Source organism: Gossypium raimondii, chromosome 5 (assembly GCF_025698545.1).
Source record: "Gossypium raimondii isolate GPD5lz chromosome 5, ASM2569854v1, whole genome shotgun sequence".
Lineage (NCBI taxonomy): Eukaryota > Viridiplantae > Streptophyta > Magnoliopsida > Malvales > Malvaceae > Gossypium > Gossypium raimondii.
Window position 1 is genome coordinate 23,563,726 of NC_068569.1, and position 72,089 is coordinate 23,635,814.

Genomic DNA, 72,089 nt, shown 5'->3' on the forward strand with positions numbered 1-72,089 from the left:
ACCACTCAACCTAAAAAACAACAATTTAACAAAAAGAAACATCTTCTGCTTCAAATTAACCCCGGCTGAGCAAATTTAAGGCTTTGTTACTTGTTGCTTTTTTAAAAGTGTTTTTTTAAGCAAATGTAAAAGCATTTTTTCCTAACTTTTTCATTTAGAAAAAGTAAAATGATATGTAATATTCATATCTATATATATAACTTTGCTTTTGATTTAATTGTATACATTTAAAGTAATAGATATACACATTTATTTTCATATTGGATTAATATAGTTGTTTGTGTATGCAATATATTAATGTGAAATGGTGCTAATTCAACAATTTTGTTAATGGTTTGTGAAATTTTAATCAAACTAAAATTTCACTTATTAAAATTTATGTATGACATTACACATTGCATGAAATTTCATGTATAATTTTCAAGTTCATGAAATCATTCCGCATATCCTACGTGTTCTATCAAGGCTACAATTGGGCTAAAAATAAAATGGTAAGTGGTCTTAATAGTGAAATTGGTAAGTGAGTTATAGAATGTTAATTTCAGAGTTCCTTATAGATATTCTCTATTTAAATTCATACATAAATTCATATGTTAACATTAGTGAATTTTAATGGTAAGTTTAATTCTTGGTCATGTGTACAAGATTTCTAGAGAAAATACTTGATGAATCTTGATCATTTGTTAACCTTATGAATTTAGTTAAATTTTGATTCAGTTATATGTTGAACTATATGATGTTTTGATGGAGATTTATATTTTATCATGTTTAGAAGTGTTATGGAATGATGTAGGATTGTTTAGACTTTGTTTTAGATGTTTTAGACATGTTTCGGGTAACTTATCCTCAGTGTTGCGACATCAAAAATCTATGTCGCGACATTGGACATCTAATTAGAGTAATTTTCCCTCATTGCCGTAACATCAGAAGCCAGTGTCACGACATTGGAGCATTCTGCCCTCAATGTCGCGACACCCATTTCCAGTGTCGCGACATTAACCTTGTTTACCCTATTTTGACCTGAATAAGTTCCGAATGGCCCTCGTTTGTAACAAAACTTTAAAGTCTAGAAATGACTTAAATAACTTCAAAGAGTCTATTTATGTTAAAAAAAAGTTTTAAATTTGATGTTTGAGTTAAGCAGCCTTAGTGTCCAAATGTATCATCCCTTACTCATGATGTATTGGTTCATTCCGGGTGAGGGGTGTTATATAAATACTATCAAACATCATCAAATCATAACCATCAATGTATCATCGTTTAACTAACTATTTCTCATAATCAAACTTGCATAAACTATCATAATTATCTACTAATTAAAGGTTAAAGTTCATCTTATAAAACCTTATAGGCCAAATACCAAATATACCAAAATGATCACTTAAACAATAAGCCCAAAACAATCTGGGTACATGTCATTCCAACTCAAGCACATATATACAAACAAAAGAGGTAGAAAAATGATTCTCGAGCTGAGTTGTTAAGAATAGATGCTTTGACACTTTCAACTTATGAAAATCCTCATTCAAGACCTTCACACAAAAATAAACAAAACCGTACGCTAGATATTGAATACTCAATTGTGCTAATATAATTCAAATACATTTCATTAACAATGAACTAAAGTAAATGTATAAATGTATGTATGTATGTATGTATGTATGTATGTATGTATGTATGTATGTATGTATGTATGTATGTATGTATGTATGTATGTATGTATGTATGTATGTATATATGTATGTATGTATGTATGTATGTATGTATGTATGTATGTATGTATGTATGTATGTATGTATGTATGTATGTATGTATGTATGTATGTATGTATGTATGTATGTATGTATGTATGTGTGTGTGTGTGTGTGTGTATGTATGTATGTATGTATGTATGTATGTATGTATGTATGTATGTATGTATGTATGTATGTATGTATGTATGTATGTATGTATGTATGTATGTATGTATGTATGTATGCATGCATGCATGTATGTAAATACAAGCATCAATTACATTGATATTTACTACTTTAACTAATCTTATCTTTCTTTTTTTCCAACTTTATTATTAATTTCACATTCAATATCAATTCTCATGCTTATTCGTTTTAGCCCCTATTATCCACGATAAAAATTAGGACGGATACTCGAATCTATATATCAAGTCCACAACCCTCTGTGAACTAGTACTATTTTATTCTATCACCCTAGTTGTCCGATAACGATGACTTTTAGTATTTGTTTATTCTACCATCCCGGGTTGCCCGACAACGATGGCTAGTAAATTACTATATCGGTGACCCTATGACATGCCAACTATACCAGACTACATCTAACATTGTTTAATGGGGGCATTAACATTATAACATATATCATTATAATATCAATGTCCAAATATTCATAATCACATATCCAAAACAATTTCAAACATTTATCACATTATTCAAATATCATCAATCGAATCCATTATTCAAAGTTTATAGGGAAAAGATAGTATTACCTCGATGCATAGTCATATTGATTATAATGACGTCCGACTTTTCTTTTCCTTTTGCCTTTTACATTCCAAAGTTGTCTTTGACCATGTTCAATAATACAATTATAGAAACGTCGTTAATCACATAATTCAACACAATTCAATGAAATCAAATATTAATGCATTTAATTCAAAACATTTATATTGCACAATTTATCCAATTGAATTTAGATCCTACTTGATAAATATAGTACGGCGACTTCTTGTTAAACTATAGTAAAGAAAGATAAAGGTGCAATACAATACAATAAACACAAAGGAACATTTTCTATGACAAGCAATACTATCAGATTAATGCTTACCATACATGAAGACAACAAGGGTTTTTATACATGACAACCAGGTCTACTAACGGTAGCCACAACTGCATAACCATTTTAACTGAATCTTTAATAACCTTAATAGCGGTACTGATCTAAAACTCTAACACTTAATTTTATTATTTATTAATAAACCCCAAAGTTTTCACCTTTTACAAATAAGTCCTTGGTAAAACATAATTTGGTAATAATCTAATCTTGATTTCAATATTTTTGGTGAATTATAAGAGTAGGACAAAGCCCTGACAACAATACGGCAAGTGCGACTCAAACCCAAAACACATGGGACAGTGAACACCCTAACCATCAGGCCAACACACGGGGTCTATTAACTAAAATTAATCTAATCTCATGCATGCATGAATTTGATCTTCTAACATCACATTTCTCAAATTTTCCAACAATGAAAAATTATATCTAAACTTGCTAATTCTCTAAATTAATTAAGGGGTCATGAATACCTTTCATCACTTAACCAAAAATTTAACCAAAAATTTAAGAAAGAAACTCACCTAACTCTTTGCAAGGTACGGCAACGGAGAAAATGAGAAGGAAGGGGTTTTTTCTTTTTTCCTTTTTCTTTTCTTGGACGGTGAAGAAGAGAATGGAAAAGATGCTTCTCGCTTCCACTAACTTTTAACATAAACATAGTTTAATTAATTTAATTTAACTTATTTAACTTAATTAAATCCTTAATATAAATCTATTATAATCACAATATAATTATCTTATTACTAGTTAGTGCTTATAATCGTTTCATTCCATTAATCCTATATAGAATTGGTTAATTTATCCTATAGTCCCTAACGTAATTTCTAACCAAGTCCCTTTTATTTTTAAATTAAAAATTCAATAGTGATTTTACTTTTACAATTTAATATTGTACTATAATTATCAATCGATTCATTCTAATTTTACTAAATAATTTAATCTATCACTATCTTAGACGACACATAAATTTTCACTTCCAAAATTAACCATCTCGTTTTAGCAATTCAATTCCATATCGGGATTTTTAACACCACTGAAAATTGGATCGTTACAGTTGTTTGCTCTCTCATCTAATGTACAAAGATCAATTTGCCCATTTCTTCAATAGAGAGATTAAAATACAATCCAAGGTATAATGCACGGGGTTTTGTGGTACATTTACCTTCATACGATATTTTTATTGTATTTTAGTTTATTTTATATTTGCATAATTTATCATAATTACTAGAACACAAATTTAAATTTAATTGCATAAATATAAATATTAGATAAATAATAAATATTTACTATAATTTAAATTAGTTTTATTTATAATTAAGTTTTTAGACCCGAGCATAGTAAGGTCATAAAATCTAGTATATATAAACATGAATCACTAAACTCGACGTGAAACACGGGCATTATATTAGTTATCATATAAAAAGAATTTCTTAAACTTAAAATCAAGTATAGACGGGTTTGTAAAGGCATAAGATAAATGGATATGAATGAGTGTTTTTAATTAGCTATTAGATGACTTACGTATCTTCGACCAATAATATCAGTGGAAAGTGCAAAGGGATTTGTGGAAAATGGTGGAGAAGAAAAATCATAGACGGGAAAAAGAACAGGGTTTTGGTTTTGTTTTCCAAAATTATGAGTTTAGTACAGCCATTCAAAATCGAGTTTCCAAGTCCTCTCTTCTCCTCCACAATAATCACAATCCAATCCGATCAAAACGGGCAGAAATTTTCTCGGCGATCGAACATGCCCTATAGGATATGGCTTATCCCTATGCTTTCTATACTTGTTCTACTATTACTATTATCACTTTTCCTACTCATGCGTCCAACATCAACCACAAACTCAATAAAAAAACTATTACGTTGTTAATTGTTTCCTGTGATTCTTCATTACTTTTGTTTTTTGGGTTATAATTGTAGGAAAGAAAGTCATTAAAGAGATTCGAAGAAACCTAATTGACGTAAAACCGCCTTCAAATCATGCTCATGATGGATCGGGCCATTAATTTGGAATGTCATCATACAAATAATCTTGAGAAAAATATTTTACTTGGACGATCAAGACTCAACTCAAGGTCATATGATTTGTGGACAGATAGTAGACATGATACTTTGCCATATTTTTTTTTTATTTTTCTTCTCATAGTAACGTTTAAATTCTTATGTATTTATAAAAGTTTTATTTGATATTATTAATAAATTATATTATATAAAATTGGTTATATTTATGTTTTTGTATCACGTTTATTATTATTATTTTTGGTAAGAGAAGAGAGCTAGAAACCAAAGTTTTTACATAAAGCAATTCCTTTCAAAGGTAGTCTCTAGCTTACCGCTAGAAATAATCCTTTCAAACCCATCTAAAATTTTGATACTAAATTTCGCGTCAAATCAAGATAAATGTGATAATTTTTTATAATAAATTATTTCGAAAATTACGGATGAAATAATAAATTTTAGATTGTGGACTTATTTACAACTTTAATTTGATTTTAAGATTAAATTGAAATTTCAACTATTAAAGGAGACTGATCTTGTAAGTAACTTTTTTCATTTTCAATAGGTTAGTGGCGTGCGATGTGTTTATTATTATCATTATTATCATTATCATCGAGTTAGTTTGTTGATGTGATATTAATGGCTAATCCAATAACAATACGTGGTAACCTCTTAATGACATAAATTGAAAACATTTAGAAAAATCAGTAAAATATATAAATTAATAAAAATGTAATTCTTTTTCAAATCAAGAATTAATCTAGACAAAGATTGTCAAGATGCATCTAAATATAGACACGTTCATTTGTCCATATTCATTTCAGATGTATTCTTTTACTAAACTTGTATGTTTTAATATTTTATAAAATGTCATGTTATTATTATTTTGAAATTAAAAGCATATATATAATTGTAAAATATATAAATTAATAAAAAAGTATAAGAAAAGTTTTTACATAAAATAACCTAGTTAAATGGTTATCCAAATTCAAATGCATCTAAACAATCATTTGTCCAATTCATCATGGATGTGATTTTAGTTGTTTTATATTTTATATATTTTTATAAATTTATAAATTTTAGTTCTTTTACATATTTTACATATTTTAAAATAATAATAACCTTAAAAACTAATATTTTATAAAAAAATTATATAAACTTATTAAAAATACATCTAGAATGAATTTAGACAAATGTGTGTCCAGAATCAAATGTATTTGGACAACCACGTGTTCAGATTCATTCTTAATGTGAAAAAGTTATACTTTTTTTAATTAATTAATATATTTTTAAAAATTAATTTATTTCTGCCATACGTCATACTAATAGGTTACTGCGTGTCACCATTAGATTGGTCATCAATACTACATCAACACCAACTAACGACATTAGTGCAGAGGTATCAACTTGCATGACGAAATATAAGTTCGGATATCAACTAGGTACAAAAAGTTTAACTAGGTGCTTTTAGACAATTTTGGAAGCAAACTACATATTAACCCTAAGTCTAATTAGATTAGTATTTTTTATTAAAGTTTTAAAAGATTTTTGTGAGATGTTATATAAATAATTATAGATTATTTTACTAGAATTATTATTAAGATAACTTGCTTTTATTAATAACTAGAAATAGAATTAAATTAGGAGTCCTCAATGCACCAAATTCATTCGTTTCATCCATCTTCCCCACTAATTTTATTAGTGTCGGGATTTAATTCACTTCAAAACTCTGCTCCCTTGCGTCCAAAATTCTTGTCGTGCTTGCCGATCAAAGGTTGTTTCGCCATTTGTTCAATTCAATTTTGCCACCAATCAAGGCTACCTTGCTTTCCTCGACACTAACCGATCAATCCCATTATCATTCAAATCATTGCGACCAATTACTACTTAAATTTGCTTCTTGCCGATCAACTAACTACTTGCCGATTAATCTGCCTTTTCTGTTCTATTCATTGTTCATTAAACTGTTGCCTTGCCACCTACTTGCCATGCAATGATGCAAATTCATTCCAAAATTAAATTATTTTTGCCACTAGATTATCATAAGTGCTAAAAGTAACATTTTAATCTCATTTTTAATATGTTTTTGAGTGATTATTCTATGTTAATTGTGAATTTTATGCTCCTGGTTCTTTAAATTCATGTTTTTATACTTAGGATAGCATTTGGAAACAAAAAGAGCTAAAAATTAACGAGTGAAAACCGATTATACTGTGTTTTGAATTTTTTTTATTTGCAAGCATAAACTAATTTTCTAAATACCTAGGGAGATGTACCCTGTGATGGATTCTTTCGTTTGATTTTTATTTTGCGCAATAAATATTTAGTTTCTTATTCTCAATTATGTGTATTCAATTCTTAATTTGATGTTTCTAATAAAATATTTAGTTTCTTATTCTCAATTATGTGTATTTAATTCTTGATTTGATGTTTCTAGATTATTAATAAATGTTTGATGTGCTTAAATCAGAGGAGGAACAGACCCTGTTTAAGAATAGATCTTGCGTAATTGAGTGGAACTGTATGCAATCATAGAAATAGGATGACATAAATCTATCATATTAGAGTCAAATTTAATAGGGGAATCCATAAATCAAGTTAATGCAATAATAGAGGTTTTAATTAGTCAGTTGCTCTTACTCTCGAAAAAGATATTAGCATAAATTTAGGGATTTCTACGGATCAAGATACTATGTAAAGAAATTGTGTAATTTAGATTGATAATGACAGATGAAATCTTGGTAAATTCTTTACTAGGTATTCTTTAGCTTCTTGGTTGTTAATCAGTTATTTTCCTGTTTTGTTATTTGTCGTGTTCGTTAGTTAATTTATTTATTTATTTAATTTTAGTTTTTAATCAATCACTCGAATTTATCGATTAAATAATAGAAATACGATAATTACTAACACTTTTAGTCTTCATGGGAATGATATCTTTGCTCACCATAACTATACTATTAATTGATAGATGCACTTGTCTTAGTCAAATTTTTAGTTAGTTTCGTGGACATCAACTGTCCAAGTTTGCTCCATATAAATTGTTAGAGGTAGTTTTGAGGAGTGCCTTGAGCAGTATCACAAGCCATGCATATTGGTGTCTGGCATTGTTCAACCTTATAATTTGTCATATATGGAGTTGGCAATTTTTTATAATAAAATCGTTGATATTTGCTAATACTTTGGATGCGTGTAAGCTCATCCATGATTTTCAAACACTACTATGGGAACATATTTTGAAGATTGGTTTAGATTTGGCTTGTAATCACTTGTTTATGAGGTGTTAAGATAGTAGATTATCTCTCTGAGCAAAGCCTCGCAGAAGTAGGAAAATCGAACTGCGTAAACATATCGAGTGTTCATTAGTTTTCTACCTTGTTTTTCACCAATGCCTAAAACAATTGGCATTACTCTTAAGCACTACTTCTAGCATTGCTCAATTTACTTGCAATTATTGTTTTCGCTTTTTCATAAGTTTTATTTGGTACCCCTTTTCTTGACAATATTTGCTTGAAATGAAGTTGCCATTTGCCTTCAAGCCTTAAATCTCTCCACCGTTTGCCTCTTGAATATGCTGCCAAATAGCCGGCTTTTGTACCATAAATTTTCTACTTAGTTGCTACCACAATGTACTTCTATTTCAAATTCATTTGAATGTTGCCTAGCCTTCAATCAGATATTGATCATTCTTAAATGGTTGTTGTTTCACCTCTTCAAAGTAACTGTAATTTTAGTCCAAATAAATTGTTGATCAACTCAATCTTGCTACTATGTCATACTTCAAATTTTTGCTCTAAGAATCAAACCAATTATCGATTATTACTCTCATATATTGTTATTTGTTAAGGAGCGTACCTCGCATTTCGGATGAAACAAAGACATCCTGATAACGCAAAGAAAGACATCCCGACGAGCCAATATGCCACGTTACGATGTGGCAACGTGTTCCCCACTAAATTCGGTTTTTTCTCCTAGTTAAACTTTATTATCTTTTCCCAATCAAACTCTAATAACTCTAGGACATTCTAATCAGATTCGTGACGAATTTTAGCCTATAAATAGGGCTTTTAGCAATCTTAGAGAGATTAATTCAACAACATAATTAAAAGAGAGTTTGTGGGAATTTTGATAGAACTTTGTACTTTTTTTGGATTTGGGTTTGTTTGTTTCTCCATCTTTTACTCATCTTTTGGTTTTTGTAGTTTTAGTGAAGTTTTTTTTCTCGTGGTTTTTTATCTTCTTCGAAGGGGTTTTTCCACGTAAATATTTGTGTCTGATTTTTCTCATTTTTTGTTCTTATTCGTTGCATAATTCGAGTTTAACCAAACAAACTGGTATCAAAATTTGGTTTGATTTCCACATTCAACCCGTTCAGAGATGGCAATGAGTTATGATATCGAGAAATTCAATGGGATCACAAATTTCAGTTTGTAGCAAGTTCGAATGACGACAATTCTGTTCAAAACGGTTTGAAAAAGGTTATTACAGGATAAAAGCCTACTGATGTGAATCAGACAAAATGGGGGGAGCTTGATTAGAAGGCAGTGTCAACAATTCAGTTGTGCCTTACGAATAATATATTGCAAGAGATACTTACGGAGAAAACGACAGCAACCTTATAAAGGAAATTGGAAGCCCTTTATATGACAAAGTCTCTCGCAAATCGCTTGGTATTGAAACAACAATTATACACATTCCGTATGACAGAAGGTGAGTATATTAGAGCTCATATCAGTGAATTTGTTACTCTCCTTAATAGCCTGAAGAATGTCGAGGCCAACATAGACAATTAAGAATAAGCTATGTCATTGTTTTTTTCTTTGCCCCATTCATACAAAAATTTCAGGGAAACTCTGATTTATGGCAGAGAGAGACTCATTTGAGGATGTGAAGGGAAACTTATTAAGCAAGGATAAACTCAACAATGAGTTAGGTTCAAAGAACAAATCAAATGGGCAAGCCTCAATTTTGGTTGCTAGAGGAAGACAACAGTCTAAAGATTCGGGTCAAAGAAGATCTAAAGTGAGATCGAAATCAAGAAACCACGACAAGTAATGTGGCTATTGCAAAAAGATGGGTCACATTAAAGTAGAAAGTTGATGTAGTTGAGGATAGAGGTGATGATTTGTTGCTAGTGTCAATGACTAAAAGGTCTAAGTTCACATCCGAGTGGATCTTGGATTCGGGGTGTTCCTACCATATGTGTCTCAACAGGGATTGGTTCTCCACATATAATTCGATTAAAGATGGAGTTGTGTTTATGAGAAATAACTCACCCTGCAAAATAACCAATGTTGATAACATTCAGATTAGGATGCATGATAGGATATTCAAAACATTATAGATGTTAGGCATGTGCCTGATTTAAAAAAGAATCTCCTCTCTTTGGGTATTCTATACTCGAATGGGTGTAAGATCGTTATTGAATCAAATGGCTTAAAAGTATCTCATGGAGCTCTTGTTTTGATGAAAGGACAAAAAGTCGATAGTCTATACATTCTACAAGGTTTAACGGTGTCTGGTTCAGCAATAATTACGGAAGCAAAGGTGAAATCATTTCCACGTCACGACGAGGACTCTCCTGACGTCACGACGACACGAAAAAATTACCTCTTTACGGATTCTAAATCAACTTAGTTGTGGCACATGCGATTCGGTTATATAAGAAAAAAATGTATGATCGTTTTGAGCAAAAGAGGTCTTCTCATAGGTACCAGAGCTGGAAAATTAGACTTCTACGAGCATTGCGTTTATGGGAAGCAGACTTAAGTCAGCTTCGGTTTGGCAGTGCACAGGACAAAGGAGGCCCTTGACTATATTCATTCTGATTTATAAGGTACGACTCTAGTTGTCTCCAAAGAAGCTAGCAGATATCTTCTAACTTTTATCGATGACCACTACAGGAAAGTTTGGGCTTATTTCTTGAAACACAAGAATGAAGTTTTCGAGATCTTCAAGTAGTGGAAGACCTTAATAGAAAAGTAGACCGAGAAGCCCGTAAAGCGGTTAAAAACAAATAATGCTCTTGAGTTCTATCTAGCGGAGTTTAATGATTTCTTAAAACGGGAAGGAATTGATCGACATCGCACTGTTGTTGGTACCGTGCAACTTTACTTGAGAAAGCTCGATGCATACTTTCCAACGTAGACTTAAAAAAGGAGTTTTGGGCCAAAGTAGTTAACTTGGCAAGTTATTTGGTGAACTAGTCTCCACTTTGCGCATTAGATTGAAAGGTTCTTGAAGAGATTTGGTTGGGTAATCCTCTTAATTACTTTAACCTTAAAGTATTCAATTGTCTTGCTTATACTTGATTCAGTTAGGGAAAGCTTGAACCAAGAGCTGTGAAGTGTATCTTTCTAGGTTTTGCTATCAAGATAAAAGGCTATAAAATTATGGTGCCCAGAAACAAGTAAGATCATTGTTAGTAGAGATGTTCCGTTAGATCAAACATCAATAATCCTATCAAAAAGGGGGTCACCAGGTCAAAACAACACCAAAAATTCGAGTGTTTCAAGCAAGGTGGAGCTGGAAACAAAACAGACGATGACATCACAACATCACAAAGCTCAACGTTATAACATTAGGATGAACAAGGGCGATGTCTCGATGAGGAGAACTGCCATGTCACGATGTCATGTAAATATCATGAAATCGACATCTTTTATTGATTTGTTGATGTTACTAAGCCTTAGGCTGATGATTGGAATAATTATTAGTGCAATATTTTGGATGACTTGAATCTCTTTTTCATCTGTCTCTTTCATTAGTAGCTCATAGCTACTAATATTTTATATGATTTTTCCAAATGGATGCATGTTTGGTTGGTTATGTAAATATTTGATGCAAATTTAATTTTGATATTTTAATAAACGATAACAAAATTTAATGATATAATCAAATTTGTGTTGCTTATAAATTTTTTAATAAAACTTTGGTATTTATATTATACCGAGGAATCAATGGTTGAATTTTTCAGTCTAACAAATAAATACAAATATATTAATTAAACTTTTTATTAACCATTTCTATCATTGGTTGTTATCATACCTCGTCAAAAAAATTAAGAATTCATAAAATTATTAAAATTTGAGGATGAATTTTGACATTCACTTGTCTAAGTTAATTCTAAATGTAGTTTTAAATTTATAAAAAAATTAAAATTTTAAAAATATATAAAATAAATAAATAGTAGTAAGTCACATTTTTAAATAATTTTTGAAATTTTGGTGTTTGATATATTTCAGAACCCGAAAGAATATTTACGTATAAGCTAATAAATATAAAACATGAATTATGACATTCAAAACCATTATCACATGATTAAAAATTTTATGTTTTACGATTTATGTTAAACAAATCTTTTAATAATAAATCTTTTATTATTAAATTTATGTTTTACCAATGTAAAGGCAACCAATAGCATAAATCCCTATAGGGGAGAAACATGAGGAGGACATCTTAGTATGGGGCATGTACCCAACAATGTTTATACCACGAATTTGGGTTATAATTGATTTCTTCTACAATCCTTAGGGATGGGTCCGCATAGGGTTTTTTGGAGGGGACTTTGGAAGGTGAGAACCCTTCCAAAGGTTCGACTTTTTGGGTGGAGATTAGGCCATGGCATTCTCTCAACGGCTAAGAGGTGTGCTATTTTCTCTCAAGGTGCAAATCCTAGGTGTCCTTAGTATAGAGCTCTAAAGGAGGATGCCATGCATGCTCTAAGGGATTACCTTACCTCAAGGGATGCTCTAATTTCATATAGTATTCATAATGACTTGCTCTGATTGTCTTTTTGTAGTGCAATCAACTAGGTCGATAAGGCAATGTGGAAGATGGACAAGAAAGCCTTCAATAGTTTTCTTGTGCTCCTCTGGAAACTGTAGGAGGCTAGGAATATGATCGTTATCTAGGGACAGGATGTTTCCTTGCAAGATGTGGTGTTGAGAGCTAGGTCATTTCATTGTGAGTCTTGGGTGCACAACCTCTTATACGCACTGTTGGTTCCTAGATGTTCAATCGTGGCTCGTTGGTCTTTGCCTTATGAAGATGAGGTCAAAATTATTGTTGATGTAGTAGGGAATGCGAAGATGAGCTTTGCTTATTGTGATGCCGTAGTTCGTGGCCATGAGGGAATGGTGATCGTCAGACTTACTTTCTTAATTGCTGGGGCCTTTGATGCTCATCCAACCGAAGCTCTATCTTTATTTTGCGTTGCTAAGAAGGCCCTTGAGAAGAGTTATTCCAGAGTCATTCTAGAATATGATTGTGCTTTTGTTGTTAATAAGTTTTCTAGTGAGCCTTTAGATTTATCTTATTATGGTCGTATTGTTAATGAGGCCCTAGTTTTTTGTAACTCGTTTGGTGTTGTTAGTTTTTCTTTTGCCCACAGGTCAGCCAATCTTGTCGCCCATTATTTAGCACATTGATTGATAGATGGGAATGATGCTTTGGATTTCGGTTTAGATTCTCCAGATTTCATCCATCGATTGTTATAGGATGATATTTCATAGTTTAATATGATTTTTGCCCTTATTGGGCTTTTTCTTTAAAAAAAAGGCTTAATGACAAATTTAGCGTTTGCATGTTTTATCAAAATTGCCCTAATTGTATTTTGGAGTCTTTTTTGGGCATCAACCTTTGTTCTTTTTTCAATCTGCTTTTTCTAACAGATTTAATGAAATAACAGGGATGATGTGGAATATTTTTAATAAGATATAATTTATCATTTAAATAACTCAATAAGATAATTAAATGTGGAAAATAATAAAATAAAAAATACATTAAATTAAAAATAACTCTTAATTAAAAGAAAATAAACATAATTATCTAAAAAATTAATTCAAGAGAAAACTTTTCAATAAATAAACGTATGAAAGATTGAAACATTTTGAAAGAAAAGAAAATTTGAAACATTGAATTTATTCATTAAATCTTTTTTTTTAAACAGATTGAAAAAGAGAACAAAAGTTGATGGCCAAAAAAGGCTCAGAAATATAATTAGAACTATTTTGACAAAACATATAAACGTTACTAGTCAAATTTATCATTAAGCCTAGAAAAATGCTATTAAATTTGTTTGGAACTTAAGCTTGGGCCACAATTTTATGAATTATGTTTGGCCTTTTAACTTGTGTAAAACTGTTGTTATCCAAAAACACCCAATGAAATGAATCTCATTTGATTTGTCCGACCCAAGGTTCTTGTCTGCTGTTTACTTCTCTCCGCTCTGATTTTGGCTTAAGAAAAAAGATTAAAACATCGTATGAAAAAATAATACAAAATATAAAGACATAAATTATCTAAAAAATATATAATAAAAATCATTATCCTTTTTTTTTTTTTTGCTTTTGAATGAAAAAATTGTTATTAAGTTATCAAAATTATGACATGTTAAAATATACAGTTATATAACCACAAAAGTTAGGTGAGATGTCAATGGTCTCTTTTACTTTCATAAGTGATCGAGAGTTCGATCCTTACTTTGTGTATGAAGCAGCTTTAAAACTAATAACATCGACTCCCTTAATAGGCTTATAGAATAAAAAGGATTAGTTATTGGATTCGCTCCGATACATATATTGAAAAATCAAAAAAATATATACAATTACATATATTTCAAATAAACTCATTTTTCTTTATTGTTTAATCAAAACTCATATTTTCTTTTCTTTGCACCCAGTTCCACTGCCATGGATGCATTACCAAGATATCATATAAAATTTTCTTAATCATAGTTCAATCAAGCTTGTTTATGTAAGTCTATATACCTTTTAAATTTAAAAGACGGATTAAATTATTCATATTTTAATTTAGAGCAAAATTTTTACTTTTTAATTTATTTTTAAGTCTACCATTTTGTTAATATCTTCTCAAATATCTTTTTTTATCTCTTCTAACTGTAATTAAAATAAAACTGTCTCAAAATTTATATAACAAGAATTATTAAATTATCAAAATTACGAACATAAGAAAAAAAAAACCAAGTCTCCCCCATAACCCAGATTTTCTTTGTCTTTTCTCGTCTTGGTTTTTTTTTTTTTTTTTTTGTGAGTGCACCCAGTTCCAATTACCTGGATCAGATACCGAAGCATTCAAATGTGAACTTTATTATTAAAGTGCCTAACCCTGTTAATACCACTTCAACAGGGTTGAGCCACCAGTTCTAACACCATGGGGCACACTCATTACACTATATCAGATACGTACTAGCTCAGGTTTTCTTTTTTGTAGTTAGTGCCATTTTTTGTGTGTTTCAATCAGTCGCTCCATCATTATCTACCTTTTTTATCTTATTGTTTAGCCCACACTTACCATTTTACTACCTCTGATTTGTCATTTCATACACAGAGCGGGAACTAAATCAGCAATCCATCGTTGTGAAAAACAGGCATTGTCTCCTACTTGCTGGTATGTGATTCAGTGAAAGTGTCATCATTAGGCATGTTTTTCCCCCTTTTTTTGTGTGCTAAACCCTTATAGAAACCGTACTTGTGACAAGAATTCATGTAGTTTTGACTTCAAAGGATGATTGCTTGAATGAATATGTGCACTGTTTTGAATGCCTACTGTTTGTTAATTTGCATTCAAGGAGAGGACATATCTTTCTTGGAAAGCAGCTTCATATATCATCCTCAAGCTTTCTTTTTTTTTGTCCTTTTTCTTTTTTTATTATTTTCTTTTGATTGAAATAGCCAAGCTTGCTTTCATATACCTTGTCTTTTTGTTTAAAAACAATTTCATTGATCATTGCTTTCAACTTTTCTATATGGACTCTCCACCATGCTCAAAAGAAAACATATATTTTTTTTCTCCAATGAATCTTATTCTTCTTTGGGTCCCTGAAACCACTCACAAAGTTGATAACAACACAATTCAATTGCCAAGTATATGCACACGTATTTTGGCATTCATTGATGCAAATAACACTCAATGATGTATAGGTCATGATCTAGTTACTATAGCTGTATATTATTACTTCCATGATGATTTTAGCGTGTTTAGTTTATGTTACTTTACATGATTTCCATGTTTATGGCGGGATATATGTTAGACACAGAAATCAAATAAGAGTACTTCAAAAAAAAATAATTAAAGTTAGGAAATGATTTTCAAACTGTTAATTATTTATTTCTTATCTCGTATTTTATTTGAATGTTATATAAGAATATTTATAAATGAAGGTTTCTCCATCAAAATAGCTTTAATAACCCAAGGGTACTTTAACCTGTGAGTGGATTTTCATGGCTCACTGTTTACTGTGAATCAACCGTGGGAACCTCAATGCATTATATTTACTTCAACCGAATAATGAAAACTTGAAAAGAAATATCTGAAACAGGAAAAAAGCAATATATAGGCTTGTGCTTTCTTGTCTGTCCCTTACTTAATTGTAGGGACAAAGATGCTTTTAATCAATAAGTGAATTCAACTTTCTCTCGATGGATAATTTGCATCTATATTACTTTAGTGTTTTATTTTGTTGGAAGTATTTATATTTAACATTAGTATTCAGTATTGTTCAGAAATGAACATGGGATATAAAGAAAACCTTTAAAAATTTTGAATATATTATATATTTTATACTCATATCTAAGTCAGAATAATATACCATTACACTTATAAATAGAATCAGAACCCACTTCTAAGTAAAAAAAGAAAGCCTCTTACAAATCACATCTTCCTCTACCCTTCACACTGTGCTTTCCTTTTTTGAAGTGTTCCTTTCTCTAGATAACTCTCATGCCAAAGAAAAAAAGAAGAGGAAAACAAAGCTATCAAAAGCTATACAATGATTTAATACAGATGCTAATGCTATGCGTTATCATAAAGCAGTTATACTGATTAAACTCCTTAGGTTCTTACAAGAGCTAAAAGTAAAACTAAAAAGACAATAAAAAAAGAAAGGGAGAACCTACAAACCATTTACCACTGGTCTTTCAATAATACTTTAGGAGACCCTACTGTTATATAGAACCTATGTTAATTCACCTAAAAGAACTTCATCATACACCGTTGATCTTGATCATACATCTGTTTGGTTCTTTATTTTTGTGACATTTGATGCATCCTTGGTCTTATTTGTTGATAACAGCTTGCAAGAACCTAATCTGCATGGGTCAGCGTCGATCAACAGTTGAACAACCTCGTTCATTGTTGGACGTTGGGATGGGTTCTTGCATGTACAACGCATGGCGGTTCTTAGAACCTGAATCATTTCATCCTTAAATGAAGTAGACAAACTCTTGTCTAAGGCCTCCATTACACCTTCCTTTGTTTCCAGTTTCGTTGAAACCCAGTAAACAATGTTCTTGTTCTCTCCAAAATCTGACTCTACTGGTTTTTTACCAGTTATTAGTTCCATCAACACCACTCCATAGCTATATACATCACACTTTGTTGTTGCTTTATTTGAATATGCATATTCTGTCAAAAGTCATCATTTAGATTTTAGTCAATCAGTTTGAGTAAACTAAAAACTAGATTCCATATCAAATATGTAGATATGACTTTTTAAAAACTCTTCAAATGCATGAAAATTTAAAAAAAAATAATTAATCTATTTTTAATAAGTACATCCATATTCGAGTGTAAGGTGAACTATAAATTCTATATATATACATATATGTTTAGGATCTCTATTGGATAAATTAGTCAGAATCCACCCTATATTGGCGACATTAAAATGGAAACCTATGTTACTCTTAGACTTGATATCGGATATCATCTTCCAAGGAACCTCCAAGATTTTCATAGATTTTGAGGGTCCTTGGCGGATTATATCCTCGTATTAATCCGCAAATATACATCAAACATAAATAATGTATGTGGATACTTAAACTAAATGAAATATATTGGTCTCAACATGTAAACTCAAAGTAAAAACAAAAATATAAAGCTGCGTTTGTAACGTAAATTATAATATCTTAAATGAAGTGAAGTTGAATCAGAATATTACCAGGTGCCAAGTAACCATAGGTGCCTGCAATGACAGTATTGGTAGAATCTTTCCCTCTTGCTTGCAAAACCTTGGCTATTCCAAAATCTGCAACTTTGGGTTGATAATTAGCATCCAGTAGGATATTTGTTGACTTGATATCTCTGTGAATAATAGGTGGCATCAAATCATGGTGAAGATAAGCCAAGCCTTGAGCCACCCCAAGGGCAATCTGATGTCTAGTAGGCCAGTCAAGAAAGAGCCATCCTTTGTGAAGAGCATCCCAGAGGTTCCCATTGGGCATAAATTCATAAACCAACAGGTTACAATCAAAACTTGAGAAGTAACTATATAGTTTGACTATGTTCTTATGCCTTATGCTTCCAAGTGTCTCAACTTCAGTCTTCATTCCTTTGTTAAAAACCATCTGATCTTCTGAAAATGAATCTTTGGCCGTCTTACTCCATAGTTTCTTCACAGCAACAACGTCTCCACTTTTCAATTCAATTCTGTAAACTGTGCCAGATCCTCCATGCCCCACAATGTTCTTGTCAACCATTGCTCCAAGGATCTCATGTTGGTCAAAATATATTCTATGGAAACTCTTCATATCATATGAAAAGAATGATGAAGATAAGGTCTCATCATGTTCTATTACAGCTCTCTGTTTACTTAAAAGTCGTTTAAGAAACAGGAGAGTTCCAATGGTGATGACAATGGCTGCAACTATGATTGCCCACATTGAATTTACCTTCTTTTGGTTGTAAATCTGTGGACATATGGGGAAATTTTGGACATGGACTGGAACACAAAGACCTGGATTGCCTGAAAAGCTTTCAGCCAACCCTCCTTTAATCAATGAAAGAGGGATTGGTCCAGAAAGTTGATTGTTTGAAAAGTTGATGGAATTTGGCAACAAATCACTGAGACTCTCGGGGATTTTCCCAGTCAAACGATTGTTTGAAAGATCAAGAACATTGAGTGATTTCAGTAAAGAAAGTGAAGTGGGGATTGAGGAACCAAACTTGTTACCTTGCAACATAAGTAAATTGAGATTCCTCAAATTGCCAATCTCTGAAGGTATTGAACCAGACAGGAGATTGTTACTGAGATCAAGCTTCACCAGATTAATAGCTCTAGAGATTTCAGAAGGCAAAAAACCAGACAACTTATTGTTCTGCAAGAACAGTTCAGATAAGTTCCTAGCATTTTCAATTGAACTTGGAAAAGGACCAGTAAAATCATTGTCACCCAAGTCAATGATTGAAGCATGAGGGAGGCCTAGAATTCCTTCTGGTATTGAACCCTCCAAATGATTATTACTAACTCGAAACCGAATAAGAGACTTACAGTTTGCATAACTTTCAGGCAACTTCCCATAAAACTTGTTAGCTAAGACAAGCAAATACAGCAATTTACCTCCTTGACAAATCTCAGCTGGCAATGGACCTGAAAAGTTGTTTTCAGACAAGTCAAGAACAATCAATGGTGACGTCTTCCCCATGTTTTGTGGAAGTTCCCCCGAAAGGAAATTTCCATAGAGTGAAAGGAGGGTCAATTTTGTGGAATCTGCAATAACGCCAGGGATTTCTCCTGTAAGACTGTTGTTATAAAGTTGAAGAACTCGAAGGTTGGGAAGTCGACATATAGAATCTGGAATGGATCCAGTCAACATGTTGACTGACATGTCCAAGTCTCCGAGCTTTGTCAGGTTTCCCAGTTCTTCGGGTATTGTCCCCGATAGGTGCTGATTGTAATAAAGTTCAAGCTGTTCCAAGTTCTTAAGCAAACCAAGCTCCTTTGGAATCTGACCTGAAAGGAAATTCCCACTCAATTCAAGATCAACAAGTGAGGTCATGTTTCCTATCGATCTTGGGATCGGGCCATACAACCTGCATGTCGTTAAGACCATAACTCTGAGTTTTTTCAGCCTTGAGATGTTCTCTGGAAGTTGCCATAAGTTCATTTCATCAACTTCATTAAAGTAGAGCTCTTCAAGATTGGTAAGATTAGTTATCGACATGGGAAAATCGCCTCGAAAGTAATTGTATGACAAATCAAGAACACGTAACGATGTCATTCTGAAGAAATCAGGAAGTGTTTCCCTTAGTGAAACAGAACTTATATTGAACTCTTCCAAGAGAGAACAGTTGACAACACTGTTGAGAAAGTTCCCATGGAGATTGTTGCGGCTGATATCAAGAACCCGCAAAGCCGGCAGATACGAGCACACGTCGGCTGGAAAATATCCGGAGAGTGACCAGTCTGAGAGGTTAATGCGTTCAACGTACCCTTTATCATTGCAGGTAACTCCAGTGAAATTGCAGTAACTATTCCCTCTCATGTCCCAATCAGATAAGGCCTTTCCTGATAGAGAAGCTTTCATGGCGTTGAAGAACTTAAACTGATGATCATCTGTTATAACTTGAGAAGAACAAAACATGAAACTAAGTAAGACTAGGAGGAGAAAAATAGCTTTGGGTGCCATTTGATAGGAAAAGAGGTGGCAGTTAAGGTGGTTGTTGCAGAGAAGGGGAAGAGAGTACATAAATGAGATGATTGAAGGGATCAATGGGTGCAGTAGTAATGAGCCTCAATGATGAAGGAAAAAGCAGGCTTTAAGCTGTTGCATTGAGAGAGATAAGAATGAGGTGTGTACTGTGCGTATCTTTTGCATAAAGTGGCTTTCTTTTCTATGTATATAACCCACTAGCTCGTGTAGAGGAATAATATCCTTTAATCCGATTTTAGTGTAAGTATTGAATATAATATGTATTTAAAATGAATATATATTTTAAAAAATTAAATTTTGTATATATATCTAAATATATATTAACCATAAATGTCAAATATAAATATTTTTTTAAAAAAAAAGAGTAAACATAGAATATTTCTACTTTATACAGATGAGATATTAGAATGATCTGCAACCCAACCCTGAGCATTGCATGTGGCCCCTCTTGATGTGATCACTCCTGCTTTCCCTTGGATGGTCATGGCCTAATGTTAATTTGACCCTTCAAGTTTATGTTTTATACTTTTTTGGTTTGAATATAGACGGCCTCAAAATTTCTTTAAATACATAAAAAATTTAAAAATTAAATAAATCTATGTTAAACAAATACTAGTAGCCGATCCTTGCAATAGCACTGTTGTACAAGCTGCAGGTGATGTTACCAATATTGCCACCCACATCAGTATGATATTATATATAAGCATGACCATGTTTACAATGTTTGGGATATGTATTTTTGTAATAAAAGCAAATTGCATTTCTGGCATTACATACTGATTCCCCCATGCTGTACGTGGTGCAATAATATACATATGTACAATTTATTTTATGGGTCCCTGTGTCTGTATACGTAGGGGATTTTAAAACAACCTATCTCATATAATTTAATTAAATTATTTACCTTTTCTTTGTAAATCATAATAATCTATTAATTTTGTAAGAACTAGTGAAAAAAAAGTAAGCTCGTGTGCATGAAAATTGAATCTGAAAATATAGTGTAATGCAAATTAATGAATTTTTATCCTTGTGTCTCTCTTGTGTTTAAAAGTAAATTGTTTACAACATTATTTTACTATTATATGATTATTATGTGAGTATTGTTGACACCATTTTTTTGATAAAACGGGGTCCACTTGGGTTTTGAAAAATGAAAATGAATGTGGGAGTCGCCACCAATCTTTTTTGATGAGGTGTGATCGGGCCACCTCGAAAAATGGTTGTTTTAATAAACAATTTGGTTTTATCAAAACAGTGATTTTGGTCCACAAAAATCAAAAAATGGGTTCGGAAGTCGGTTACGTACGAGGAAGAATTAGCACCCTCGTAACGCCCAAAATTGATACCTAGTTGATCAATTAGTATCTTAGTGTCGAAGATTGAAAATTTGAAAAAGATTCAAAACATGATCCTTTGTTGAAATGCTAAAAATTTCGAGAAAAAGTGCATATTTCACGTTAATCGAGAAAGAAAATTATATCCCGTAAGTTAGGATACAATGTCTTGAATTCTCGATACGTGAATAAATGCCTAAAAAAAATAAATTATTTATTTTGAAAGGTATTTGATTATCTCAGGTTTAGAAAAGAAATCATGTCTCGTAAGTTAGAACACGATCTTTTAATAATTTCCGAGATTGTTTAAAAAACTTAAGTTTAAAAGGATTCGTATGTTTGAATTCGTCGAGAAAGTCGAAACCCCGTAAATTAGGGCACAACCTTTTCAAATCTAAACACGAGATTTTGCTTATTCAAAAATCATAGTTTAAAAGGATATTTTGATATTTAGGCTTAACGAGGAAATCGAAACCCCGTAAGTTAGGATACAATTTCTCGAATCCCAAAAAACACAAAATATTACTTTATTTTAAAACTTTTTTCCCTTTTTTGAACAATGGGTGAAAGTCGATAAAATATCTATCAATATGCGCGTAATTTATTTGATTATGCTTTAAAAGAAATCGTTTAATATGTACAAAAAGGTTATACATGACTCAGAACGATAGTACAACATACATTCCAAATAACAAGAATATATGATATTGCAAAATATAAAACATATGGCATTGGTAGTAACGAATCATAATGTTAACATGCATGAGCAAAGATAATAATAATGATACAAATAACAATATAAAGAACAATAATAATAATAATAATAATAATAATAATAATAATAATAATAATAATGGAATACATGTACATATTGAGAGCAATGAAAGAAATATAATAAAATGAAAGCAACAAATAATACAAAATGACTAAAATGTGAAAACAAAAAAAGGAGATAATAAGTACATAAAATAAATTAAGGCATTTTCTTTTTTAAACAAAAGGATTAAACAAAATAAAAGAAGAAAATAGAAAAACAGTTTTTTTTTTTAAAAAGATAAAGAAAGAGAGAAAAATAAACTAATTAATTAAATGATCCCAGGACTGAATCGGAAATAAAATCAAATCAAAGGGTGAAATTTGAAAAGAAACAGAATCATTAGGACCCGAACGAAATGCGCGCAAAGATGTAGGGGCCAAATGGGAAATTATTCCCCAACCCTTGAAACGCATCATTTCGCAATGGATTAAAATGAAATAAAAATAAAATTATATAGGCAAATTAAAAAACTAAAAGGACAACATTGGAAATTGAATAAAATGCGGAGGGGCCAACTGTGAAAATAACCCATTTTTCTAGACCTGGAACGACGCCGTTCACAGGACCAACGCCCTCGCATGGTCTAAGGACCGAATTTAAATGCGAGCAAAATCTGGTGGCCAAAATCAGAAAAATGAAAAGATCACATTGAAACGAATCTCAAAGGGGAAGGGATCCATTGCGCAAATATCCCCCTAAGCGAAAACACGCGGATCCTTCTTCCGGAGCAGGTTGAATCTCGGGTCAAGGGATGAAACGACGTCGTTTTAGGGCTATTGTGGCCAGCCCTAAACGACGCCGTTTAATTGGCCTATATAAGTATTTTTTTTTAATTTTCATTTCACACCACTTTTCAGAAAAAAAAACATAAGGGTTTTCCCCCTAACCCTTCTCCCTCTTTTTCTCCGACCTAATGATCACCATGGCCGCCGCCGTAGCGCCACTGTGGCCGGTGACCGGTACTGCGCAAAGGAGGCGTTTGACCTTGTTTTTTAGCGCGTTCAAAGGCCAAACCCTTTTTTAAACCAAGAGGCCGAGAGAAAAATGGTATATCAAACCCTCCTCCAAACTCGAATCCGGCGCCGACGGAGAGTCATCGACGGCAAGATCGCTAGCCAATTCAGGTAAAATCCCTTCTCTCTCTATTTTTAGAATTAAATTCGAAAAGAAGAAAAACAAAAAATAAAATAGCACGGAAAAATAAAATACAAAGAGAAAAACAGTGAAAAAAATAAAATCTAGATCAACACCTTTTTATTTTTTCTGCTATTTCGATTCACTGGTCGTTGTAAAAAAATATACAGAGGTGGTGTTCGACTTTTATATTTGTTTCTATTTTTCCTATTATTTTTGTTGCTTGCGTGTTCTCCTTTATTTTGTAGGGTTGCTGGAGCAGGTGGGCAGAGGGTAGGTGCAGCGCTGGACGTGACGGTGGCGTAGAAGACCGAGGGTCCGAAGCAAGTGGCGGCCAGGAGACCAAAGGTCTAAAGCAAGGTGCGGCGCCTAGGGTTTCAGTTTGAAATCACTTCTTATATACCTGGTATTGGCCATAATTCACAAGAACATTCTGTAGTCTTAGTAAGAGGGGGAAGGGTTAAGGATTTACTTGGTGTGAGATATCACATTGTTCGAGGAACCCTAGATCTTTGCGAGTAAAGGATCGTCAACAAGGCGTTCTAGTGCGTTGTAGATTCTTATCCAAGACTTGTATCATTTGATGATGCCATGTGAATCGCTAGAAACATGTGAAGTGTATGGCTAACCCAATAATGAAAGTTCCGTAAGGGGACTGGAGCAGGCTACCATGAGACAAAAGATCTTCTTTCTAAAGAGATTCGATTCGGAACTATTATATGTCCAAGGTTCAATATTGAAATAATTTCAGAGGTTTTCCCTGACTTTGTCCGTGTCAACAAACAATTCGAAATGCCTCGACTCTTTTAGAACAGGTCCGGGTCAAATAGCAATGATTCGAAGCACTTCTTTCTGAAACCCTAGGCTGACTTTGGTTTCTGGGTCTGTTGGGCCTGGTTTTGGGCTCCGGGTTTGAGTTTAATTTTGTTGGGCTGGGAGTAATCGTGTAGTTGAATAGTGAGCTGGTCTGATTGGGCCTGTTGAATTGTAATTTGGACTGTTTATTGATTTTTGGGCTTGGTCTGCTTTGAGTGTACTTGGCCCGATCAAATTTGGGCTTGTACAAGTATTATATTATATTAATTTTTTATTACATAATTATCAAGTGAATAGCATGTCAAATCAATGAATTTAATATAATTAAAATTTTAAATTTAAAAATAAAATAACTAAATTATTAAAAATAAAAATAGAGGATCAAAATTCTAAATTACGAAAGAGAAATTATTTTATGAGTTAACCCTTGGACTTTAATTTTGAAATTTAAAAAATAAAATAACTAAATTCCTAAAAATAAAAATAGAATGTTCAAATTCTAAATTAAGGAGAAATTATTTTTACGAACCCTTCCCACCACATCATTCATGGTCCATTTCCAATTATTTAACGATATTTTCGTAACTTTTTTCATGTCATTGACACATAATTTTGATAAATTTTTTTATCTTGGACCTCGAACCCAAAACCCTAAATCTTAAACCCAAAACTCCAAACCCTAAGTTTTAAACTTGGATCTTAAACCACAAACCCTAAACTCAATTCTTGAACCTTAAACCTCAAACTCGAACACTAAACCATGAACCTCGAATCCAAAACCCTAAATCTTGAACTCAAAACCCTAATATTGAACCCCAAACTCCAAACCCTAAGTTTTAAACTTTAGATCTTAAACTCTAAACTCTGAACTCGATTCTTGAACCTTGGACCTCAAACTCGAACCCTAAACCATGAAACTCAAACCTCAAACCCTAAGGATTTGGGTTTGGAGTTTAAGGTTTAGGATTTAGAGTTTAGGATTTAATATTCATGGTTTGGGTTTGTGATTTGAGGTTTAGAGTTTGGTTTAGGGTTCAGGTTTGATGTTTGAGTTCAAGGTTCAAGGTCAGAGTTCAGAGTAAAAAAATTATCAAAATTATTTGTTAATGATATGGAAAAAATTGATGAAATATCATTAAATAATTAGAAAAAAAGACCATAACTAATATGGTGAAAAAGTTTCATAAAATAATTTCACATTAGGAAGAGTAAATGACTGTGTGGGTTTAATTTTTTTACATATATAATATAAAAGCCAAAATAAGTTAATTCAATAGACCTAATAGTTAGCTTTTGTTGGTTCATGAATAATATGTTATTTTATATTATTTATTTTAAACTATTCTAAACAATATAAAATTAGACAATCAATAATATGGGAAATTACCAACATTTCCACCCACAAAGAATCATTTGTTGTGAAAAATAAATTTTTTGATTGACGTTGATGAGCCAATGGGAATGGTGGCATCTAAGTTGGGACATAGGCCTTCCACCACGTGTATCAAAATTGATTATAATAATATACATTAAAATGGAAAGTAGGATACTTTTAATTCTAATGCATATCACCTATTGAATATTTGAATAATGCACTGTTTTTTCCCCAATTTTGTATATATAGTATATTAAAAGTGTACAATATTAGCTTAAAAATTATACTAAATAAATAATATTTATTTTTGTGCATATAGATATCCATTAAATGGATGGTTTAAAGGAATTTTTTTAAAAAAATAAATAATTTTTTCATTAAATGGGTTATTATGTGATAGGGAAATGGGGAATATGATTGTTGGATATAGTAGTAGATGTGCTATATGATGAATAGCTAAGTAAAAGATGCCCACTTCTCTTAAAAAATATTTGGTGTTGATTTGGCATCTCCTATTTTGCTGCTACCCTTACTTGCTAATTCCTCATTATCTGCTTCTTCTTTTTTCTTTTCTTTTTTCCCTTTTCATTTATCATATTTATTTGGCTAATATATTTTAAAACCCTTAAATTATTATTAGAATTCTTATCACACGTGTATATATGGAAACCATAAATTTATGATATTTAAATGAAAAATTAAATTAAATGGTGAGTAAAACGAAATTTAAGCATAAAAATATATAAGATTAAAAATACTAAATGGATATACAATGGTTTATTATTGTTTTGTCATCAATCTTGAGTTGGTATTGAGATAATTTATGACACCAACTCAATTAACAACATTATTAATACTAGAAATCCTATCACACGCGTATGCGTGTGGAAATCTAAGTTTAGGATACAAATGTGTGTTTAAAAATAACATACAATAAATTATGAAACGTATGGTTTGAACCTAATTAATAATAATAACACATTAAATATTTACGAAGTTAAAATGGAAAAAAAAAGATATATTAAAATTATTTATCATGGCGTTGTCATCAATCTTGAGTCGGTGTCGAGTTAATTTATGACACCAACTCAATCAAATACATTAATATATATGTATACACGTTTGATAGAAATAATTAAATATGCATAATAAAAAATAAAATGTATAAATATTAACAGAAAATTTTAATTGAGTGGTAAATTAAAGGTTTTTCTAACCTAATTAGTCTTGGTTCAAATCCCACCAAATGTATTTTTATTCATTTGTTTAAATAAAAAGACCAAATTATCCTCGAATAATATAACTTAGTTTAATTACGGAAAACACTTAATAAATAGTATAGATATACACAAATTTATAGAAATCTATTTAACAAACATAAAAGTTAAAAATTGCTTTAGATCAAATGGCAAATGAAGTTATTTTATATGCACGGTGTTTTTGGTTCAAATCTCATTATGGATAAAATTTTATTAATTTATACAAATATAAAAAGTCTAAAATACCCACATATAATATAACTTACTTTGCAAATAAAATATCTTTTGGTAATTCCCAATTAGTTGGGACTCGGTTGATGGATGACACCAACTCGTGAAGAGCTTTATAAATAGTATAGATATATATACAATTGATGAAAGTAATAAAGTGTGCATAATAAAATTAAAATGTATAAAAATATCAAAATAAAACTTTAGCTAAATTGTAAATTGAAGGTTTTACTAATGCAATTGAATGTTTTAATTACGGAAGGACATTTCGATAATTTTTCCAACCGAGTTGTTGCTCAGTTAACTCATAACACCAACCCAATCAAGATCTTAAATAATAGTATATATACTTTGTAATAGGCCCAATTTGCCCGGACCCTAAAGCACAAACAAAAAATAAACTAAATATAAAAACAAATAAAATTAAAATGCCATTATTGAACAGTCCAGTTTTTTTTACAAACACTAAGCCCAGATTACGGACCCAATTAAACCTAAACCCAAATTTAACCCAGACCCAACCTAAATTCCTAAAATGGTGGCCCAATTGCTATGTGGCCCAAAGACTAAAAGAAACCCTAGGCAGCACCCAGCTCCCAACGCCATAACAGCAGCCTCCAGCACGCCGCTCCTCCCCCACGCAAGCCTCCACGTCACCGCGCCTCCGTACGGTCGTGCCTGCAACAAACAAAAAATGGACAACGCAACACCAAACAAGAAAATAACAGATAGTAGTTGTAAAAAAGAAAAATTTTAGATTTTGATTTTCTTTTTCATTTTCTTTTCGGCTATATAAAGTCGATTTTAAATCTGTAATGGGGGTTACTCATGATATCAATACACAGACGCATATTGAATACAAAAAAACCCCAAAAATATTCAGAGAGAAAAATAAAAAAAAAACTCGAAAGGTGATTGCAGATTTTTCTTCTTTCTCTTTTCTTTGTATTCTTTTTTTTTTATCTTATTATTTGTGTGCAAAATAAAAGAAAAGAGGAGTTAAAGGATAAGAGCTTACCTAGCCGCCGGATCTCTGACCATCTCCGTTGCAATCGGAGTCTTGGCAGAGGTTGAGGGCGCAAGAACGGCGCAGCATTTGGGGGGGCAGATGTTTAAGTTTTCTTTTCTTTTTTTTCTTTAATTTTGTTTAAGGCTGATAGCTACTGATTTTAGGGTTTTAAGGTTGATATTTATTGTGTAAAAAACGGCGCCGTTTAAGGCCTACTTCAGTGGCCTTAAAGCGGCGTCGTATTGAGCCATACCCGATAAACCGACCCAAATGCGGCTAGATCCGAGCGTTTTGGCAAGGGAAGGGATATTTGCGCTCCAAGTCCTCCTTGTTTGTGTTTGGTTTCAATCTAGTTTATGTTGCTTCTTTTAATTGGGCTGCATAATTTGTTGCTGACTCCATTTTAGTCCATTTGCAGCGCTGCGTTTTACTATGCAAGGAATATTTCCTATTTCAGTCCCTATATTATTTTTGTTTTGTAATTTGGTCATTTCCTTTTAATCCCAAAATTTCTGTTTTAATCCCAAATTAGCCCATCATTTTATTAATTAGTTTAATATTAATTTATTATTATTTGTTATTGTTATTGACATTATTGTTATATTGGGTTATATTTTCAGTTACTTTTTTTACATATATATATTACTTTATTCTGTACTATTATTTCAAATTCTTTATATATATATATATTATCATCTTTATTATTATTTTTCTCATGTATTACTTATTTAAATTAATATATGTATATAATTTTATGTATTTTGATATAATATTTATTTTTAAATTTATTGGGATACTATTATTTCACAAGTATTTGTTTTAACTATATTTTGATTTAGTTCAAACTTTCATGTATATATATATTATTTTAAACTTATTTTAATATATAATTTTCCTTCTTTCATGTTGTTTTTTTGTTATTTAAAGACTTGTTACATTTTATTTAATTAAGCTTGTTACTTTTTAAGATTAACTTTTAATTCATTTTGATTGCTAATATGGATGTTAGTATTTGCATAATGTAGGATATAAATTTGTTGCTCTTATGTATATGATATTTTTATTCGTATATATTGAATCTTTGTTATTCATTAGTGTATGCTTTAGTTTACGAATTACCATTTCGCGGTGTACATTATTATTCAATCGTTTTTTATTCATTCAAAAGATTACAAATGACAAAGTTATTTCATACAAAAGTTTTCAAAAATAACGCAATACTCGGCATTTGGGATCTTCGAAAAGATTGAGCCCTAACGTATTGAGTTCCAATTTTCCTCGTTAAATCTAAATAATCGAGGATATGCTTTAATCAAAACACATAAATAAATAAAAAAGCTCATTCTCGGGAATTTGATAGGTTGTGTCCTAATGCATTGGATATGACATGTTGTTTTTTTCGAGACGAGGATTATTCTAAAAAATAAAGGCAATATGCGGTATTTAGGAATTTTGGGAAATTGAACCCTAACTTACTCGGTTTTGATTTTTCATTTGACCCAAATAACCAAATATTCTTCTCAATATGCATGGGTTTTAAAGGTCAAAAGATAAACTTAATTTTGAAGATTAAAAATGTTGTGCCCTAACTCACTGGGTGTGACATTTTATTTCTTTGAAATAAGAGTATTTTATTATTCAATTTATTCAAGTTAAAAGGATCGTATTTTAAAATCTTTTCAAAATTTCGACACTAAGACATTAAAACAATCAATTAGGTACCAATTTTGGGCGTTACGAGGGTGCTAACCCTTCCTCGTGTGTAACCGACTTCCGAACCTGTTTTCTCAAATTTCGCAGACCAAAATCATTTTTAAGGTGAGCCGATCATACCTCAATAAATGATCGGTGGCGACTCCCAATTTTCGTTATTTTAGTCGACAACTAAATTTTTTATTTTCAAAAAAAATGGTTTCGACATACTTTGCCTAAACAAACCCTTCAATTATGTTTGTAGTTAAATGAATCCATAGCCTTTGATTTTAGTGTTAAACTAAATTTATTTTGGATTTCGGGCTCTTATCTTGATTTCTTGTAGATGCAATAGAAATTCTACACAATTTTAACAATAACATAAAATTTAAAAGAGTGGTTAAGTGTGTTATATATAAGCACTTTTAAGAAATTTTAAAATATTATTTTATTCTACTTTCGAAAATATTATTATTTTATTTAATAAACTGTTCTCGTCAAATTCAAATCAGCATAAAATACAAAATAATTTAAAATTTCAAAATATTTTACTTGAATATTAAAATCAAGAGTTTCCAGAGGTAAAATTACAAATTAAGAATTTATTTAATTACAAGACATATTTAAACAAGATATAATAGTTTAAGGGATTTTAGTATATTTACCTATTTATTTTGGAAAATTATGGTGTGACTTGTGTTTTGATAAGATATAGTAAAATAAAAATAAAATAAACAAACATTTCCTACGATGTTAACTCTTATTATTTATCAAATAATTGCTTATTTATTTTATATTTGAAGATTAACATAAATTATTATACTAATGCTGGGATTTGATTTTAAAAGTTGGAGGTTATAAAATTGTTACATAAATCAACTGCATTAAATTATAAATCGCATCCAAAATTGGTGATTTATTTGAGGATTTAATGAATTCGCGGATATGTAAAAATCTCATTGCTTTTGTGTTGAAATAGACATCCATTTTAATTTTGATGAGTTCTACTTCTAACCACAAAATCTCATGTTGTTTCTATAAAGAAGGGAGAATGAGAATTATTCTGTTGGAAGGTCAAATTCTTTTCTCAATTTTCCCGCCATTATCCTTTTCTCCATGTCCTAATTTGTCAACTTTTTTATAATCATTTTCTTTATTATATAATAAAACCTTTTTATCCATTTTTATTTTTTAATTTACTTCTTTTCGTATGAGTATAGTATCACGATTCTTAATTTTTTTTTATACGATGCCCAGAACTATCTATAAACCCTCCTCAACACTTATATAAGAAGATAATGCGTTTCAGCACACTCGAACCACGTCCTCTTGTACTGGCAACAATACCGATACCAATTGAGCTAAGACTCAATCAGCTAAATTATCAATATTCAAATTCAATTTCTTTTTAAAATTTGATTAGTTAAAATAGTTTTAGTCGCATAGTTAGAAGTTTAGATAAAATATTTTATAACCAATAAGATTGTGAGATATGTAAAACTAAAGGGAACTAACATTTTTTATCAACCAAAATCAGTAAAATTCATTCTACCACATTAGTTTTTAAGCATGAAATGCTGATTGGTTTAAAAAAATTGAAGTACTTTTACTTTGAGTTAAAATCAATGTTTTCTATGAAAAGATTCAAACAACATGGAAGCCTATTTGATTAAAAAAAAAGAATAATGGTTATTTGAATAAAGTTATTTTTCAATTCAAATTTAACTAGATGGATTTAGTTTGGATTTAATTAGATTGGCATGAGTATTATTGTCAATACAAGAAGACGTGGGTTTGAGTGCGCTGAAACGTATTATCTCCTTATTTATGAGTTGGAAAGGAAGTAGAAGTAATTCTCGGAACTTATAAAATAGTAAAGTTCAATCAACAAATTTATAATTTAATATAAAATATATTTTGATAAATGGTGAATTTCGATATTCTATATATAGATATACATTATATAATGTGATTCTATTTGATATACATCAACTATTCAGACTTAGATAATAAAATTATTAATTAGATATTTTATAATGCTTTTTATTTAATGTTTATTCCTTCAAATACTTAAAATAAAAGAAAATACTCGTTAAATTGTAATTATCTTTTCATAGAGTCTCAAAATGTGGAAATATTTAGGTCCATAAATTTTTTTTTGAGTGATTAGTGTACCACATAATTGATGGCTTTGTTTGTGTCAAGCAACTAGCAATCGAATAATCCTGTCTAAATGGGCTAAAGTCTGGCGCTCTTCTTTTCTTGACCCTAAAGTCCATTAACTTATTCAAAATTCATTCTAGCTTCTTTATCAATTATTACTCCACATTTTATAATGCAAGAAACCAGTTGGGCCATACTATTTTATTGTAGTACTTATTAAGATTCTAATTGATTTATCAATGGGAAATGAAATTAGCTTTAAGGACTAAAATGAAATAAATTGATAATATTAGTGATTATATCTTAAATTTTTAAAGTTTAATAACCAAAACATAATTTAAACCTATAAAATTTTCTTGGAGATACTTAGCTATTTGTGCTAAATTCAAACATCACTAAAGCATTACAGCTTACAGGCTCTGGCTAATACTTTAATTACTGAACTGTTTGTGCTAAAACCAAAGATGTTACCATATTACAAGGTTGTTCGTGATTGTAGACTGAACTTTTCATCACAATCTTTATTTTTCTTTCCTTTTATTCAGTCCTAACCGATAGCAACGGTGACCAGTTGGCGCGGTTCTGCCGCTTCCAACATCTGAACCACGGTTCTCATGGTGGGTCTAAGTGCCGCCAGCGTGTTGGTGTAGAAAATGGCTATTTTCAACACCTTGGTAGCGTATTCTTTCGAAGCATCTGCAATTCTTGGGTCTATTATGCCCAAAACACTTGGCTTTGTCCTTCGTTTTACTCAAGACCCAAGTCACAATGTCCTTATCGCCACCATATTCTGGCTCAGTTGGTCTTTTTCCAATCACTACCTCCATTAATACGACCCCGAAGCTGTACACATCGCTCTTCTCGTTTACTTTGTAGTGTAGCAATATTCTACAGAATTTACCATTAATTTTATTAACCAACAGAATCTGTCAAATAATCTCCTAAACAGCAAGAAAGTAAGTTACTAGGAGCTATGTAGCCATGGGTGCCTACAATGACATGGGTCGAGTCTTTACCACCATTGGCCTGAACCATCTTGGCGAGTCCAAAATCAGCAATCCGAGGCTTCAAAAACTCATCCAGCAATATGTTACTTGACTTGATATCCCGATGGATCACTGACCTTTCGCATCCTTGATGAAGGTACTCCAGTCCCTTAGCTGCCCCAACTGCAATATGATATCTGGTATCCCAATCAAGCTCCGTTTCCCTACACATATGCAACCGATCCCACAAGCTCCCATTCGGCAAGTACTCGTACACGAACAAGCTTGAGTCTTGGCTCGTCATGCTGCAGTAAAGCTTTACCACATTGACATGTCTTATTGAGCTCAATGTCCGCACCTCTGTGTCGAATTCCTTTGCTTTACTGTCAAATTTGCTTTGGATTGGTTTACTGTTCTGGCTCCTTCGGCTGGCATGAGAATCTTTAAGCCATATGTGTTTCACAGCGAGGTCTAAACCATTAGAAAGTGTTGCTTTATAAACATTCCCAGACCCTCCTCTTCCAATCAGATTCTGTTGCTGTAAGGAATCCAAAATCTCATTTTCACTGAAAGTTAACCTATGGAAGGACTTGACTTCCCATGATTTTTCCTTCAAACAAGGGCCATGATCCTTTTTTCCTCTTCAAGTATAAGAAGCACACGAGTGAAGCTAGCAAGATGGTTGCACCACCAAGAGCCAAACAAGTTATAAGCGTACGAACGTCTTTAGACATGCCAGAGTCTGGTGGACATTGCCTGAAAGATTTGATAATTGAACTACAGAGGCCAGGGTTTCCTTCGAAATTACGCTCAGATGCTGCAGTGACAAGAGACAGTGGTGTAGGACCACTTAACCGATTATTGGATAGATAAAGAACACTCCAACTGTGAGACGATAAACTCTTTGGAATGTTACCGGAAAGTTCATTTTGAGACAAATCCAGAATGTCCAATAATGGCGAAGATCCTAAAGACGAAGGTATAGAACCAGATAACCCGTTTTCTTGCAATTCAAGGCTGCTCAATCCTTTCAGTACCCCAATTCCACGAGGGATTTTCCCTGCAAGATGATTATGAGCCATGTTTATGACAGTGATAGAACGACAAGAACTTAACGACTCCGGTATAGAACCAGATAACCTGTTATATTGCAATTCAAGGCTGCTCAATCCTTTCAGTTCCCCAATTCCACGAGGGATTTTCCCTGCAAGATGATTATGAGCCATGTTTATGACAGTGATAGAACGACAAGAACTTAACGACTCAGGTATAGAACCAGATAACCTGTTATATTGCAATTCAAGGCTGCTCAATCTTTTCAGTTCCCCAATTCCACCAGGGATTTTCCCCGAAAACTGATTGCTGCTTAGCTCAATTATCTCCAAAGATGTAGCTTCTGAAATCTCTTCTGGCAACTCACCTGATAACTTATTCCATGTTGTTGACAGTCTCCTAATTTCTTTTGCATTTTTTATATCAGATGTAATTGGACCTTCAAATTGATTGGAAGTAATGTCAATGGTAACCATTTTAGGTAATCCCCATATTCCGGCCGGAACTATGCCTGTAAACAGGTTCTCAGTGAGTTGTAGGCTTACCATGTTGGTCAAGTACCTCAATAGTGAGATATCTCCTTCGAGTTGGTTCCTTGAGACATCCAAGTATTCAAGTTTTGTCAGATTTCTCAATCCAACCGGAAGTTTTCCTTGTAACCGATTATCGTAAAGCTGAAGCCGCCGGAGTTTGTGAAGCTTTCCAATCTCCACTGGAATTTTTCCAGATAAACCATTGTTTTGAAGCTGTAAATCAGTAAGCACAGTGAGATTTCCAATTGCTCGAGGAATCCTGCCTTTAATTCCGCAATACCCCAAATCAAGAAAATTCAGTTTCTTTAGCTCCAGAATCTGATCTGGAAATGGGCCCTCAAAAACATTGTTTCCAAGATCTAAATATTGAAGCTTTACACAATTACTCAATTCTTCACCGGTGAAATTCTCTAATAAATTGTACCGCAAGGAAAGCTTATCCAATGATTGAAGCTGGCATATTAAATTCAAAGGAAGGGCACCCGTGAGATTCTGATTTGAAAGCTCGATTTCCTTAACCGACTCCTCTGCGTTGCAAGTGATTCCTTCGAAGCTGCAAACAGAACCGCGGTAGCCTTCCATGAATCAAGAGAAGTTCTACTTGATTCATTGAAAGCCGATTTCAGGTTCAACAATATTTGAAGTTCATCATCACATTTTACGCAACAAAGTAGTAGTAAGCTGAAACACAACAGCAGGCATAAAGAGAGAGAAAATGGCCGGCTAAAACAGGCGTTTGCCATGCCGGCGAACATTTAATTAACAGACAAGAAACAGGATCGAGCTTTCACATTAATTTGCTTACCGAGTAAACATTGTGGAGACTAAGGTTCGGGTCTGGTCGTCTTCCAATTATCTCCAAAGTCGTCCCGCTAAGTCAATGATCGACACTAAGAACCAGCGATGCCCCATCAGGTACGTAATAGGATTTTGACAAGTAAAAGGCAAAAAGGAAGAAGAGGTGGAGAGAATTAAAATCCAAGCGTTGAAGCTAAATTGAGTTCCATCGAATTTAAAGCCAGCTTAATTCGTGATATTTATCAGGAAGTAGCTTTTAAATTCGTGTTTAGTATCTATCTCTTAATAGGTATATAAAAAATTAATTACTGAATTTTCTCCGATAAATAAAATGAAAATTAATAATAATAAAAATACCATTAGTCTAACATACTTAACTGCAAATTTAATTATTTAAGTTTTAACTTGACCTCGATGGGTTTTTTCTTTTTCTTTTTAAGAAAAATGCAATATGAATTCTGCTGAATTATGTTGAACAGTTACTCAAAATATCTAAATGCAATGCTAAAATTCTTTTATTTAATTGGATTAGCATTATTGTAATGATATTTCTTTATGAATTAAAAATTTTACGAGAAGGATTAAACAAATGAACAAGTGATTAGAAATTGTGGTAGCGGATTTCAATCTAATTATTAAATTTATTATTGTTGAAAAATTTTACTTAAATTTTAATTTTGATTCAAATTTGATTATGCTTAATACCAAAAATAATAATTCTTCTATTTTATTTTCAGAAATTTAACACCTCAAATTTCAAATTTACTTGCTATAACAATTAAAACTATTTTATTAAACTCATTTTGTGACACTTTAAAATTATAAAAATACTCCATTCGATAGTCATGTAAAAAATACCATTTTGAAGAAAAATTTGTAGTCTAGTAACAAAAATTGCTCGTTTTTGTGATATAGTAATGAAGCTAAATTTATCATAAACATACTAAAAATTAAATTTGCATTTAAAAAAAATCAAAAACTGAATTTTATGTGATTGGCGGCTTCTTAATTGCGTCTTAAATCCCATTAATAATATATTATCATCTCGAAAACGAAATTAATAAAATCAAAAACTTGACCTATCTCGTTTGGAATAGACCTGTCCATGGGCCGGGCCGGGCAGGGCCCGGAAAAAATTATCGGCCCGCCTCCTAGATGATTAAATACTAAAGTTACATATTTTATGTAATTAATTTGGTATATTTATGAGAATGCACTACTAATTTTGCCATATTTATTGAATTTTGTGCAGGAATGTAATTTGGGGCTAAATAGAAGAAAAAGGAAACAATTGGGGCAAATTGAAGAAAGAAGCAAAGAAGGAGGGCCAAAGTAGAATTTTTCCAATATTAATTAGCTGAAAATTTGTGTTGACTTAGTGGGGGAGATTATTTTGAGATTTATTTTATTATGAGATATTTTTCCTTAATTTCCTATGACTAGTTGGCTCCTAATTTAGTAAACTCCCTAGTATAAATAGAGCTTGTATTGTTCATTAATTAATCAATCAAAAAACATTTAGCTTTTGTCTTTCAATACATTCTCTCTTTTCTCACGTAGCATTGTTGTTTCTTTAGTTTCCTTTCCTTCAATTTTTAATTTCCAGTAGCTAATCACCAAATCAAGCCATTTGCAATTCCTTTTTCAATTTTTTTCCAAATAGTCAACCACCCCACTTTAATATATTCCAACCCCCTTACTCATTCACATCACCCATCTTTTCACCATTTCTACCTTATTTAATTTATCAAACACCAACATGCCCCAAACCTTAGCCAACTAAACCCATTTTCACTTTTAGGTCAAATTAGCCTCGTCAAAACCCGTGAGTTACTTAACTGAGCCATTTAACTCCTAAAATTCCAAGATTTATTACTTCTAGGATTAAGAGTATGATTTTGTCAACTCATAAAGTCAGATCAACACTAAGTCAAAAAAGACGCCGTTTGATTTAGTATGGTTAGACGTACAGTTGGAATTCCGAAAGGAACGTTTCTAATCGGTTTTCTGTGAGCACATTGGCGTGCCAAGTGAAGATTGCTGTTTGGTTCCGTCAAGGGAAGTAGTAACCGAATTTAAATGTCCCACGCGATTGAGGGCATTGGTTCGAGCTAGGCTCTTCTAGAACGCAAAGCTGCCGGAGTTCTAAATCACGAACGTTCCGTGGTTGTTCGATCAGTAAGAATTAGTTATTGGACGTTCCATAACTAATTTACACAAGGAAGAGTTGGTGTCCGAGGCGTCCTTGGTAGCTATAACTAGCTTATTGGAAAAAAGGAGTTCATCCAATTTCGAGGATCGATTCAAAGACGAGGAAAATTCGTGTCTAAAGTTGAGCTCATTCTAATTAATTTTCCTTAATATTTATTTCACGGTTTTTATTATTCTGTTTTCAACTTTTACTTTTGACGTTATTTTTCTCATTAATTTCGTGTTTTCAAATTTTATCCCCGAACGTCTTGGGCACGGCAATTTGCCCGACATAACCTGGTCAAGCGAGCAACAATTTCTGATAAACCGATCCGAGGATCGACCCTACTCCCTATACTGCATAATTTGTAAACTAAGGCGTAGGTTTATATTGGTGGATTCGACACCCATCAGTTTTGGCGCTGTTGCCGGGGACTGGCAACACTTATAATTGTTTAAATCATCTTCATGACCAGATCTTCATCCGGAGATCTCGAATACGACCCAGAGATCGAAAAATCAGTACGAGCACGACGAAAAGAGACAGAAGCTCTTAAACGTGCAAGTAAAGTAGAGGTTGAGATAGGACAAGGGCTCTTAAAAACCGACATTGAAAAATTGAAACAAGCTATTCGTCCAGAGGCAATTCGACGTGGGAAACAAGTCGAAGTGGTTGATCCTGAGACCGAACCACTTCCTGAAACAAAAGAAGTAAAAGACAACATCGGTGAACCAGAAAGGATGGCGAACCGAACCATTCGTCAGCTAGCCGCTGCTCCCAATGAGCAAACACCGTTATGCATCAATTATCCAGCCGGAGAAACCCCGTTCGAGTTGAAGTCAGGTCTGATCCACCTTTTGCCCACTTTTCGAAGCTTGAAGAACGAAAATCCACACACTCACTTGAAAGAATTCCACATGGTCTGCTCAAGCATGAAACCACAGGGAGTAACCGAAGATGAAATTAAACTTCGGGCCTTTCCTTTTTCTTTAGTTGATACAGTAAAAGAATGGTTATTTTACTTACCTCCAGGTTCTATTACAACGTGGGATGACTTATCACGTGTTTTTTCTTGACAGATTTTTCCCAGCATCACGAGCAGCTGAACTTAGGAGAGACATAGTGGGAATCCACCAACCGGAAAGTGAATCGCTATATGACTATTGGGAGCGGTACAAAAAATTGTGTACAAGTTGTCCTCAACACGGTTTGACCGAGCAATCACTTCTTCAGTATTTCTACGAGGGTTTCTCTCTATGGAAATGAAAATGATTGACGCGGCTAGTGGGGGGGCGCTTGTCAATATGACTCCTCAAAGGGCAAGAGAACTGATATCCACCATGGCGGTAAATTCTCAACAGTATCGGCCGATTTCAGAACCCACAAGACAGGTTAATTGGGTAAACGTTTCATCCTTAGAAGATAAATTAGATAAGCTTACTAATATTGTTCAATCTATGCTTACAGAAAAGAAGAATCAGACCCAACTGTGTGGAGTTTGTACTACATCTGAGGCACATGTCGACGCTGTCGGAGGTTTTCCGGGACCTCCACAAAGACGATATGATCCTTTTTCTAACACCTACAATCCCGGGTAGAAGGATCATCCTAACTTGAATTACGGAGCAAATCCCTGATATAATCCATCATACCAACCGAGACCTTTGCAACCACCGCAACTGCCACCCAAGTCGAGCACATCTCTAGAAGCTATTATGGAGAGACTTGCTGTCGATGCTGTAAAATACCAACAAAGGACAGACGCATCAATACAATAGTTAACTAATCAAGTTAGTAAACTCTCAATGGCAGTTAATCGTTTGGAATCTCAAGGTAAATTACCTTCCCAGACAGAGCCGAATCCTCGGCAGAATGCAAGTGCAATAACTCTTCGCAGCGGAAAAATTCTGGAACCAGTTCCAGATAAAAGTCTTGGGCAAGACAAGGAACGGGAAAAACAGATCCCTGATCGAAAAGCCAAACTAGAATCAGAAATTCAGAAGCCAGTTGTGGTGCCACCTCCTTTTCCAGAAAGACTCGTGAACGATAAGAAAGAAATGGAGGAAAAAGAAATCCTCGAAACGTTCAGGAAGGTGGAGGTAAATATCCCTTTGCTCGACGCTATCAAACAAATCCCTCGCTATGCAAAATTTCTCAAAGAATTGTGTACTAGCAAGAGGAGGTTACTAGGTAACGAAAGAGTAAATGTAGGAGAAAATGTCTCCGCAGTACTGCAAAAGAAAGTTCCGCCCAAATACAATGACCAATGTATGTTTGCTATTTCTTGTGAGATAGGTAATGTAGGCATTAAGAAAGTCATGTGTGATTTAGGGGCTTCCATTAATGTTATGCCTTATCCTATATATAAGATGATTAACGCGGGTCCTTTGAAAAAGACAGGAGTTATTATCCAGTTGGCGGATAGGTCAGTCATTTATCCCGAAGGGTTGCTTGAAGACGTCCTTGTTAAAGTTCACGAATTAATTTTCCCTGCAGATTTCTACATTATTAATATGAGGATGATAACACAACTAATTCGTCTGACATCTTACTTGGAAGACCATTCCTAAGTACAGCGAGCGCAAAAATTGATGTTCAAAGTGGAACGTTGACAATGGAGTTTGATGGCGACATCGTGAAATTCAATGTCTACGAAGCCATGAGTCATCCTAACTCGTTATCAAATATTTCCAGTATCGGTAGTATAGATTGTTTAACTCAAAATTATTCTGAATATCATGACTTTGATGAATTGGAAACTGTCTTTTACAGAAGTATTCACATGGATGTTTTAAGTCGTCTCGAGGAGTTAACAGTTATAGAAGATCCATTGCGCGAAATTGCCAAACACTTGGAGACGCAACCATCATTGACAAATCAAGGTAACCAATTTGAACTATTACCTTCCCAAACTAAAATGTTTCCTTCGATTTTGCAGCCACCAACCTTGGAGCTTAAAGCATTACCGGACCACCTCAAGTACGTCTTTTTGGGAGAGAAAGACACATTACCGGTAATAGTGTCAAACAAACTAACCATAGACGAGAAGGAAAGTCTAGTTCGAGTTCTGAGAGATTATAAAGAGGCTATTGATTGGACAATAGCCGACATAAAAGGGCTAAGTCCATCCACCTGTATGCACAGAATTTCCATCGAAGATAACACGAAACCAAAAAGAGATGCTCAGAGGTGCCTTAATCCACCCATGATGGATGTAGTGAAGAAAGAAATCCAGAAATTGTTGGATGCTGGAATGATATACCCGATCTCCGATAGTGATTGGGTTAGCCCGGTTCATGTCGTGCCCAAGAAAACTGGCGTGACAGTGGTGAAAAATTCGTCTGGAGAGCTAGTTCCTACCCGAGTCCAGAATGGATGGAGGGTTTGCATCAATTACAGAAAGTTAAATGCAGCTACCCGGAAAGACCATTTTCCACTACCCTTCATCGATCAAATGCTCGAGCGATTAGCTGGTAAGACTCATTATTGTTGTCTCGATGGATATTCAGGATTTTTCCAAATTCCGGTGGCCCCAGAGGATCAAGATAAAACAACTTTCACGTGCCCCTTTGGAACGTTTGCATATAGACGAATGCCGTTTGGACTCTGTAACGCTCCGGCCACTTTCTAAAGATGCATGGTAAGCATATTCTCCGATTACGTCGAGAAAATCATTGAAGTCTTCATGGATGACTTCACGGTATATGGTAACTCTTTTAACGAATGTCTCGATAATCTTGCTAAGATATTACAAAGATGCCTAGAATTTAATCTTGTTTTAAATTATGAAAAATGCCACTTCATGGTTGGCAAAGGATTAATTTTAGGTCATATAGTTTCCTCAGAAGGTATTGAGGTCGATAAAGCAAAAACGGATATTATTAACTCACTACCATACCCCACATCTATGAGGGAAATTCGTTCGTTTCTTGGCCATGCAGGATTTTACAGACGATTCATAAAAGACTTCTCGAAGATCGCAAGAACCGCCTCTGCGATCTGCTCTGAAGGATAAAGAATTTAAATTTGAGCAGACTTGTAAAGATGCGTTTGACGTACTGAAGCAAAAATTGGTCTCCGCCCCCATAGTGCAACCACCGAATTGAAACTTCTCGTTTGAAATCATGTGTGATGCAAGTGATCGAAGTGTGGGAGCTGTTCTTGGCCAAAGAATAGGGAAAGAGCCTCATGTTATCTACTACGCTTCAAAAACTTTGGATGTTGCCCAAAGCAATTACACAACCACTGAGAAAGAATTATTGGTTGTTGTGTTTGCTTTAGATAAATTTAGATCTTACCTATTGGGAACTAAAGTGATTATCTTTTCTGATCATGCAGCTGTGAAATATTTGATAGGGAAGAAGGAGGAAAAACCTCGACTAATTAGGTGGATTCTACTTCTGCAAGAATTTGATTTTAAAATTCGAGATAAAAAAGGATCCGAAAACTTAGTAGCTGACCATCTGAGTCAATTACTGATTCAAGTAGACGACACACTATTGAAAGACAACTTCCCAGATGAAAACCTATTTTCAGCAAATGCGGTTCATCCTTGGTACGCAGACATAGTAAATTATCTCGTTACAGGTACTGTTCCTTCGGAATTACCAAGGTCTAAAAAAGATAAGATCAAAAAGGATGCACGGTACTTCATTTGGGACGACCCTTACCTTTGGAAGCATTGCTCCGACCAAGTAATTCGACGGTGTGTAGTAGAAACAGAGGTACAGTCTATCTTAACTTTTTGTCATTCTTATGCATGTGGGGGACACTTTGGACCTAAACGCACCGCACATAAAATTCTCGAGTGTGGACTATTTTGGCCAAATATATTTCGTGACGCATTCTTATTCTGTAAAGCCTGTGAAAGATGCCAAAAATTTGGTAATCTTAGCCGTTGAAATGAGATGCCCCTTACTCTCATCCATATTTGCGAAATTTTTTATGTGTGGGGCATCGATTTTATGGGTCCTTTTATTTCTTCTTTCGGTAATTTCTATATACTCTTAGCTGTTGATTACGTTTCTAAGTGGATAGAAGCAAAGGTTACTCGCAATGATAATGCTAAGACTGTGGTTGACTTTCTTAAAAGTTCTATCTTTTCCAGGTATGGCACCCCACGAGCATTAATCAGCGACAGAGGAACTCATTTCTGCAATAAACTCGTAAGTGCACTTATGGAAAATATGGAGTGACTCAACGAATTGCCACTGCCTACCATCCACAAACAAATGGACAAGCTGAAGTGTCAAATTGAGAAATCAAGTCCATATTGGAGAAGACTGTTAAACCTAACAGAAAGGATTGGAGCTTGAGACTAAATGACGCACTTTGGGCTTATAGGACAGCTTATAAGGGACCAATAGGCATGTCACCTTATCGACTTGTTTTTGGTAAACCGTGCCATATCCCGGTTGAATTAGAGCATAAAGCATTTTGGGCAGTTAAGCAGTGTAATATGGAGATGGAGACCGCAGGAAGAGCTCAAAAGTTGGACATTCAGGAACTCGAGGAAATTGGAAACAATGCATATGAAAATGCTCGAGTTTATAAAGAAAAGAAGAAGGCGTTCCACGATAAGATGATCACTAGGAAGCAATTTTTAATAGGACAAAAAGTTCTCCTATACGACTCCACCTTAAAAATTTTTGCTGGTAAACTTCGATCCAAATGGATAGGTCCATTTACTATCACTAATTTATTCTCAAATGGTGCAGTGGAAATTCAAAGCGAAGAAACCCGGAAGTGTTTTAAGGTGAATGGTCAACGATTGAAACCCTTCTACGAGAATTTTCAAACGCACACGATTGAGGAGATTGTTCTCGAGGAGCCCAAAATTTGAATAACAGGTCATCGAGCTAACGACGTTAAACAAAGCGCTGTTGGGAGGCAACCCAAATTTTCTTTTTCCTTTATGCAAATAAAATTTTTGGTAAAATGGAAAATGAAAATGCATGTCAAGGATTAGTTCTGTCTAAGGAAAGACTTGGTACTTAATTATGTCCATTGTGACTGACCTCTCTTTCCTGGGAACTTACTTGGTGCATTTATCACGACTGTTTTACCAAATCTCGTAATCTTGGTTTTTAATAATTTATTTCTCGAGTTTATAGCTTAGCTAATAAATTTGAAAAAAATTTCCTATTATTATTATTTATTTTTACTATTTTATTTTATTTTCATATTTATTTTTGCAGGAAAACATTCCAAGACAAAATTAAATTCCACATGTCAACTCACAAAATTCTTTTTTCAGTTAAGGCCCACTCTACCTACGAGACCGCCCTCCACGACATTGAAATACATGGGGAGTTTTTTTTCTCTCTTTCTCCTACTTATCTTTACTTTTATTTTTTAAATTACATTGGGACAATGTAAAATAAGTAGGGGGAGGAAAATATAAATTGATTCTAATTTGCTTATCTGTCATCGCTATTTTTGCATGTTTACAGTAAAAGGTAAAATTTTTCTTTTGATAAATTGGGATGGTACACTTATGGTTTGAACTATTTAGCTATTTAATTTTTACACATGAAACTTTTTAATAACTTAGACTTAGTGGGTAAGAAATTTTTGGGAATTATGAGTTTGTTTAACTGCTTACCTTTTATCATATGTTAAATCTTTTCAACAAAAAAAATAAGAAAAATAAAAAATAAAAATAAAAATACTCCTCTGATACGAATGTTAAGAGTGAAAAATTGGGGTTGTACATCGGGCTGAGTAACCGGAACGTGGTGCTTGGGTTGTCATTACATCTCGCGTAAAAAGGTTCGTATGGCTACCCAATTTCTTTGCACTCACTCTGCTAACAAGTTATCATGAGTAGGGCGAAATAACCCGCTTAGAGACGTCCGAATTGAGTAACCGGAACATGGTGCTTAGGTTGTCATCATGTCTCGCGTCAAAAAATTCGAAAATGCCCTAAGTACAAAAATAATAAAATGAAAGGTAAGTCTATCAAGCTCTAATAAATTCTGAAATATATTTACTTACTTCTTAGGCTAGGTTATTTGAGATACTAATGTGTTAGGATTCAATTGTTAAATTTTGCAAACCATGGAGGCCAAGTCCTATTTTGGAGAAATTTTTTTTCCTTTTGCAGATACATAAATGCTCGAGGACTAGCATGAGCTAAGTAGGGGGGATTTGGTTAAATACTAAAGTTACATATTTTATGTAATTAATTTAGTATATTTATGAGAATGCACCACTAGTTTTGCCATATTTATTGAATTTTGTGCAGGAATGTAATTTGGGGCTAAATAGAAGAAAAAGGAAACATTTGGGGCAAATTGAAGAAAGAAGCAAAGAATGAGGGCCAAAGTAGAATTTTTCCAATATTAATTAGCTGAAAATTTGTCTTGACTTAGTGGGGGAGATTATTTTGGGATTTATTTTATTATGAGATATTTTTCCTTAATTTCCTATGACTAGTTGGCTCCTAATTTAGTAAACTCCCTAGTATAAATAGAGCTTGTATTGTTCATTAATTAATCAATCAAAAAACATTTAGCTTTTGTCTTTCAATACATTCTCTCTTTTCTCACGTAGCATTGTTGTTTCTTTAGTTTCCTTTCCTTCAATTTTTAATTTCAGTAGCTAATCACCAAATCAAGCCATTTGCAATTCCTTTTCAATTTTTTCCAAATAGTCAACCACCCCACTTTAATATATCCCAACCCCCATACTCAATCACATCACCCATCTTTTCACCATTTCTACCTTATTTAATTTATCAAACACCAACATGCCCCAAACCTTAGCCAACTAAATCCATTTTCAGCTTTAGGCCGAAATTAGCCTCGTCAAAACCCGTGAGTTACGAACCTGAGCCATTTAACTCCTAAAATTCCAGTACTTATTACTTCTCCGGATTAAGAGTATGATTTTGTCAACTCATAAAGTCGATCAACACTAAGTCAAAAAGACGCTGCTTGATTTAGTATGGTTAGACGTACAGTTGGAATTCCGAAAGGAACGTTTCTAATCGGTTTTCTGTGAACACATTGGCGTGCCAAGTGGAGATTGCTGTTTGGTTTCGTCAAGGGAAGTAGTAACCGAATTTAAATGTCCCACGCGATTGAGGGCATTGGTTCGAGCTAGGCTCTTCTAGAACGCAAAGCTGCCGGAGTTCTAAATCACGAACGTTTCGTGGTTGTTCGATCGGTAAGAATTAGTTATTGGACGTTCCATAACTAATTTACACAAGGAAGAGTTGGTGTCCGAGGCGTCCTTGGTAGCTATAACTAGCTTATTGGAAAAGAGGAGTTCATCCAATTTCGAGGATCGATTCAAAGACGAGGAAAATTCGTGTCTAAAGCTGAGCTCATTCTAATAAATTTTCCTTAATATTTATTTCACGGTTTTTATTATTTTGTTTTCAACTTTTACTTTTGACGTTATTTTTCTGTTAATTTCAGGTTTTCAAATTTTTATCCCCCCGAACGTCTTGGGCACGACAATTTGCCCGACATAAATCTGGTCAAGCGAGCAACAGTTCTGATAAACCGGTCTCGAGGGATCGACCCTACTCCCTATAATTGCATAATTTGCAAACTAAGGCGAGGTTTATATTGGTGGATTCGACACCCATCACTAGGCCCGGCTCGGCTCTACCAAATATGGGCTCGAAATTTTGCCTGCACCAAAAGGAAAAATATCATAAGCCCGAGCCGGCCGGCCTGCTTATTTTTAATAAACATTAAAATTATTTTAAAATTAAAATAAAAATAAAAGTATTTTAAAATTAAAAATAAAATAAAAATATATTTTATTATATTCGGTAATGCAGCCAGCCAAAAAGTGGTACTGAGGTCCAGCCCGCTTTTTAAACGGGCCTCATTTTTGCAAGCCCATATTTCGGCCTATATTTTACCCGAACCTCCCATATTTCAAAGGGTCGTCGGGCTGTGGCCAGCCGCTGGCCCATGGATGTGTCTAGTTTGAAGTCGATTTTCAAATAAAATCTCAATTATTTTATTTAGCGATTTATCTGCTGATATTTTTTTAAAAATTTGAGAATTATGTTTTTTTTAAATTTACTGATATATGTTATTTTTAGAGAGAGAAACAAAAAACGCGTCCTACAAGGCACGTTTTCACTAATATGGCAGTGAAAACATGCCTTGTAAGACTCATTTTCACTTTGTTAAAAAAAAATTCCCATATAGACTGTATAATCATCGATACTAAAACTTATGACAGAATGAAAATAATTTTAACAAAGTGAAAACACGTCTTACAGGACATGTTTTCAATACCACATCGATGAAAACGTTCCTTGTAGAACGTGTTTCTTTTGTCTCTCTTAAAAACAACATATATCGATAGATTAAAAAAATAACAGCATAAATACTTAAATTTAAAATGTTTTCAGCATATTTTAATAAATCCACCTACAATATCAAATTATATAAACAATAATTGAAGCGCATGTTGTTAACCTATGCACAATCTTTATAATTGAAATGCATGTTAATTTATGCACAATCTTTCCTAGTGCCCGGGAAATCAATTTCATAGCAATTGTTTGGCCCCTTTAACATCTAATTTTAATAAAAAAAAAACTCTATGTTTTGCATTTTAAAAAAAATCAGAATCATTTTATATAAAGGTTAGCATGAATTAAGTTAGATCTCGATATAATACCTGGATATAATATCATGTCTAACTTAATATTTTCTTAAGCTTTATTTGGTAGGTAAAAAAAAAATCGAAAAGATAGAAGATTGAAGTGTAGAAAAATAGAATGAGAGGACTAGACGTGTTCATGGGCCGGAGGGTTCGGGTAAAAATATAGGCCCGAAATATGGGTTTGGGCAAAAACGAGGTCCTTTTTTCTTTACCTGGGCCCGGCCCGGCTCGAATATAATAAATAAATTTTTATTTTTATTTTTTATCTTAAAATACTTTTTTATTTTTTATTTTTTATTTTTAAAATAATTTTTTGGTGTTTATTAAAAAAATAGGTCGGGCCGGGCCAGGCTCTAGCTTAGAAATTTTTTCTCGGGCAGGGCCTGGACAAAATTTTAGGCCCATATTTTGGGCTGGGCTGGGCCTAGGACGCGGGTCAAATTTTTTTTCTGGGCCCGGCCCGACCCGGCCCTTAGACACCTCTAGAGAGGACATATACTCTCTTTTTTTTTTGGTTAGTTTCTAAATTTGGTAACTTGTACCTAAATTCTTTTTTGACTTAATTCATACATAAATTTAAAAACGGTAAACTAAATTGATACTTTTTATTGGTATTTGACTACCAGCGGTAATTTTTTACTTAACATCCACTAGAATGTTGACACATGGTATAAAATAATAAAAAAATAGAACTCTAATTAGCTCTTTATAAACATCTCACATTGGATGAAGAGAAAAGATTGATGATTGATGAAAATCATCGAATTGATTAAAACTAAAATTCATTAGTTGTCGATTCATTTATTCGACTAAAAGAGGGTTTGTTAGGAATCGTTTTTCTTTATAAAGTTCTAATTAGCTCTTTATAAATATCGTGCGTATCGTGTGATTTGTAAGTTAGAGAATAGTAGAGAAGATCCTTCCGTTAAAAATAAAGATTGAGGTAAGAAAAAGAAAATAAAATATTTGAAAATCATAATTTTGAACTAACATGAATGCATCTATCATTTTCTTGCATCTTATAATTCTAATTTAAAATAATTTGTTTTTATATATTAGGATGAAAAATAGACATCTCTCTTGTTTTCTTTCTTTTCGCTTTCTTTTTCCTACTAAGCACGTTTAAATTTTATATTCTTTCCACTTTTCTCCTCCTTCCGTCCTTTTATTTTTTCACTCAACCAAACAGTTATTAGAACTTAATAATTAACACAACAAATAACTAAATTCAAACTAATCATAACCAAAATAAATATGAGAGAGACATTAAATTCCCATTGGTACAACATTCATACAAATTGAAAAAATAAAAAATAAAAACTTAAATTTCATCATAAGGGGATATTAATTAAAGTGAATGAATACAACCACAACCACATAGAGCACAATTTATTGAATCATTGAACCACCTAATAAATTACAAAATCTTAGTACAAGCATAAAACATTTCAAAAGTAATGAGTTTTAGGGTGTAGTTTAACTTTTACCTTCTAGCGAAAAGAAAATTGAGAGGTTTAGAGGGCATAGGAGCAAGGAATAGAAATCGATACCACCTCTATGACTATAAAATCACAAGACAGTTATTCACTTCATCGTTTCCCACTCTACACTCCTTGCACGACGCCTTGTATAGGAAAGTTAAAACGGCATAGCCTCAACTATATGTACCAACTATTTAAAAATTTAATAACACTAGGAGATACATTGTATGAACTAAGTTACAAGATTTTTCTAGAATCAGCACACCTCCAATCAAAGCCAATATGCTTTAGCATGACAATTTAGTTGAACATATGTTGGATTTTGTGGGAGATTCCCAAATTGCCTCTTCAACCAGTCTAACTTCACTTGATGCTTGTAACACCCACACATTCGACCTAGTCGTCGGATCCGAATGTGTGATGCCATATTATATCGTCAAAGCAACTCAAGCTAACTTGACAAATATTCACACAGTATAGTTCATGATTATCATTCATATCAATTTAATCATTAATCAAATTCATATTCATACATTAATAATGTCAAAGATCCTTAACCAACAAGCCATGGAAATTATACGAAATCAAACTCGGAGTTAGGACTTGAATCCAAACTCAATTGTCAAAATTCAACAATGTGTCTCGAGACAACAAGTTTATGCCTTGAGATAGAATTTTTCCCTATTTTAGAATTTTTGTTTCGATGATGCTATGTCTCAAGGCATTGGGGTACAAATATCGAGACTAGGTCCCTCATGTCTCCAGATTGATCTTGAGACACACTTCTCTTGTTTTACTAATTTAGCTCCGATGTTTACTTGTCTTGAGACACGACGATGTATGTCTCGATACATGCTCAACATGTCTCAAGACCTCAACCCAAAAATACATAACTTGGTCATTTTTATTCTTAGTGTCTCGAGACATCAAGATGTCTCGAGACCAAATGGTCATTTTCTTATACTACACAACAATTCAACATGAATTCCAACTTAAAAAAACTTGCTTAACATAAACCTAAACTACACCCTATCAATACATACTCATTTATCACATCATAACACATGCAAACAAGATAGCATTATACCATTTCATGTATCATTACTAAGCATAAATGGACCAATTATCAAAAAAGTAAAATAATGCATATAGACATCAAATCTAGATAACCAAATTCAACCGTAGGACACATCAAACACCAAATAGCCAAAATAGCCAAAATAGCATAAAATTATATAACCCAACTTAGGTACATGCCTTAGACCAAATATAGACAACAAAAACATAGGTCGTTGAGTTCTAAATGCTTTTTGAGATACTCAATCTAACAGAATTTGTTTAAATTTACGTACAAAACAACAGAACTGTACGCTGAGTATATACATTTAATGATACTAATATAAATTAAATTCAATATATAATTTGATTAAACTAATATCAAATATGCAATTATATTATAATAAGTGACACTACTTTAATCCTTCTTTTCATCATAGATTCTACATTAAAAATTTACCACGAAGGTATATCGTCATTACATGTTTTCACACCAATTTACTAAAGATTCATGTCACCCCGTGATATTATGTCTATTATTTTTTCCTTTTCTTTCACGTGTATGTAATGTACATTGACATATCATTTATTAATATAAATATTAATTTCTCAATCTTTATGATTCACCATTCAATATTTATTCTAGCCATATCATATTCGATTCTAACATGTCATTTCACTATCGCTTTTTATAACTTACTCATTTTTGCCCCCATTATCCTATCGCTTTTTATAACTTACTCATTTTTGCCCCCATTATTCGACAATAAACATTAGAATACATATTCAAATCTATATAACGAGTAAGTTCACGATCTTTGGGAATTGAGACTATTTTATTTTACCATCACAGATTGCCCAGTAATGATGGCTTTTAGCATTTGTTTGAACTATTGTATTCTGTCATCCCGAATTACTTGGCAACAATAACTTTTAGTATTTGCCCATGTCCCTAGAAGAATTGGAACTAGTAAATCACCATATTGGTGACAACTACTACTGAACTACGTCTAACATCATTTAATAGGACAATATCATTATTAAATATCATTTTAGCCTATATCAATGTTCAACATCATAGAATCACCAGTATATCATAAATCATAACTCAATTATATAAACACATTATCAAGGCATTATATTTTTTATCACCAACACTTATAAGTTCAAATCATACTTATGTATAATATACATTATCAACTATCATCATAGTATCAATATTTATATGAAAATTCATATAAGTACAATACTATATCATTCTCTGCAAGATTACAAGTATGGATACAGAACAAAACAAGAAATTGAAAGTGAATTATATTAGTACAAATCATGATATTTATTCGATGCTCGCCTTTTCCTTTCCTTTTACCTTTGGCGTTTCGATGTTGTCTTTAACTACATTCGATAATACAAAAACATTGTTAATTATACCATTCAAACACAAGGCTACTAAAATCAAACATGAGTACATTTAATTCAATTTAGTCTCTTAAGACACTAATGTCTAAAAACTTTGTATCTCCCGATCCTTTCTATCAAATAAAATCCAATTTTGTAAATACTAACTAAGGACCCCAAGTTTTCAACTAATAGCATATATCTTTAATAGCTTTAATTCTATTCAATTTGGTCCCTAACAACATACCCAATAACTTTCACTTAGTTTAACAACATTTCAAGTTACCCATCTAATTATCAACATATCTACTACAACAACAAACTTATTCCACTATATGCTTCTTAATTTCAAGCATATTATCTTAAGGATCCTTTAATGGTAACTAACACAAATATTAGCAATTAACTAATTCAACACTTGGGCTTGATTTATCAATTATCTTTACTTAATAATTACATTAGAATTAAGTGACCCAAATCCTTATTTAAATAAAATATCGTGGTAAAATAAATAAAAGTAAAATCCCTATAGAATTATACTTCTTTTATTTTATTTTAGAATAAGGTTTTTTTAAACCTTATTAAACTCTATCTATTTGATATTATTAGAATAAGGAGTTTCACTCCTATTAGAATAAGGTTTACAAGCCTATAAATGGCATAGTCTACTCCTCTTGTAATTAATTCGAATTTGACATAGTGAATTTTCTTCTCCTTACCCGTGGTTTTTTTCCAAAAGGGTTTCCACTTAAAATCTGTGTGTTCTTTATTTTTATTTTTTTTACAATATATTGTCATTACCGATATTATATTTTCACAAATTAGTATCCGAGCTTCCGGGTTATTCATCTCAATCACGATAATGACGTCTTTGAAGTATGAAATTCTGCTGTTAGATCGCAACACCAGATTTGTGTTGTGGCAGATAAAGATGCTGGCAGTTCTTGCACAGATAGACTTAGAGGAAGCCCTGTTAGGGGTAGATAAGATGCCTTCAACATTGACGGAGGAAGAGAAGAAGTGCAAGGATCGAAAGGCGTTAACACAGTTACATATGTATTTGTCTAACGAAATTTTACAGGACGTGATGAAGGAGAAGACCGTCGTTGGATTATGGAAGAGGTTGGAACAAATATGTATGTCGAAAACTCTAACTAGCAAGCTGCATATGAAGCAGCGTCTTTATGCTCATCATTTGGAGGAAGGTGCATCTGTGCACGAACACTTAATAGTGTTTGAAGAAATTCTCTCAAACTTGGAGGCTATGGAGGTTCAGTATGATAAGGAAGATCTAGGGTTGATTCTACTTTGTTCGTTGCCCCCTTCTTATTCAACCTTTAGAGATACGATTTTATATAGCCGTGAGTCTCTCACAATTGATGAGGTTTATGATTCTTTAACCTCGTATGATAAGATGAAGCATCTTGTGGTTAAATCCGACTCTCAGAGAGGGTCTTATTGTTCGTGGGAGACAAGATCAGAATGTTGATGATGATCATGGAAGGACACGTGAACGGAATCCTCGCAGTAAATCTAAGGGTAGATCGAAGTCTTCAAACAGAGGTAAAACTTGTAACTTCTGCAAGAAGAAATGGCACATTAAATCTGAGTGCTATAAGCTACAGAATAAGATCAAAAGGGAGGCCGCGAATCAAAATAGAAAACAACTAGAAAATTTTAGTAAAGCTGATGTTGTAGAAGACTACAGCGATGGTGAACTTCTAGTCGCTTTTGTCAACAATTCTAAAGCGAGTGAGGAGTGGATCTCTGATTCTAGCTGCACCTTCCACATGAGTCCCAATTGGGATTGGTTTGCAACTTACGAAACAGTGTCTGAAGGTATTGTTTTGATAGGAAATAATGCTTCATGTAGAATTGAAGGTGTTGGAACAATTAAAGTTAAGATGTTTGATTGAGTCGTCAGAATACTTAGTGACATACGATATGTTCCAGAATTAAAAAGAAATTTAATTTTGTTGAGTACTCATGATTCAAAAAGGTACAAATACACAACTAAAAGTGGGGTTTTGAAAATTTCCAAAGGTTCCCTTATTGTGATGAAAGGGTAGAGAAAGACTACCGGTGATGCAGCTGTCTCATCCTCTTCCTTGTCATATGATGATATTACTAAACTTTGGTATATGCACCTAGGGTATATGAGTGAGAATAGCATGGCAGAATTGAGCAAAAGAGGACTTCTTGATGGGCAAAGAATTTGCAAACTGAAGTTCTGTGAGCACTGTATTTTTGGAAAGCAAAAGAGAGTTTGATTCACTAGAGGAATCCATAACACGAAGGAAAAATTAGAGTATATTCATTCTGATATGTGGGGGCCATTCAAAGTGCCTTTGAGAGGTGGAGCTAATTATATGCTAACTTTTATTGCTGATTTTTCAAAAAAAGTGTGGGCGTTCTTCCTGAAGCAGAAAAGCATTGTGTTTTCCATATTTAAGTCTTGCAAAACAATGATTGAAAAACAGACAGGAAAATAAATAACATTCCTCTGCACAGACAATGTCTTACAGTTTTGTTCTGATGAGTTTAATAAATTGTGCAAGTCAGAAAGAATCGTGAGACACTTGACAGTTCGTCATACTCCACAGCAAAACGGTGTTGCAGAACAAATGAACAAAACGATTATGGAGAAGGTTCGATGTATGTTGCCAAATGCCAACTTACCAAAGTCATTTTGGGCCGAAGCAGCCTCTACTGCATGTTTTTTGATCAACCGATCTCCATCCGTTGCCATTGAGAAAAAGACTCCACAAGAGGTATGGTCTGGTAATCCTGCTGACTATTCTGATTTAAAGATTTTTTGTTGTCCTGCGTATGCTCATTTTGATAATGGAAAATTAGAACCGAGATCTATTAAATATGTTTTTCTTGGTTATAAAGCTGGTGTAAAAAGGTATAAGTTATGGTGTCCTGAAAATAGAAAAGTTGTGATTAGCAGAGATTCTTTTGATAAAACTGTTATGCTACCTAACTTATCTCTTAAAGACTCTTCTAATAAAAAAATCAAAAGCAGGTGGAGCATCAGATTAATCTATAATCTACAATAGAGTCGACTACTAAAGCTAGTACAAAAATTCAAAATAGAGTTGCTTCTTCCCCACAATACTCTATCGCCAAAAATAGAACTAGAAGAGAAATTAAACCTCCAAAGAAGTATGTCGAGGCTGATCTAGTTACTTATGCTTTAAATGTGGCTGAAGATATAGATGCAAACCAAGAGCCATCTAATTATTCTAAGGCGGTTAGTTGTGAAGACTCAGAAAAGTGGATGTTTGCTATGCAAGAGGAGATGGAATCACTACACAAAAATAAAACATGGGATCTTATGAAACTTCCTAAAGGTAAAAACGTTGTTCGTTGTAAATGGGTGTTTAAGAAGAAAAAATGGACTCCAAGAGTTGAAGAACCCAGATATAAAGTAAGGTTTGTTGCAAAGGGTTACAGTCAAATTCCAGGAGTGGACTTCACAGATGTGTTCTCTCCAGTTGTGAAGCATAGTTTAATTCGAGCTTTGCTTGGTATTGTGGCCATGCATGATTTGGAGCTTGAGCAGTTAGATGTAAAAACTATATTTTTGCATGGAGAACTTGAGGAGGATATTTACATGCAACAACCAGAGGGTTTTACAGTCTCAAAAAAAGAGGACTACGTTTGCTTGCTGAAAAAGTCCCTTTTACGGTTTGAAATAGTCACCAAGACAATGGTATAAGAGGTTTGATTCATTTATGACTTCTCATGATTTTAAAAGAAGTAGCTTTGACAGTTGTGTTTACTGTAAGAAAAATAGTGATGGTTCTTTTATGTATCTACTCCTTTATGTTGATGACATGTTGATAGCAGCAAAAGATAAAGGAGAGATAAGAAAGGTCAAAGCCCAACTAAATGAAGAATTTGAGATGAAAGACTTGGGACCAGCAAAAAAGATACTTGGTATGGAGATTCTCAGAGAAAAAAAAGCAAGTAAATTGTACCTAAGTCAGAAGGGTTACATTAAGAAAGTTCTTTGCAGATTCAATATGCAGAATGCTAAGCCTGTTAGTACTCCTTTAGTAGCCCATTTCAGACTTTCATCGACTTTGTCTCCACAATTAGATGATTAGATTGAGTACATGCCACATGTTTCATACTCTAGTGCAGTAGGATCTCTCATGTATGCCATGGTTTGTTCACGTCCATATTTATCATATGCAATTAGTGTAGTTAGCAGATACATGGCGAATCCCGGTAAAGAACATTGGAAAGCAATTCAGTGGGTTTTAAGATACTTACGAGGTACTACCGATGTTTGCTTATAGTTTGGAAGAACTAGAGATGGAGTCATTGGGTATGTTGATGCTGATTTACTGGGGACCTTGATAGAAGAAGATCTCTCACAGGTTATGTTTTTACAATCGGAGGTTGTGCAATCAATTGGAAAGCCACTTTACAAACTACAGTCGCTTTGTCTACCACTAAAGATGAGTACATGGCGATTACTGAGGCTTGTAAAGAAGCTATTTGGTTGAAGGGACTCTTTAGTGAACTCAATGAAGACCTTCAAATCAATACAGTATTTTTTGACAGTCAGAGTGCCATCTTCCTTACAAAAGATCAAATGTTTCATGAGAGAACAAAACACATTGATGTTCGGTATCATTTTGTTCGTGATATTATTACTCGTGGTGATATTGTTGTGAGCAAAATTAGTACTTATGAAAATCCTACAGATATGATGACTAAGTCACTTCCTATAACCAAGTTTGAGCACTGCTTAGACTTGGTTGGTGTTCATTGTTGAAGATAAACCCTTAAGGGGTTTTATGGAAGAGGTGGAGAAACTTGTTCGTTGAGAGTTCGCGATGAAGAACTTGTTCATTAAGAATTTGTGTCAAGGTGGAGATTGTTAGAATTAAGTGACCCAAATCCTTATTTAAATAAAATACTGTGGTAAAATAAAATAAAAGTAAAATCCCTATAGAATTATACTTCTTTTATTTTATTTTATTTTAGAATAAGGTTTTTTAAACCTTATTAAACTCCATCTATTTGATATTATTAGAATAAGGAGTTTCACTTCTATTAGAATAAGGTTTACAAGCCTATAAATAAGCATAGTCTACTCCTCTTGTAATTAATTCAAATTCGACATAGTGAATTTTCTTCTCCTCTGCCCGTGATTTTTTTCCCGAAAGGGTTTCCACACGTAAAATCTGTGTGTTCTTTATTTTTATATTTCTATTTTTTTCTTTGCGATATATTATCATTACCGACATTTTATTTTCACAAATTCAACTAAAATTTGAAAGAAAACTTACCAATTAGCTAGAATTGGTCACGGCTACGGAAAAATGGTAAAACTCTCTTCTTTTTCTTTCTTTGTTTCTAACGTGAAGGACGAGATGAGCTCTCACCCGCTAGCCTATATTACATACTTATTTAATTTTCTAATAAAACTTATATAATTATCAATGGTCAATAAAATAGCTCATGAAATAATTAGTGGGATTTAAGAGACATGATCATTTCAATCCACTATCCATATTTTAACAATGGTTTAATTACACATTTAATCCTTGATTAATTACCATTTAAGTCTCTCAATTACTATTTACTTGTTTCTTAATTCCTACAATTTAGTCCCTATACTATTTTATAGCAACTTAATCACTTTAATTTCTAGCTAATTCCATTCCTTAAACTTGAATTTAACTCATAACCTTCTCGGATTAACTTTTCAAACAACTCGACTTAATAAATTAAATATCGGAATTGACTTTTCTGGCACCAACAGAAATTGGGTCGTTACAATGCCCATTGAAATCCGACGAAATATTAGTACTTATCTGAATGTTGCAACAGGGACCTTTGCTAAATTGTGCTTAAAACTTCCTATTACAAGACATCTGTCGGCTGAAAGCATCATTCAATCAGGACAAATAGAAATTGTTGACACCATTTTTTGATGAAAACGGGGTCGACTTGGGTTTTGAAAAATGAAATGGGAGTCGCCACCAATCCTTTTTTATGAGGTGTGATTGGATCACCTCGAAAAATGGTTGTTTTTAATAAACGGTTTGGTTTTATTAAAACAACAAGTTTGGTCCATGAAAGTCAGAAAAACGGGTTCGGGAGTCGGTTACACACGAGGAAGGATTAGCACCCTCAATACGCCCAAAATTGGTAGCTAGTTGATTACTTAATGTCTTAATGTTGAAAATTGAGAACTTAGAATAATTTTAAAAATACGATCCTTGTATTAAAACGTTGAAAATTTTCAGGAAAATGGGCATATTTCACGTTATTCGAGAAAGAGAATCACATCCAGTAAGTTAGGACATAATGTCTCGAATTTCCGATACGCGAATGAAAAATGCTTTTTTGTTTAAAAGATATTTAACTATCTTGGATTAGAAAAGGAATCACGACCAGTAAGTTAGGACACGATCCTTTTTTAATTCTCGATATCGTTTAAAACTTGAGTTTGAAAAAGTTCGTGTAATAAAGTTTAAAAGAATATTCAATTATTTAAATCAAATGAAAAAATCGCAACCCAATACGTTAGGGCACAATTCCTCAAAATATTAAACATTGAATATTGCATTTATTTCGAAAAGTTCTCGTCTTGAGAAAACAACGTGTCACATCCAATGCGTTAGGACACAACGTATTGAATTCTCGATAACGAGCTTTTTATCATTTTTAAAAGAGTAATCTCGATTATTTAAATTCATCGAAAAAATCGGAACCCAATAGGTTAGGGCTCGATTCTCTCGAAGATCAAAATACTGAATATTACTTATATTTTAAAATTTCTTTTTTTGAAATCTAAAAAATAGGTGTAATGAAATGATGATCATAATGTGAGTAAAATAATCACGAGCAAAACAAAACATAAATAAGTAATGAGACATATATATAAAATTACCAAATGAGACAAACCTAAGCAAGATAAAATAACAATAGCAGATATGTACATGAAGAAAATAAATAAAGATATATACATGAATTATAAAAATAATGGAAATATATAAAACATGTATATATAAAAGTATGTATATATAAATTAAAGAGTATATAAAAAGTATAGAATTACGTATATATATATATATGAAAATTAAGAATATGTATATAAATATATATATATATGTATATATAAGGTGTAGAAAACATATATATAAAATACATACATAAAGAAGTATAGATATATAAGAAAATATAAACATATATATAAAATAAGGTGTAAAGATATATAAATAGTTATATAATAGTAATATAATAGGACAAGTTCATTTAAAAATTAAATAAGTAAATAAAAATATATCAATAATAAGGAGGAACTAATGATATAATAATAGTAGCGTAAATATATATATATATATAAAGGGAAAATATAATAAAAATAACTAGATTAATTAATAAAACAACAAAAACAATAAAATGGACCAAATTGAACTAAAAATAAAGCTCAAAGGTTAAAACTATAATAAAATGGGCAGAGGAGGACCAAAACGGAAGGGCGCGAAAGGGAGAAGAACCAAAGAGGGAAATAACCCCTCGCTTATAAAACGCACAGCTTCAAGATGGACCAAATTGAAAAGCAAAATAGATTACAGGGCAAAATAAAAAAACAAAAGAACTCGATTGCAACATCATTTAAAAGCGGAAGGGTGAAAGCGCAATTAGCCCTTCCATTAAAACACGAGGATCTGGCCCGGAGCAGTCAGGCGGATCGGTCGGCTCCAAAGCAGGCGTGCTTTGGCGCTGGAGCTAGGGCCTAAAATGGCGCCGTTTTAATCCTTTATAAATCAAAAAATTTTTAAAAAAGCTTCATTATCTGCTTCTCCAAAAAACAACTTTCTCTCAAAAAAAAACCTCTCCCCTTTAGTTCATAACCCGACCGATGGCCACCGTGTCAGATTCCGGTCGCCGGCGTCGGCGCCGCCGCGCACGGTGGCCGGTGAAGGCAAAAAAACGTATTTTTTAGATCCCGACCCCCTAAGTCCGGATCTAGCCTCAAAACAACCAAAAATAAAGGGGGAAAGGCCGTTATGCCTCTCTTCAATCGGTTCTATCACCGGAGAAGGAGCCTCCGACGGCTAGAAGATGGAGCGACTCTCGGTGAGTTCCTTTTTCCCTTTTCTTTTTGTTTTCGTATATAAAATAGAAAAAAAATAGGAGTAAATAATCTAAGTAAATACCTAAACAGAAAATATATCTTCTTGAAAAGGTTGTATTTTATTTCTTGAATGTTTTTGAAAAAAAAAACCCCTTTTACAGATGCAAAGATTGGTTTTTTTAAACCGATTTCCCCCCGATTACAGTGATGAAGCCCCCCCCAATTTTTTGAGATGATCTTCCGCCTTTTTATCCCCCGAAAATGATACAATAAAATGTTATTTTCTACTACTTGGTCTCTGCTTTGCGTGTTCTTTCATCTTGCAGGAGTCGGAGGCGGTGAGGAGTTGGTGGCGTGGTGCGGCCGGTCGAGGCGGTGGTTGGTAGTGGCGATAGCCTAGGTTTCGAAAACTGAAACCCTAGTATTTTTTTTGGGCCTGTTGGGCTATTTTTAATTTGAGCCTGTTTGGGTTTAGTTGAGTTGGGTAGCTGTTTTTATTTTGTTGGTATGGGCTTTTGGGATTTGGGTTTAATGTGTGGGTTTTGGGCCCTGGGCAAAAATGGGCTTGTACAGAAATGATTGAAATAAGCATCTCTCAATTTAATTTTAAGAAATAATTCCCTCAGTTCAAAATTAAATTAAATTATTACAATTTAATTTTTAAATATATCACTATAAACTCAATAATTACAAAATCTAAATATAATAATCATATAATAATTATCCTGATTTCAAAGATGCATAGAAAACTTGGCACCACCCTAAACTTATAATATAGAAATTAAAAATCTTTAATCGGATTAATATTGAATTATGGGGACAGCATTTAAATCATGTTACTGTATCTATTTCCCACAATAAAGATCGAATTTCCATCTATACCCTCATTGATCTGATATAATAACATTTATTTTCCCGGAAAAAATAACTGGACCTTTAACAAGCAGCGATACTTCAGAATTCGGATTCCCGGAATAAATTATCTAGGGTTTGCAAAAGAGGTGAAACCCGCAAATGGAAGGCTGGGACCCGAATACGAAGTCGACGCTAACACAGATCCCGCTACTGACGACGAAGGCGGGTCCCAGAGACGGAGCGGCATGGACTCAGCGGCTGAAGGAGGAGTATAAGGCTTTGATCGCCTACACGCAGATGAATAAGTCCAACGACAACGATTGGTTCCGGATATCCGCCGCCAATCCGGAAGGGACGCGTTGGACCGGCAAGTGTTGGTACGTCCATAACCTTCTCAAGTACGAATTCGATCTCCAGTTTGATATCCCCGTTACTTATCCAGCCACTGCTCCCGAGCTCGAGTTGCCCGAACTTGATGGCAAGACTCAGAAGGTGAAATTCGATTCTTCTTTTCTCTCCTGCTAATTGCTTGATTTGCTGATCTGATTTTTTTTTCCTTTTTGGTAGATGTACAGAGGAGGGAAGATTTGTCTGACCGTGCATTTCAAGCCACTTTGGGCAAAAAATTGGTATGCTGAATTTAAGGTTTCCTTTTTGTTTTCCTGAGTTGGTAATTATAATTCATTGGATTTCATGCTATCATGAATTTTTTTCATTATCAAAGGATACTAGGGAAATAGAAAGTATACTTTCTTCTCTTTAGATTTCATTTGATGTGCGCTTAATGTGTACAATTACTAATCTAGATGTTCGGTTCTATGTTGCCTGGACTTGGGTCGGAACATGGGATTATTTTATTTTATTTAAGTTCATTTATTTGAAGGGTACTTGGATGACCATATGTTCGTTGTACCTATATTCAAGAATGTGTCGTACACTGGTAATGAAAATGAAAGCTTTGATCAAGTAGAGGAAGTTTACATGACATTGTCTGTGTTCTTCGTCGGAACATTTTCATTTTACTTACATGGATAGATGATTTGTCCTTTGATAAACTTGATTTTTTCAATATGTGTCCTATGCAGGCAAATGATCTAAATGTTAGTTCTTATTGATGCAGTCTAATATGTATGTAGCACCAAAACTATGTTGATTTTGATTTAAAAGAACAATAGAATCTGAAGTTATATATGAAGTTTAAGGAAGATATAGGGACAATTTTGAGCTAACCATGGGGCAGAAGGGACTGGGATTGCTTTATCCACCTCCGTTCCCACTCTTGCATGAATTTTGCTAACATCCGTCTCTATCTATATCAGTTATTCAATAATTCTATCCTTCAGATCTAGCGCACACTCTTTTCTGGAACTGTTACTCAATGGTTGTGTTTGTGCAGTCCTAGGTTTGGAATAGCACATGCACTGTGTTTGGGACTTGCCCCGTGGCTTGCTGCAGAGATTCCGATTCTCGTCGATTCCGGGATGATCAAGCATAAGGATGATGCAGCCACATCGAATGAGTCTTAGCACGTCGATTCTGGGATGATCAAGTATAAGGATTATGCAGCCTCATCGAACAAGTCTTAGAATTTTGGATGTTAAAGGTGAAGGTTGAGTTTTTCATAAATAAGCGCACGGGCAATAATTATACAATTTCATTGACAAATTATTCTGTCTTGTGATGAATTGATAATGTCGAAACCTCTTGATTTCTTACTTTTGAAATGCAAATAGGATCTAATACTGTTATTGAATACTTATTGTCAAATATTGAACTGCATGTGCCTATCAAAGATTAGCTCTCTTCCTAAGTGGTGGGTGGCTTCTCCACTCCTTGAAATTTGAATCAAATTTCGCATTGTTTTTCCAATAATTGTTGTCAAGGCGTGCCCCTAGGTTTTGCGTAAAATCCAAGATCGGCCAAGTTAAATGATGATAATTTTTTTTAACAATCTAATTTCTGATTATATCTGCACTTTTTATTTAATACCTAAAATTATGTATAGCCTCTTTCGAATTAAAATTTAATTGACAAATGATGATAAATTTTGAACGTGAATCCAGTAATCAGTTTTGTCCCCACGCAAATAATCATTGACGGCTTTGGTTTATTCCCAAGTCCAAATCACCACTTAACATCACATTCTCTCTTTTTCTTCTTTTAAAACTTGGATATCCCTTCGGGATGTGCGGGCAGGGCCGCCATGACACCAGTTTCTACTGGAATAAGTTAACGTTGATTTTGAATTGAAAATAAAAATATTTTTTAACATTTTATTGTTCGGTAAAATTAAGGGCACGTTTAGTTCGCTGTAATGGAATAGAGGTGTAATGGAATAGAGGCGTAATAGGTAATTCTTTTGTTTGGTTGAATGGAATGGAATAGAGGCGTAATGGTATTCTTGTGTTTGGTTGAATGGAATAGAGGTGTAATAGCATAAGGAAAAAACTAAAATGACTAGAATACCTCTAGGAGAATTTTTTAGGTAGATAATTATTGTTATTGTTATTAAATTTTAATAAGATTATTAATATAAATAATAAATAATTTAATCATATTTTAACATAATTATTATTAAATATAATTTAATAAAAATATATAATTTAATAAAATTCTTAGTATTAAATATTCTTATATGAATTTACTAAAATCATAATATATAATACTATAAAATATAATTTAAAATAATTATTATTAAATATAATTTAATAAAATATATAATTTAATAAAATTCAATATAATTATTCTTATATGAATTTACTAAAATCATATTATATAATACTATAAAAATAATATATAATCTACTTTATTATTTTTAAACTGCAATACATATTTAATGTGCTAAAATATCATTAGTGAAACAAATAATTTAATTATTCTACAATAAAAAATATTAGCCAAAACCTTATGTAGAAATAGACTATCCTTGTGAGGTGAATAAATTTTGAAAATAGTCTACAACAAATTGCATAAATTCTTCGTCTTCAAAATCTTTGATCATGTTATTATGTTGATGCTTTGTAGGTATATGTATAATTGAGATAAAATTAAAATTCCATCTATATATTGAATTAAAATTATATTTATATTTATATAATTGCACCAAAATAAAATTTTTAAATCACATTCCACATCAAATTAAAATTTAAATGTAATTTTAAGATTTATTTGACATTTTATTGTTTCCATATTTATTATTAATATTCATCACATTTAACCGACACGGATCATGTTCTAGCTTATATATGCATACAAGCCAGAAAATAACATTACCAGGTAATAAACATTTCAAAATATATCCAATAAGTAAGTTGAATATAACATTAGAGCAGTACAAGCTTTGTCCTGCGTTCTATATATGGGTCCTAGCCATAGAAACCAAAAACCGCAATGAAGGGGATAATGTTGAATTCCCTACTTCTCAATTATTTGCATATTCAATTAAAAAAAAAGCATGGAATTATAAAGATATCAAGCATATTGGTCAACAAAGAAAATGTTCTGTTTACTTTGGCGACCATGTAAAATTTGCTAGGGTCCAAAAAAGTTGGATGAATCCAACAGAACAAGAAATTATCGTTGGATGAATAGGTTAATACAAGGATTATTGTAAGATAAAGCCATGAACCATAATCCACGTAACAGATACAATATGACTAATTCATCTATTCTATAAAATGCTAAACAAATCAACTCATGCCAGCAACAAAATCGAAGATAGAACAACTAGGGTGTCACTGGAAACTCCCCAACTTTAAGTATCAAAAATATAATAAAATAGATTTTCCAACTTCTTTAAATCTAGCACTGCCGCGCCATTCTGCAACGCTTCAAGCAAAACAATCCCCAACCATTCTTCCTTCTTGTCAAACAAATAGGTTACCTACAGTAGGAAAGATGCTCCATACCAAACCGAGTTTCTAATGAAAGTAAAAGAACGCAGCAACTCTATCTTTGTTGATAAGAATTTACAGTCTATCATGAGTCTTTGCCATTACCAATAACTGAGTCAGATACATGATTTTGCTAAACTCAACGTACAGTAACACGGAAGCTTCATCTTCAAGAAGCTTCCACCTACCTAAGGAGGAAAGAGAGTTGACAGATCAATTTACAGTCTCATTGCTTGTTTGACATGTTGCCCATGCAAATCAATTGTTATCACATTTTCAAAGCCTTTGTTCCTGGAAAGAGAGTTGACAGATCAGTTCACTAGACCACAAGAGAAGGTAGAGGCAGGCAGAGAGAGAATAGTTCTTGTTTACAGATTCAGTTAGTTATACAAGGACTAACCTAGCTTTAAATATATTCTGGCTTGCCCTTTCATCTGCTTCCCGTGCCAATTTAGTCTGTATCTTTCCCTACTCAGGTGCAAGGTATAATCAAGTCAGAATTTTATTCTAAAGCCAATCCTTGGCACGAGTTTTGACATAAGACATCATATTGATGTCAAGCAAAGAAGAAGACAAGTAAAAAATTATGGGATATTATCCCCAGTTCTCATGTTGCTTCATTTTTGTTGCCAGTGTTTCCTTTTCAAAATTTACCAATGACATGGCATCACATCTCGAACTTATATGCAACACATGATTCATAACATCCCCCAAGTAGAAAACACACCTGATCAGAAAGATAAGCCGCGTACTCTAACTCTCCCTTTGAACATGCAGTAGCAGCCTGTAGAAGAACATTCATTCTACCATTAAATAGTCAACTGTACTCATATCAATTACAAAAAATTCATATGGAGCAATGCAACTTGTATTCATGATGTTCATCTATGTATGTATGTATGTATGTATGTATTTGGTTTATAGAAATAACAAGTATACATATTGCTATAAACGCCATACCTTCTTAAAATAAGATCTCATAGAATCCCGATGTTCTTTGGCACTCTCTCTAAATTTGTGATATTCATCTCCCTTAGCTACAAATTACAGAAATTCTGAATTGTAAAGAAAAAGATGATGAAAAACAGTGCAGAAACGTATATACAAGTTGTACAAAAGAGTTTATGATGAATATTTTGAGAAATGGTTATAAATGCTACGTGAAGAAGGAAATAAACACAATACAAACCCTTAAAGAAAACTACATCCAATCAAGAATCACCTTAAAATTCTTCCGTTCCTTTTTCTTCTTATTATTTCAGTAGACTTTTTTAAGTTCTAAAAAGGAACCAAAGAGTGACCTAACCACTTTTACGGTTATTCTTATGTCTTGATTTCTCATAATAAGTAGAGGGGGCAGTTATTCAAGTAGCTCTGAGTACTTGTATATTCAAATTATGGCAGGAGTAGGACAAACAGAAGAAAAGTAATGCATATGTATCTAGCATACATGTGACTAACAATGAAAAGATAATTAATAGCAATTTGTCAGTTTACCCTTTCAATAGAGGTGATCAAGTGCAATTTAGCAAATAAAACTGCTTATAGTGATATTCATAACCCCATTTCAAAACCAGAGGTCACAATACAAACAAACTCACACATACAATAACATGCAAAGCCCGAGAAAATTAACAAGAGAATACCATAGATATCCTGCTGAGGTTCTGCATCAGTATAGCTGCAGCTAAACCTGCATCCGGCTAAGACAAGTCAACAGTTTCAGAAAAACATTTACCTCTAGGCTTGGGTTCAACCATAAATTTAATTTTTTAAAAGAATTTGTAACAATATGAATCTAGTAGATAGCCATTTAAAATGTTTCAGCTATATCAATTTCAAAAATACAAAATTAAAAGATTTCCCAAACAAAAGGGGAAAATAGAATGAAGAAAAAAACCATGCCTTTTTAACTGTAGAGAGTGTAAAGCAGGTATAAAGAATAGAAATTTCTTGTTGTATACTAAAAATCTAAACCACCCATCAAAGAAGATGACAATATCTAACGATTCGATGGGAATCTGAGACATGGGATGAAAGACAAGCGACGCAAAAGGATGGAGCAAAGAAAGGGGTAGCAAGGTTACCTAGCGGTGAGGCCATCTGTTGAGACCATTTTCACGGCAGATTTTCTTGAGAACAGAGGTGCAAACGCCTGAGGGATGAAGATTGAATATAGAAATCATAAATTAAAAAACACCAAAGTAACTGAATTGTCCAATAAAATGCTTGAAAATAAAATACCAAGAGTGGAAGCACGTCGATAAGGGGAAGAGAGAAGAAGTCGGCAATGTCATCAAAAGAGAGAGATTAAGCAGCTGCTGCGGAGTTGGAGTTTTGGTGATGTTTTAAGCTCATTTTTCCTTTCTATTTCCACTGCTCTCGCCCTCCTTTTGGCTTTCAATGTTGTCATCTTCTTTGACAAAATGGAGAAAAGAAAAAACGTGAGAAGAAAGAAACGTACGAGAATAAAAGAAGCAGAAATCGATGGAAGGGAAAAAAAATTACCTTGCGAAACGTCGGAGTGGACGAGGGCAGAAAATGGAAAAGATGGTAACGAATTGGGAGGGAATCCCTAATCCGTGCTTAAAGATCGGAATGGCTATTACAGCCAACGTCCCTAATAGATGTGGAACGGAATCAAGGTGTAATAGCATTAAACCCAACCAAACATCCGTTTGGTAGTGGGCCCAGGGAATTGGGGGAATGCATACCGATTCCCCCAACCAAACATAGTGTAAGGTTCTTATATTAGGAGTCAATTTGTATTTTGTCTCTTCTATTCAAAAACATTGGCAAATTAATCCTTATAAATTAGGTTAAAGAGCAAACTAGACCTATTAAAAATTTGCAAATAAATTTTATTTACTATTAAAAATTGATTCTTGTAAATAGAATAGGGTACATGTGGCACGTAGAGGTGTCCATGGGTCAGGTTGGGTCTAACCAAAATTGTAGGTCCATTTGCTAGACTCGGTCCGAAAAATAGGCCTAAAATTTTCTCCGAGCTCAAATGGATAAAATGCTAAAACCCAGGCTTGGCCTAGCCCGTATTAGTTTTTTATATAATTTTTAATATATATATAATAAATTAAAAATACTAAAAACATTAAAATAAATGTTTTCCAACAAATTAAAAATGAGCCTAAAATTTTGCCCAAGCCCAGCCAGGATAAAATGCTAGAACCCGAGCTTGGCCCAACGCGCATTAATTTTTTATATATTTTTTAATATATATAATACATCAAAAATACTAAAAACATTAAAACAAATGTTTTCCAACAAATTGAAAATAAATTAAAAAATATGTATACTTAAATAACACTAAGATAGGTGCAACTTAACAAGCAAATGCCTCTAAAATAGTAACAAAATTAACAATAAAACAAGAGCTATATAATATCCAAACAATAACAACAAAATAGTAGCAACATAATAATGAAATGGTAACAAAATAGTGAAAAAGAAAAAAGAAAATAGCAAGAAAACAGTAAAAAAAACATTTTTTTGCATATTCAGGTCAAGCTCAGGCCAAAAAAGCCTTACCCGAGGCCCGCCCATTTTCTAAACATGCATTATTTTTTGCCCAAGCCTATTTTTCAAACCTATATTTTTACTCAAACCCTCCCACTTGTTTGGGTGGGCTTTTGGATCGAGTCGAGTGGCCCAGCTCATGGACAGGTCTAGTGACACACCATGTGTATATGTCTAATTATTCTGTTAGCCACTTCAGTTTTTAATAGTAAAAATGGATGAAATTATTAATAGAAAATACCAATTTGCTCTTTGATTTAACGTGCAATGACTAATTTGCCCATTTTTTAAATAAAGAGATTAATATGCAATTTGACTCTTAATCAAGGGCCTCCATGGTACTTTTACCTTTATTATTTTTAGGGTAAACTACCTATTTAGTGACTCGAGTCCCTATTGTGGTCTCCCATTTCAAAAATTTGTTATTTTAGTCACTCCAGTTGGATAAGTTGTCAATTTTAATCACTCTCGTTAGATAAGTTGTCAATTTTAGTCACTCTACCATTAAAGGCTTTTGGTCACCAGACAAAATGTTGACATGGTCGTCTTTTGATTGATATAATAACAAACTTAGTCGTTAACACTTTGCACATTTTTTGTCAATTTGGTCCTAATTCTAAAAAAAATTAACAAAATTTAACCCTCAATGATTGCACAATTTGTCAATTTAGTTCAAATTCTAAAAATTCAAAAAATATAATTTTAAAAACTTGAAAACATATATGATTTATTATAAAAGATACAAAAATATAAGATATTAATATATATATATAATTGTTGTTATTCAATTAAATATATTTCAAGTTAAGAGTTTTATATATATATATATATTTATAATAAATGATTTTTTTTGAATTTTTGGAATTTGGACTAAATTCTCTAAATGTGTAAATATTGAGGGTTAAATTTGTTGATTTTAGAATTAGGACCAAATTGATAGAATATACAAAGTTTTAAGGGCTAAATTTATTATTATATCAATAAAAAAATATCACATCAGCATTTCATCTCATCTAGTGATCAAAAGCATATAACGGTAGAATGACGAAAATTGATAATATATCTAACGAGAGTAATTAAACTTGACAATTTATCTAATTGAATGACAAAAATAATAAATTTTTGAAATAAATTATGAGAGGAGAAATGGTGGTAAACTCGAGTGATGAGTTTACCCTCATTTTTAGAAGTAAAACACTAGCGGACGAATCCGGTCGAATTTAAGAGTTGTTAGAAAGGACTGACATCGCTTAAACTGAGTTGAAAAGAATAGAAAATTTGGAGTACAGCCTAATCTAACTAACACATGCACATTTCCTGGATAGAATGAATTTAGTAGTGAATGTGTTTAAACCGTAGATTCCAAATACAATGAGGTCATCTTGTATTTAATCCTTCCATTTTAAAAAGCAACAGGGAATAAAGGTGTATTTGCTGGAGCCTGGAGCCATTACCGCCGGGAATATGGTTCGAAGCCCTCCGCCTTCCCATTATTTTAATATTATCTTTTAATTATTATAACCACAAGGGCAAAGACTAAAGACGTCACTATTTTACTAAAATAATTATACCTTGTTAGTTATAGAGTTGGTCAAACACAAAACCAAACAAAGCATTCGTTACATAACACAAATATAATAGTGAATTTATCACTATTAATCAAATAAAAAATTTATTCAATTTCTACTTTTTTTAAATTAAATATGTATCATCTTATTTAAGAATAAAAATCTCTCATCTTTTTGTTGTGCATCTATAAGTGCCCTTCGAGTCTAATATTGATACGTGAATGAAGAATCATATTTTAACTTCTAACCACAGTTTTTCATTTACTTAACGCTAAATATCAAAAACATGTTAAGCCGTTTATTCACACTAAATCTTGAATAAGAGTTTTTGAGAATCAACATTATCTTATTCATTTCACATTTTATTCGGTAAACTCGTAGAAATGTAACCTTCCTTCCTACATATTTATTGAATGGGATTTTTTTTTTTTTTGCAAATAATTTGAATTAAAAGCTAAAAAAGAATTTGGGAATTGGGAATAAAATTTATGGACTTCTTGTTGAATACCTTTAGAGCTCCCAACTAAAGACAATGAAATTGAAGCTACGTCGGACCGCATTGTTGTGAGTTTAGTCTTGAAGTAATGTAATTTTTTTTACTCCACTTCAAATAGTTTTTATAACCAATCCAATTCTCTTTCTCTTACTTTAGAAAATGTACTAAATTTTACAATGGCTTAATGCTAAATTTGGTCACTAATGTTTACATGCTTTATCAAAATGGTCTTGATTGTATTTTTGAGCCTTTTTTAGCCATCAGCTTTTGTTCTTTTTTTCAATATGCTTTTTTCTAATAAATTTAATGAAAGTACCATTAAAAAAATTAATGGGGATGATGTGGAATTTCATATGTTGAATATTTTTAATGAAATGTAACTTATTACTTAGAGAGAGGATTCTATGAAATTGTGATTCCACATCATCTCTAATAGGAGAATGACAAATCAATTTTTTTCCTCTTGATTTTCAGCTTTTTTATCCTAACAAAATTTAAATTCAACTAAAAATACTAAAAATCAGGAGGAAAAGTCTGATTTGTCATTCTCTTTTTGGGAAGGGATAGAAATGATGTGGAATCACAGTTTCATATAATCTTTTCTCTTACTTAGATAACCCATTAAGATAATTATATGTGAAAATAATAAAATAAATAAATAATACATTAAATTCAGAAAAACTCTTAATTTTAAAAAATGGATGTAGTTATCTAAAAATTAATTTAGTAGAAAAATTTCTCAAGAATCAAACTTATAAAAGATGGGAACTTTTTAAAATAAAAGAAAATTCAAACATTGAATTTATTCATTACATCTATTAGAAAAACATATTGAAAAAAAAGAACAAATATTGATGAGTAAAAAGGCTCAAAATACAATTAAAACCATATTAACATGAAAATGTTAAAGACTAAGTGTTTTACCATTAATCTCTCAAATCTGTAAGCAAGAAGAATAAAGGATGGGTTTGTTATTTTAGAAGTCAAAATTTTCTATTTCTTCATTTGATGGTGTGTACAGTTGAGATATTAGGAATGTTGTGTTTTGTCAATGGTTTTATTATTTTAGAGAACATTTACTTAATCAATCTCATCAAAGGTTGATCCTTTATAGTTTTTTCCGAACTCATTAATTAATGGTCATTGGCCATGTGTGATCCAAATTTAGAGAAAAAAAATTGTAGTAAAAGTTTATAAGTGAGGCATAATGAGTGGCAGAATAAAAGGGGAGTGGATTTTTATGATACAGAGATGAGTGGAATTTTTCACGCATATTCTTATATTTTTAAAAATAGGATAAAAATGGGGAATTAAAAATATTTGCTTTTGATTTTGAATAATGTCCCTTCTCAATCAACCCAACCTCCAATGGGTCCACATAGTTATTAAAGTGTAATCAAATCTTAATTTCCGCCGTTGTTCATTTCTGAAATGGAACCCTAAAGGCTAAGCCAAAAAAATCAACCAAAAAAAAAAACCTCTTGAAATTCCTCCAATGGAGAACTTTTCCTACTCTTCGTATCCGGAATCCGGTGAATCTTCGCCTATTTCTCGAGAAATCGACTCCGAAAACCAGTCATGGGACGACCCGCCATCAACCAATGCTACTGCTAATAATAATGGTAACTATAGGGTCAAGTTTTTGTGCAGTTATGGGGGCAAAATCCAGCCGCGATCACATGATAATCAGCTTGCTTATGTCGGTGGAGATACGAAGATCTTGGCTGTTGATCGTAACATCAAGTTCTCCACTATGATAGCTAAGTTATCTTCATTGTGTGGTGGAGATTCTGAGGTTTGTTTCAAGTATCAACTTCCTGGTGAAGATCTTGACGCGTTGATTACTGTTACGAATGATGAAGATCTTGATCACATGATGTTGGAATACGATCGGTTGCATCGTGGCTCTGCCAAACCGGCCAGGCTGAGGCTGTTTTTCTTCCCGTTGAGTCCACCGCTTGTGGCGTCGGGGCTTGGTGGGAGTGAACCCAAGTCTGAGCGGCAGTGGTTCGTTGACGCATTGAATTCTTTGCAGGTTCAGAATATTGATGGCGTTTCGCCTCCAGCTTCGGCGGTGCCGGTTGCCAATCCTGATTTCCTCTTTGGTTTGGATAAGGTGAATTTGCCGGGTTCGGTCCCTGCTCCGGGGACGGCGGTTGTTCAAGAGGTTGTTGCGAAGGATGTGACTGCGGGATCGGAATGCGGACCAGAGGACCGGTATGTGGCACCGGACCAGTTGTCTCCGGCGGAGATCCAGAGACAGATCCAGGAATTGCAGAGGATGCACATTGCTGCTACTCAAGATCTAGGCATTTTACAAAGGAAAATGGATGAATCTAATCCTAGAACCTGCAGTACTCAAGATCATTGCAAAATTC

General features: G+C 33.0%; 5 protein-coding genes and 1 pseudogene across 6 annotated transcripts in view; 3 read left to right on the forward strand and 3 right to left on the reverse strand.

Moving 5' to 3' along the window:
* The first annotated feature begins 12,379 nt into the window (after positions 1-12,379).
* On the forward strand, positions 12,380-13,273 carry LOC105766887 (uncharacterized). Its single transcript, XM_012586439.1, has 2 exons — positions 12,380-12,489; positions 12,856-13,273. Exons 1-2 carry the CDS (start codon positions 12,380-12,382, stop codon positions 13,271-13,273), a joined length of 528 nt encoding a protein of 175 aa, XP_012441893.1.
* Positions 13,274-16,391: 3,118 nt separating this feature from the next.
* Positions 16,392-20,444, reverse strand: LOC105770677 (receptor protein-tyrosine kinase CEPR1). The gene is made up of 2 exons (XM_012591994.2): positions 17,803-20,444; positions 16,392-17,270 (listed from the first exon to the last, which is right to left on the reverse strand). Exons 1-2 carry the CDS (start codon positions 20,327-20,329, stop codon positions 16,870-16,872), a joined length of 2,928 nt encoding a protein of 975 aa, XP_012447448.1. The 5' UTR covers positions 20,330-20,444; the 3' UTR covers positions 16,392-16,869.
* An 11,975-nt stretch (positions 20,445-32,419) lies between these two features.
* On the reverse strand, positions 32,420-35,720 carry LOC105766888 (receptor-like protein kinase 7; annotated as a pseudogene).
* A 24,561-nt stretch (positions 35,721-60,281) lies between these two features.
* Positions 60,282-61,973, forward strand: LOC105770215 (ubiquitin-fold modifier-conjugating enzyme 1). Its single transcript, XM_012591312.2, has 3 exons — positions 60,282-60,712; positions 60,788-60,849; positions 61,617-61,973. The coding sequence occupies exons 1-3, from the start codon at positions 60,380-60,382 to the stop codon at positions 61,744-61,746; spliced, it is 525 nt and encodes a 174-aa protein (XP_012446766.1). The 5' UTR covers positions 60,282-60,379; the 3' UTR covers positions 61,747-61,973.
* A 1,794-nt stretch (positions 61,974-63,767) lies between these two features.
* Positions 63,768-66,757, reverse strand: LOC105770943 (SMR domain-containing protein At5g58720). 2 transcript variants are annotated; one of them, XM_012592318.2, is made up of 8 exons: positions 66,622-66,757; positions 66,358-66,526; positions 66,201-66,268; positions 65,760-65,806; positions 65,074-65,150; positions 64,841-64,897; positions 64,514-64,581; positions 63,768-64,404 (listed from the first exon to the last, which is right to left on the reverse strand). In XM_012592318.2, exons 3-8 carry the CDS (start codon positions 66,227-66,229, stop codon positions 64,332-64,334), a joined length of 351 nt encoding a protein of 116 aa, XP_012447772.1. In that variant the 5' UTR covers positions 66,230-66,268; positions 66,358-66,526; positions 66,622-66,757; the 3' UTR covers positions 63,768-64,331. The 2 variants fall into 2 exon arrangements, with proteins under 2 accessions (XP_012447772.1, XP_012447775.1); XM_012592321.2 differs by having other exon boundaries at positions 65,760-65,816.
* A 4,356-nt stretch (positions 66,758-71,113) lies between these two features.
* The window catches only part of LOC105770140 (uncharacterized), a 1,614-nt gene continuing 638 nt past the window's right edge, over positions 71,114-72,089 (forward strand). The window contains exon 1 of the mRNA XM_012591213.2: positions 71,114-72,089. This exon is cut by the window's right edge and continues 638 nt beyond it. Within this exon, the coding sequence (XP_012446667.1) occupies positions 71,207-72,089 (883 nt within the window). The 5' untranslated portion in view covers positions 71,114-71,206.

Coding starts and splice junctions, on each gene's coding strand:
- LOC105766887 (XM_012586439.1), top strand. CDS start 12,380: ATGGGTCCGCATAGGGTTTTTTGGAGGGGACTTTGGAAGGTGAGAACC. Junction 12,490..12,855: donor ATTCTCTCAACGGCTAAGAG/GTGTGCTATTTT, acceptor GTTGGTTCCTAG/ATGTTCAATCGTGGCTCGTT.
- LOC105770677 (XM_012591994.2), bottom strand. CDS start 20,329: ATGTACTCTCTTCCCCTTCTCTGCAACAACCACCTTAACTGCCACCTC. Junction 17,271..17,802: donor CTATGGTTACTTGGCACCTG/GTAATATTCTGA, acceptor GACTTTTGACAG/AATATGCATATTCAAATAAA.
- LOC105770215 (XM_012591312.2), top strand. CDS start 60,380: ATGGAAGGCTGGGACCCGAATACGAAGTCGACGCTAACACAGATCCCG. Junction 60,713..60,787: donor TTGATGGCAAGACTCAGAAG/GTGAAATTCGAT, acceptor CCTTTTTGGTAG/ATGTACAGAGGAGGGAAGAT. Junction 60,850..61,616: donor CCACTTTGGGCAAAAAATTG/GTATGCTGAATT, acceptor GTGTTTGTGCAG/TCCTAGGTTTGGAATAGCAC.
- LOC105770943 (XM_012592318.2), bottom strand. CDS start 66,229: ATGGTCTCAACAGATGGCCTCACCGCTAG. Junction 64,898..65,073: donor TGAGATCTTATTTTAAGAAG/GTATGGCGTTTA, acceptor GTTCTTCTACAG/GCTGCTACTGCATGTTCAAA. Junction 64,405..64,513: donor CAGAATATATTTAAAGCTAG/GTTAGTCCTTGT, acceptor CTCTCTTTCCAG/GAACAAAGGCTTTGAAAATG.